The sequence below is a fragment of the Pongo pygmaeus genome, chromosome 12 (assembly GCF_028885625.2).
Source record: "Pongo pygmaeus isolate AG05252 chromosome 12, NHGRI_mPonPyg2-v2.0_pri, whole genome shotgun sequence".
Classification (NCBI taxonomy): Eukaryota; Metazoa; Chordata; class Mammalia; order Primates; family Hominidae; genus Pongo; species Pongo pygmaeus.
In genome coordinates, this window is record NC_072385.2 from 41380025 (window position 1) to 41452113 (window position 72089).

Sequence of the window (72089 nt, forward strand, 5' to 3'; positions counted from 1 at the left end):
GAAGTATTCCATGTTCATGAATAGGAAGATCCAATATTGTTAGGATGTCAGTTATTCCCAACTTAATCTGTAGATCCAATGCAATCCTTATAAAAATCTCAGCAAGTTGTTTTGTGGATATTAACAAATTGATTCTAAAGTTTATATAAAGAGGCAAAAGACCGAGAATAGCCAACACGGTATTAAAAGGGAATGAAGTCAGAGTACTGACACCATCTGATTTCAAGACTTACTCACTTATAAGTGAGAACATAATGCTACAACAATCAGGACAATGTGGTATTAGCAGTAGATTAGATGAATAGGTCAATGGAATGGAATTGAAAGCCTAAAAATAGATGCCCACAGGTATAGTCAACTGATATTTGCAAAGGAGAAAAGAAAATTTAATACAGAAACAAATGATGCTGAAATGATTGGACATCTACATTTAAAAAAATCTAGTCAGGCGTGGTGGCTCATATCTATAATCCCAACATTTTGAGAGGCGGATGTGGGAGGATCATTTGAGCTCAGGAGGTCAAGACCAACCTGTGCAACATAGAGAGACCCCCTGCCTACAAAAAAATTTGAAAATTAGCTGGGTGTGGTGGCAAGTGCCTATAGTCTCAACTACTTGGGAAGCTGAGGTGGGAGGATGGCTCGAGCCTGGGAGGCCGACGCTGCAGTAAGCCATGATTGCATCACTGCGCTACAGCCTGGGTGGCAGAGCAAGACCCCATCTCAAAAAATAATAAAAATCTAGACATAGACCTTACACCTTTCACAAAAATTAACTCAAAATGTATCAATGACTTCAATGTAAAATGCAAAACGATAAAACTTTAAAAATATAACATAAAAGAAAATCTAGGTAATCATGGGTTTGGCTGACTTTTTAGGTATGAAACCAAAAGCAATATCCATAAAAGAAAAATCGATAGTTGGACTTTGTTAAAAATAACAATTGCTGTTCTGTGAAAGACACTACTAAGAGAATGAGAAGACAAGCCACAGGCTGAAAGAAAATATTTGCAAAGATATATCTGATAAAGGACTGTCATCCAAAATATACAAAGAACTCTTTTTTTCTATTTTTTTTTCTTTTTGCAACTTTTAGTTTTGATTCAGTGGATATTTGTGCAGGTTTGCTACCTAGTTATATTGTGTGATGCTGATGTTTGGTGTATGAATGATCCTGTCACTCAGGTGTCAAGCATAGTACCCAATAGTTAGTTTTTCAACCCTTGCCACCTCCCATCCCCCCCATTTACTAGTCCCCAGTGTCTATTGCCGTCTTTACGTCCATGAGTACCCAATGTTTAGCTCCCACTTACAAGTGAGAACATGTGGCAGTAGATTTTCTGTTCCTGGGTTTATTCACTTAGGATGATGGACTGCAGCTGCATCCATGCTGTTGCAGAGCATAGGATTTTGTTCCTTTTTATGGCTGCATAGTATTCAATGGTATATACGTACCATGTATTCTTCATCAAATCCACCATTGATGGGCACCTAAGTTGATTCTATGTCTTTGCTATTGTGAATAGTGCTGTGATGAACACGTGAGTGCACGTGTCTTTTTGGTAGAACAGTTTTTCTTTTGGATATATACCCAATAATGGGATTTCTGGGTTGAATGGTAGTTCTAAGTTCTTTGAGAAATCTCCAAACTGCTTTCCACAGTGGCTGAGCTAATTTACATTTCCAACAATAGTGTATAGGCATTCTCTTTTCTCCACAATCTTGCCAGCATCTGTTGTTTGACTTTGTAATAGCCCTTCTTACTAGCGTGAGATGTTTTTTCATTGTGATTTTGATTTGCATTTCTTCAATGAATTAGTGATGTTGAGCATCTTTTCATATATTTCTTAGGCACTTATATGGTTTTTTTTGAGAAATTTTTTTTTTGCTTGTTGATTGTTTACATTCCTTATAGATTCTAGATGGTAGACCTTTGTCAGACGTGTAGTTTGTGAATAGTTTCTCCCATTCTGTAGGCTATCCGTTTACTCCAAATTACAGAAAGAATTCTTAACAGCCAATAATAATAAAATAAATGATCTAATTAACAAGTAAGTAAGAGATCTGAATAGATATCTCACCAAAGAAGATGTACAAATGGCAAATAATTGTATGAAAAGATGCTCAACATCATATGTCACCAGGGAATTGGAAATTAAAACAACAATTACATATCACTAAACACCGACTAGAATGGCTAAAATCCAGAACACTGACAACATCGAATGCTGGTGAGAATGTGGAGCAACAGGAATTCTCACTCATTACTGGTGGAAAAGCAAAACGGCACCATTACTTTGGAAGAGTTTGGCTGTTTCTTACAAAACTAAAAATACTCTTACTATACCATCTAGTAATGAAGCTCCTTGATATTTATCCAAAGAAGTTGTAAATTTATGTCGCCACCAAAAATGCACATGAGTGCGTATAGCAGCTTTATTCACAATTGTCTCAAACTGGAAGCAATAGGTGAATGAATAAACAAACTGTGGTATATCTATATCACGGAACATTATTCAGCAATAAAAGGATGTGAACTATACATATTTTTTCTGTTTTGTTTGTTTTTGTTTTTTATTTTTATTTATTTTTTTTTTTGAGACAAGGTCTGGTTCTATTGCCCAGGCTGGAGTGTGGTGGTGTGATCTTGGCTCACTGCAATCTTTGCCTCCCAGGCTGAAGTCCTTCTCCCACCTCAGCCTCCCAAGTACCTGGGACTACAGGCATGCGCTATTATGCCCAGTTAATTTTTTAAAATATTTTGTAGAGATAGGATTTTGCCATGTTGCCCAGGCTGGTCTTAAACTTGGGAGCTCAAGTGATCTGCTCACCTCAGCCTCCCAAAGTGCTGAGGTTATAAGCTGAGCCAAATAAATCATTTTTCTTTATAAACTATCCAGTCTCAGGTATTCCTTTATGGCAACGCAGATGGGCTGAGACAGATGATATCCATTCTTAGTAACATAGCACAAATAACATATATATATGCCTTTCTTATTCTTGATTTCTTTATATATGAAACATGATTCATACAGCACCACGATCTTCCCAATATTACTGAACATTTATTAAGAAAATACTCATTATCTTATCAGCATATGAGGTAATAAAAAATACCAGCTTTAGTAGTTAAGTGAATCTAATAGGTACAAAAATGAATATTTTATTACACTGAGCAAGAGCCCCAAATTTAGAAAACAGACATTTATGACTATAAAATAATTATGACTAGACATAATCTAAATTCGTTTTGAGGTATAAAATTAGTTTTCCTTTCAAAATGATTCAAATCAACGACTCTAAAAAACGTTTAAATATGCCTGATGTTCAAGGACGACTTTGCCCTATAAGACCATTAATAGGCTTAACGCCTATAATCCCAGCACTTTTGGGGGCCGAGGTGGGCAGATCTCCTGAGGTCAGGAGTTCGAGCCTGGCCAGCCTGGTGAAATCCCATCTCTACTAAAAATATAAAATTAGCTGGGTGTGATGGTGGGTGCCTGTAATTCCAGTTACTCCGGAGGCTGAGGCAGGAGAACTGGGGAGGTGGAGGTTGCAGTGAGTCAAGATTGCGCCATTGCACTTGAGCCTGGGCAAAAAGAGCAAAACCCTGTCTCAAAAAAAAAAAAAAAAAAAAAAAAAATCATTAATAATACCTACACACTAAACTTTTGGTTCAGTTCGGTAGTAATTTGAATTTACTGTCTAAAGTAAACTAACTTTTGTTCCTGTCATTCTCAACCCAGTTGTTTAAGATCAAGGTTAGAGTGCCATGGTCTTGCATTTCCATCAAACTACTTCTTACAGGGTCCTAAATTTCCATTAAACTTAAGTTGAAGGAGATTGTCGGAAAAAAATGTTAGGCTAAAGGAATATTAAATTTTTTAACATTTATACCTTTTTTTTTTTTTTTTTTTTTTTTGAGATGGAGTCTCGCTCTGTCGCCAGGCTGGAGTGCAATGGCGTGATCCTGGCTCACTGCAACCTCCACCTCTCAGGTTCAAGCAATTCTCCTGCCTCAGCCTCCTGAGTAGCTGGGACTACAGGTGCACGCCATCACACCCAGCTAATTTTTCTATTTTTAATACAGACGGGGTTTCACCATGTTGGCCAGGTGATCTGCCCACCTCAGCCTCCCGAAGCGTTGAGATTACAGGCGTGAGCCACCGCACCTGGCCTAACATTTATACCTCTTTAAGAGGATCTGTCTCACAAATTCTTATCCTCTAAGTCTAAGCCAAATAAACAACACTAACCAATATACTTTCAATGGACTAATTACAAGTTACCTTTCCATGGAAAATAAAACATTTTGGTTTTTCATTTTCTAGGTGTAAAAATTGTTTAGCCCACATTACCTTTAAAAGAGTATTTATATTGTAACCCCCAGTACTATTGCATAACTCTTCAATTTTCTATACAACAGAGAATGAGACACAATTAGAATTCTATATTCCCCATTTAAAAAACTGGCTTAGGCCAGGCGCAGTGGCTCACGCCTGTAATCCCAGCAGTTTGGGAGGCCGAGGCGGGCGGATCACCTGAGGTCAGGAGTTCAAAACCAGCCTGGCCAACATGGCAAAACCCCATCTCTACGAAAAACACAAAAATTAGCTGGGCGTGGTGGCATATGCCTCTAATCCCAGCTACTCGGGAGACTGAGGCAGGAGAATCGCTTGAGCCCAGGAGACGGAGGTTGCAGTGAGCCAAGATTGTGCCACTGCATTCTGGCCTGGGTGACAGAGAGAGACTCCATCTCAATAAATAAATAAATAAATAAATAAATAAATAAAGACTAGTTTAAAATAAACATGTATAAAAAATGAATTTACCCTTAGTAATAGAGAGGAAACCATATACTGCCTGAAATATCCCTACAATGTAGCATTTGTGAAACCTTTAGCATTTTATTCATATGTCTATGAATTGCATTATGACTTCTCTTTATTACACAACTCAGATGATTTGTTCCAAAGAAGTATAGAAACCTAACTTTGTAATGAATACCCAGCTGAGTTTCTTTCAGTGGAGAGCAGAGAGAGGTATATTTGGTATGACCAGCGTTCAGAGCAACTGAATCGAACCTCCACGGTGGAAACCCTGATACTCTTGCTAGCTGATGTGTGCGGCTTCATCGGAGGATGAGTGTGTCTTTAGCGTCAGCTGAAACAGGGAAGATCGCTTTGTTAAAGTTATCACGTATTTGCGAGAAATACTTTCCAGTGATGGTAAAAGCCATGTGTATTGTCCTGAAAAGTCTCTAAGATGCTTTAATATAAGGTAATAAACCCATAGACAAATAGATGAGTAGAGGCATCCTTTAAGAACAGTTCTGAGGCGGGTGCAGTGGCTCACGCCTGTAATCCCAGCACTTTGGGAGGCTGAGGTGGGTGAATCACCTGAGGTCAGGAGTTTGAGACCAGTCTGGCCTTGTCAGACATGGCTAAACATAGCAAAACACTGTCTCTACTAAAAATACAAAAAATTAGTTGGGCGTGGTGGCAGGCACCTGTAATCCCAGCTACTTGAAAGGCTGAGGCAGGAGAATTGCTTGAAGCCACAAGGCAGAGGTCACAGTGAGCTGAGATCATGCCACTGCACTCCAGCCTGGGTGAGAGTGAGACTCCATCTAAAAAAAAAAGAAAACAAAAAACACTTCTAATAGGTGCAAGATTCGAAAGTTTGAGAAATAATTACAATTATTATTTCATATGATACAATTGTTTTTAAGAAATTTAGCCTAATGAATGTTAGGGTTGGATGGACCTTGACTTGATTTTTAACTACTGACAAGGTCACATAATGTGGTACGTTTTATGGACAATACATATGCTTTGTTGAATATATATTTCTTCCCTTAACAATAAAACCTGTTTCATAGCATGTCACACCATTTGTTAGCTTATCTCCAGAAAAAACTGTGATGTCATACAAGAGTCCCTTTAAAACCTGTTTGGATAATAATGAGTATTACAGTCATTCAAAACTTAATTAAAACGACAAACTCAAATATATGAAGAGATTTCTCAATGCCAGCTCACTTCTTTTCTGAACCTCTAAAGCATTTTATAGATTTGTTTATGAATTTTGAATTTTCAGTATGATAGATGTTTGAGTATGTTTAAATCATATATAGCCAGAAAAATACAATTCTCTAAAGTACATCACAGGCTGGTAGTGTTGAAGACGTGCTAAGTTAACATTGTGACAACATGAAAGGCTGCTGTGAACTGAATTCTGGTCATAGCACAAGAGTAGTGCATACAAGCACAACCATAGGAGATTGTGTGGGTAAAGGATACTTTTGCTGAGTTCATAGAAAATAGAGGAAACATCTAGGTGTTCTGGGTTATGCTAATAGTTGAAAACAGCAGCAGCGAGCTTTGTAACCCCCAAGCTTAACATATCTGGGCCTGAGATTCCTCACAACTGAATGAGGTTGAACTAAATGGTTGATTCTCACCTAGCTACACTGCCCTTCTCTCTTGTCCTCATGAGGCTATTGTAAAAATTTGATAAGATCAAGGACTTCACATGGTAGCTGGCATCTACTTAGTGCTGAACAGGTAAAAATAATCACTACTATAATAATAATAATAATAATAATAATTATTTTTTTCGAGTCAGAGTCTTGTTCTGTCACCCACGCTGGAGTGCACTGGCGTGATCTCGTCTCACTGCAACCTCTGCCTCCCAGATTCAAGTGATCTCCTACCTCAGCCTACTGAGTAGCTGGGATTACAGGCGTGCACCACTATGCCCTACTAATTTTGGTACTTTTAGTAGAGATGGGGTTTCACCATGTTAGCCAGGCTTCTCTCGAACTCCTGACCTCGTGATCTGCCCGCCTTGGCCTCCCAAAGTGCTGGGATTATAGGCGTGAGCCACTGCGCCCAGCCCCACTACTATAATTATTAACCCTATTTATAAAACCTAATTAATCTACCTTAGGTGTCAGTCAGGTCCCTACACTGGGATTGTTTAGGAACAGGCTGGATGATCCTTTGTTGACAAGGATTTAGTAACTGGTTAAAACTAGGACTAGGATCCAGGGAGCAGGGGAGAGGAGTCTAGATACCTCTGTTAGTTCTATTTATGTGAAACAAATTACCGGAAACCTCAAATTACCAATTGATTTGTGTTGAATGTTAGGAATGTCTCTCAGACTTCCTTCATTTCTGACCCATAGACTCTCTTCAAAAGGACTCTTCTAATTAGACAAAATCTACCTCTTGATTATATCACAGTCAGAATACTATAGACCTTAAATATATCTGCAACCACCCCCCATCCCTGCCACCTCCAGCATTGCCATGTAAGGTTATCTAATTAGGGAAATGAAATCCCAGTATATTCAGAAGTCCAGGCCCCCCGTAATGGGAGGAGATTGTACAGGAGTGGACTCCAGGGAACAGAATCTGGGGGCTGTCTTAGAATTGTGTCTACCAAAATAGCCTTTCAGTCCCCTTCCAACTTAGAAAGTTGGAGGTTCTAATTTACAAGGAGGAGCAGCTCAAGGTTTATCAGAAAGAACTGGGAGAGATGAGAGAGTGAAACAACAGGAATTGAGCTCCCGCTGTTCAGCAGAGAGAGTGCTCTGTATGCTTCAGCTGATCTGATTCTCACAAGAACTGGTAGCACCCTCATGAGGAGGCGTGAGCTTCCCAGGACAACACACCCACATCTTCATTGCATTTCCTCTCCTTTTTGGCTGTGATGCTCTCGATACTAAACTTCAGCGCCTCATTTGCCCCATCAGTGCCTTGCCTGTCCAACCCTCTTCCTTCTTTCTGCTCCTACTGCCCTTCATCCCCTGCCACCAGTCCATCCTTGCCCCAGTACGGCTGGGGACATTCACCCGCATACTGCATGCTCCTGTGGCGTCTCCTTCTGCCTGTTTCCTCCCTCCTAGCCTCCTCTCCCTGCCCTCTCCTGCTTGTTAAGGTGAGGAATAACCATGGCAGTGTAGGTGGGAAAGTATGAACAGGTTTGACATTTTAAAGGAGGAATTATATTAACATCAGACTTCATTCATAAATTATGCATTATTTATCCATGTTCATATAAATATTTGCCATGTGTATGAACACATAATACTAATATAATGGTTAAGATGCATAATTTTGTGTCCTATGTTTCTCAGTTCATTTTCAGTCATTTTCTGATGGATCCAAATTTCTACTAATAAAATTATGTTTAGAGCTGCATAAAAAGCTAGAAACTGACCAACATATGGTATTTTTCAGCAACTTTGGCTGCATGTGTATTGAAAAGTATTAATCTATTGAAAAGTATTTAATCTTTAACCTCATCACTTATTACTTGTCACAAAATTTTGCATTCAATAACCCAAATAATATCACAATCCTATTTTTATCTTACTTTTAAAAATTGAGACACATGGCAAAATTCTGAGTTCTTAAATGAATTGTGGGCTAAAGGGTTCTTTTTAGAAATTTTTTAATTTTATTTTTGTGGGTATGTAGTAGGTACATATTCATGGAGTATGTGAGATGTTTTGATTCAGGCATGCAGTGCATAATAATCACATCAGGGTAAATGGGGTATCCATCCCCTCAAGCATTTATACTTTCTTTGCATTACAAACAACCCAATTATACTTTTTTAGTTATTCTAAAATGTACAATACATCATTGTTGACTGTAGTCACTCTGTTGTACTATCAAATACTAGATATTATTCATTCTACCTAACTATATTTTTGTACCCATTAATCACCCCTATTTCCCCTCACCCTCCACTTCCCTTTCCAGCCTCTGGTCACCATCCTTCTGCTCTCTATCTCCATGAATTCAATTGTTTTGATTTTTAGCTCCCACAAATAAGTGAGAATATGGGAAATTTGTTTTTCTGTGCCTGGTTTATTTCACTTAACACTATGACCTCGAGTTCCATCCATGTTGTTGCAAATGACAGGATCCCATTCTTTTTTTACAGCTGAATAGTACTCCGTAGGGTATATGCACCACATTTTCTTGATGCATTTGTCTGTTGATGGACACTTGGGTTGCCTCCAAATATTGGCTATTGTGAATAGTGCTGCAGTAAACATGGGAGTGCAGATAGCCCTTTGATATACTGATTTTCTTTCTTTTAGGTATATACCTAGCAGTGGGGTTGCTGGATCATCTGGTAGTTCTATTTTCCATGTTTTGAGAAACCCTCCAAACTGTTTTCCATAGTGGTTGAACTAATTTACATTCCCACCAACAGTGGGATTTCTTTTCTCCCATTCGGTGGGTTGACTCTTTACTTTATTGATTGTTTCCTTTCCTGTGTAAGCTTTTTAACAAGTGACCCATTTGTCCATTTTTGCTTTGGTTGCCCATGCTTGTGGGGTATTACTCAAAAAATCTTAATCTAGGCCAATGACCTGGAGGGTTTCCCAGTATTTTCTTGGAGTAGTTTCATAGCTTGAGGACTTAGATGTAAGTCTTTAATCCATTTTGATTTGATTTTTGTATATGGCAAGAGACAGAGATCTTGTTTCATTCTTCTGCATTTGCATATCCAGTTTTCCCAGTATGATTTATCCTTTCCCCAATGTCTGTTCTTGGCACTTTGTTAAAATTGAGTTCACTGCAGATGTATGGATTTGTTTTAGGGTCCTCTGTTCTGTTCTATTGGTCTATGCGTCTGTTTTCCTGCCAGTACAATGCTGTTTTGATTACTATAGCTCTGTAGTATAATTTGAAGTCAGGTGATATGATTCTTCCAGTTTTGTTACTTTTGTTCAGGATAGATTTGGCTATTCTGGGTCTTCTGTGGTTCCATGTAAATTTTAGGATTTTTTTCTATGTCTGTGAATAATGTCTTTGGTATTTTGATAGGGATTGCATTGAACCTGTAGATTGCTTTGAGTAGTATGGACGTTTTAACAATATTGATTCTTCCAATCCATGAACATGGAATATCTTTCCATTTCTTTGTGTCCTCTTCAATTCTTTCATCAGTGTTTCACAGTTTTCATTGTAGAGATCATTCATTTCTTTGGTTAAGTTTATTTCTAGATATTTTATTTTATTTGTAGCTATTGTAGATGGGATTATTTCCTTGATTTCTTTTCCAGATTGTTTACTGTTGGCATATAGAAATGCTACTGATTTTTGTATGTTGATTTTGTATTCTGAAACTTTACTGAATTTATCAGTTCTAATAGTTTTTTGGTGGAGTCTTTAGGTTTTTCCAAATTTAAGATCATGTCATATATAAGAATAATTTGACTTTTTCCTTTCCAATTTGGATGCCCTTTATTTCTTTCTTTTGTGTGATTGCTCTAGCTAGGACTTCCTAAAGGGTTCTTGATAGAGTTTTTTCCTGGTTTGAGTTTTCTGATGAATTCCAGCAGATAGTTTTTCTACTTTGACTTTAGGATTAGTATTGCCCCGCTGTGAGAACTGTAATACTGACTGAGGAATGAGTGATCACTGGGCCCTGTCCCTCATTGGTTACACTGAAATTGTTCTGTACTATGCGAATCCTTGTGTGTCCTACAAGAGTTGCTCTGTGAGTAAAGGGTTTCTTATGTTTATTTCACTTCCTTCTCCAGTATACATTATCTGATGTTCCCCTATTCCATTTTAACCACACCAGGGGTATATGGAAATCCAATTCTGACACTAACTATCAAGAGTTAGCATCAGACTTCACATATTTAAAGGCTCATTCCCACAAAGCTGTTCTTAAGTTTTCAGATGCTAGGCACACCTTGAGGGGTCCCCAAGCCACTTGTACTTCTACACAACTGGCTATAAAATCAGAGGTTTTCATTTCCCCTCAGATTCAATAATTCACTGAAATAACTCACAGAGCTCAAGAGTAAGCAATAATTATGATTACAGGTTTATTAGAAAACATACAACTTGGTAACAACTAAATGAAGGGATGTATAGGACGAGGTCTAGAGGGAATGCAGAGCTGTGTGCCCTCTCCCCATGGAGTCACTGCTGGTCACCCTCCTGGTCAGCAAAGTGTTCACCAACCTAGAAGCTCCCCTGAGCCTCAGTGTCTAGAGAGCTTTCTGAGGTTTCATTATGTGGGCTTGGTTGATTAAATCATTGACCACATAATCAAACTCAATCTCCTGCTCCTCCCACCCCCAGGTTGGGCTGGGTCAAAGTATCAACCCTATAATTGCATAGTTGATCTTTCTGGTGACCCGTCCCCATCCTGAAGCTATCTAGGGGCTCACCACAGTCACCTCACTAGCATCTCTAAGACACTCCTATCACTCAGAAAATTCCAAGGGTTTTTGAAGCTCACCTGGATTTGGGCTCTGGAGAAATCCTTCCTTCCCTCCACAGAACTGCTCCTTGCTTCAACTGGGAAATCATGAATGATTTGCAGAGCTGATGATCTCTGGGCAAAGTTGCATGGATTTTGAATTCTGTGTGAGAACTGTGCGTGATCTTCAGATCTAAGGCAGGCTCCCAACAAGACAAGGCGAGCATGGAAGGACACCTGGGGAAGAGCACCTTGAACACCAAGGACATTGAGGACCCTTCCCTGGAGCAGGAAGGAAAATACCTGACACCAAGCCCCAGACAGTCTCAGAAGCAGTGAAGATTTAAATGTTTCCACAGTGGGTTGTGGAATTTATTCTCATAATTAATCCAATAAAATTAAGATCCATTGGAACAATCTAGGTTCTATCTGGAAAAGAAAAATACCTGTTATTTTTATTACTGTGGCCTCAAACCCTAGCTTAGTGCCTAAAACAGTATTGTCACTTAGTAAAAATTTAATCCATTTATTTATTAAAAAAATAGTCATTGAGTTCCCAGCACTGTTCTCAATGTTGGAGATGGAGTAGTAATAAAGACACAAAACTGTGGTCAGGAAGATGTGTTCTAGTGGTTGATAAACTAGATTTAAGTAAACAAACAATGTTCAGGCAGTTGTAAGTGCTGTGAAAGAAAATAGATGAGGAAAGAGACAAAGTGGCGTATGTGGAAGCTGCCTGGCCTGACGGGCTGAGCACCTGATGAAACCCTACCTCTATACCCAACCTTCAGCACCTGCTGTCACACATCCCTGTCACCTGTGGTCACCACACACCTAAGACCCCTGCAACCACTGACATTGGGAAATTGAGTGAGTCATTTCCCTAACACAGCATTGGATGGATGAGAAAAAGACAGCCCTTCACTTATGTTCCCTGAAAGGACATCCTCAATGGAGAATGAAAAAATTAATGTACATGTTGGGAAGGACATGATCTCATGATGAGTTCCTGACCTGCCATGAGCATTCCAGAGTTCTGGAGAAACAGAATTTGCATGAATACTTCCCGGACACAATTACTAACAGAAGATCCAGGCCGAGAGGAGAAATGTGCTCGTCTGCTGGCAAAGGGTAATCAACTCAGGAGAAAGAGCAAGTCCCCACGCACCCGTGGGTTCCTTGTCAGGAACTCGGCTGCCACCTGTCTTCCTCCACGTTCTCTTTCAGGATAGTCTGAAAACTAAGCAGACAAAGCTGAAGAAGGATAAAGAAACCATGAGGCCCCGCTCTTATTCACCCCGTCACGGACCTCCAAGCCTTCATCTGGGAGTGAGTGGCACCAGCTCCAACCCACATGCACCTGCAGGGTGATCTAAGGCAAAGAGGAGGAGCCCTTTTTTCCCAGGTCACAAGGAAGAAGGCTTTGGCTACAGCAGCTCATAAGGAACATATGAAAATCCTCATTTTATAGAAAAATAAGAGGATAATTATAGTGTTTTTTGCTTTGCTTAGACCTGGTATTCAGGGATATCATGTAATTCCCTCCCTGATGGCAACTCCTAGGAGGACCTGACTGATGTCACATGGTGATTCTTGTTTGCACAACCAAGAACAAAACTCTGTGACTTAATACTTCTTGGTTAGGTGCATTAGCATTCTTTCCCTAACACTCACCCAGCCCTGCAGAGCAACAACCTCCCTGCTGTGCCCTGCCCTCACCCTCCCTGTCCTGTCCCACCCTACCCCATCCTCCCCATCCTGCCCCGTCCCCCACCCCCAAGCTCCCCCCTGCCCCCACCCTCCAATGCACTTTCCCTCAATCATCTTGACTCCCCAGCATGTGGGTTCAGGCAGCACCAGAGCCTCAATCCCAGCTCCATGCCCCAGGGCCTGAATGTGCGGCCAAGCACATTTGGAATCTGTTTAACAGTGGACATAACAATTCAAAGCCTCATCCCCTGTTGGAGGGTTCAGTGGTTCACTATGCTAGTTTAGCAATAAACCCCTTTTACCAAAAAAAAGCGGGAGTGAGCCCTTTCTAATGCTACTGCTGTGTCTCACAGTCCCCCTATGGCAGTGGAGCTCATAGAATACAGAAGGAAGGAGCTTAGTTTTGGGAGACATTTGACTCCTTTGGAAATCTTAGTGAAATGGTAGCTGGAGTTCTGCCTTAGTAATTATCATTGGCAGGAACATCTCAGCATTTCATAATTTATGTTTTTGAAGCAGTTGCCAACAGTAGACTACTTTCCAGAACAACGTTAATAATTGGATGTATTGCATGGACAGATAGTGATAATGAGTCATGAACAGGGTGGGAAGACAACTCCTTGAGTGAAGTCCCCAAAAGAGAAAAAATCCCCATAGCATTAACTGAGACTCTGTGAATCAGTTACTTGAGATTGCTTATTTAATCCAGCTTGTTTAATCCTCTGGGTGAGGTGACTCACTTTTGGAGGCCAAGGGTAGATCATGAGGTCAGGAGTTTTAGACCAGCCTGGCCAACATTGTGAAACCCTGTCTCTACTAAAAATACAAAAACTAGCTGGGCGTGGTGGTGCATGCCTGTAATCCCAGCTACTGGGAAGACTGAGGCAGGAGGATGGCTTGAACCCAGGAGGCGGAGGTTGCAGTGAGCCGAAATCGTGCCACTGCACTCCAGCCTGGGTGACAGAGCAGGATTCCATTTCAAAAAAAAAAAAAAAAAATCCTCACAATAAGTGTGCTATTTGTGGATCAGCTGTCCATATAACAAGTGATGTGAAGTAAGTTCTAAAAGCTTTATGAATGTGACCAAGTCTCATGCTACAAAATGACAGAGCTAGAATTTAAACCAAGCTCTGCCTATCTCTATCTCAAATTTCCACATGTGTTTGTCTTGAGAGAGGTGGACACCAGAGTCAGGTTTTACTGGGATATGTCTCCTGTCTGACCAGCGAGGAGAGGCTTTTCCTTATTACAGAGCCTTGTCTTTTCAGTCTGTACACACAGTCACTACCCTACCCCAAGCCCAGGTTCTACTCTATGCTCCCATGTCTCCTTATTTTTACTCTAAACCAAAAAGTACCTGAGACAGATCTTCATTGATTAGAGGTTTATTTTGCCCAGGTTGAGAATGTACCCAGGAAAAAGAAATGCACATTATAATAGGATCTGTGACGTATGCTTTTTCCAAAGAGGGTTTTGGGAACTTCATTATTTAAAGGGAAAAGAGCAAGCAGGAGGGGAAGAAAAAAGAGGAGGGAGGGTAGGCAGCAAGGCAAGTGCTTTCATTCTTGTGGGGCTCTGATTAGCGCTCAATGAATCCACATTTCACATAACACAAGCATATGAAATTACAGCCATCTATTTGGGAACAAAAGGAAGGCAGTTTTTGCCTTACTCAGTCTCCCACGCTTAACTTTCCCTTTAGCATAGTGAGTTTGGGGTCCCAAGATTCTATTTTTCCTTCACATTACTCATCCTTACTCATTGCAACACATACGTACCAAAGACCAACAGTTCTCATGTCCATCTGACATTTTGCATCTATTGATCAAGAGTCCAATCCCAGATGATTCCAAATGTCACCTTTTCCCTGGCTGTATTTGCCCTAACAGATAGGTGCTACGTCAAAGCCACCCTTTGACTGACTACAATCACCAAGGATCTTCCTGTTCGTAAATCTTGGTAAGATCACAGTTATCGCCCTGTAATTAAATTCCATGGAATGTTTCTCAGCCTTTGGGTTGGAACTAAAGCAGAATTGGAACATAACCTCTTTTTGGGAACTTTATTTTTCCTAGTATGCTCTGACAGCTCCAATTTCTGTCTATTATCAAACTATTCTAGTCACTCTGGACATGTGGATAATTGGAATAGAAGAGAGAGACCAAAATTAGACCCATGTAAATGCAGTCAACTGATCTTTTTCACAGAGAAAACGGAGCCTTTTTAAATATAGTCTTCTTAACAAATAGTAAAGGAACAATTTGGTGACCATATGGGGAAAAACAAATATAGACATAAACTTTACAACATAAAAAAATTTACTAAGAATAGTGCATAGACTTAAATGTGAAATATAAAACTAAACTAAAAACTTTTAGAAGAAACCTTAGGAGAAAATCTGTGTGGTCTTGGGTTTTGCATGAGTGTTTATACACAACTCCAAAAGCATGATGCATAAAAGACAAAAATTGATAAAATGAACTTTTTTTTTTTTTTTTTTTTGAGGTGGAGTCTCGCTCTTGTCACCCAGGCAGAAGTGCAGTGGCTCGATCTTGGCTCACTGCAAACTCCACCTCCTGGTTCAAGCGATTCTCGTTACTCAGCCTCCCAAGTAGCTGAGATTACAGGTGCCCGCGACCACGTCTGGCTGATATTTGTATTTTCAGTAGAGACGGGGTTTCACCATGTTGGCCAGGCTGGTCTCGAGCTCCTTACCTCAGGTGATTCACCTGTCTCAGCCTCCCAAAGTGCTGGAATTACAGGCGTGAGTCACTACACCTGGCCGATAAAATGAACTTTATTAAAGTTAAAATTTTCAGAAGTGTGGAAGACCTTGTTAAGAGAATGAGAAGACAGGACACAGACTGGGAGAAAACCTTTGAAAAAGACATAGCTAAAAAGGGACTTGTATCTAAAATACTTTGTAAAAATTAACAACAGGAAAACAAACAACCCAATTAAAAACGGGTAAAGATCTAAACACCTCAACAAAGAAGATATACAGGTAAGCATAAGAAATAAACGGGAAACACACACAACATCATTTTTCATTAGGGGAAGGAAAATTAAAACAATATGAGATAGTCCTAAACACTGATTAGAAAGGCTAAAATCTTAAAAAAAAAAAAAAAGACAATACCAATAGTCATCAAAGATGTGGAAGAAAATAAACTCTCATTCATTGCTGGTGGGAATGCGTAGCGGTACAGACACTATGGAAGACATTCTGACAGTTTCCCCCCTAAAGCTAAATATAATCTCATTCTATGATCCAGCAAATCACACTCCTGCTTATTCAGCCAACTTTTAAAAAGCTTATGTGCACACAAAAAGTAGCACATAAATATGTACACCAGCTCTCTTCACAATGGTCAAAGACTGGAATAAATCAGGATGCGCTTCAATAGATGAATGGATAAGCAAACCAGGCTACATCCATGCAATGAAGCGATAGAAAAAAAAAAACAGTTATCAACCCATGCAAAGATATGGATGAACTCAACTCTATCTATATTGCTAAGTAAATGAGTCGGTCTGATGAGGCTATGTACTGTATGATCCCATTTACATGACGTTCTGGAAAAGGCAAAACTGCAGAGAGGGTAAACAGATCAGTGGTTGCCAGGGGTTTTGGGGGCAGGGAGCTTGAAGAGGAACATTCTTTATGATGCTTTAATGGTGGACACCTGCTATTATGCATTCATCAAAACCCATAGAAGGTTACAACCCAAAGAATATGTAGTAAGGTATGCAAATTAACATAAATCACTGAGGAGGTTAGAGGATGTCAGGATGGAATGCAGAATGTGACAAAGAACCTAACTGTGTCACAAATGTATGAAACAAACGTACCGCCGATGGTGGGGGAAAGGTGTTGACCAAAGTGACTTTGGAAATGACAGAGATCCAGAAAGCTAAAGGCAAAGGAAACTGTCCATAAATGGTGCTGTCTCTTTTAGAAAGTTCCTTCCCACAAGGGTAACAGTTAACAGTTCTGAAGCCACTCTACCTCTAGTGCGGAATTGCACAATGAATTAAATACGTGGCAGATAGGCGTGAGCCTGGTTTCTCACTGCTGGAGTGAGAAGTCACAGATGAGAAGAGAAGCTAGAATGATCCATACGCTAATGGGTTAGAGCCGAAGACATCAGTGTGACTCATGCTTACCTTAATTTAGACACATGTTCCAGGAGTCTGTATCCACGTGAGAATATGCATGTTTCCTTGTACTGTGAGCAGACAGCACTGAGAAGCAAGGCTTCCCTTGTTAGGATAGCTATTATCAAAAGGACAGGAGATAACAATGGTTGGTCAGAATGTGGAGAAAAGTGAACCCTTGTACACCGCTCTTGGGAATGTAATGTTTCTCAAACAAGTAAAAATAGAACTACCGTATGATCCAGCAATCCCACTTCTCGGAAGATACCCAAAGGAAATGAAATCAGTATCGTGAAGGAATATCTGCACTCCATGTTTAGTGAAGCATTATTCACAAGAGCCAAGACATGGAAAGAACCAACTGTCTGTCAACAGGTGAGTGGATAAAGCAAATGTGAGGTATATATAGAATATAAGGCAGAATGTTATTCAGCATTAAAAAGCAGGAAATTTTGCCATTGGCAGCAACAACAAGGGTAAGCCTTGAGGACATTATACTAAGTGAAATAAGCCAGACATAGAAAGACAAATACTGTGTGATCTTGTATATATGTGGAATCTGAGAAAGTCAAACTCATAGAAGCAGACAGTAGATTGGTGGTTGCCAGGAGCTGGGGGTGTGGGAGGTAGGGAAATGGGGAGGTGCTGGCCGAAGAATACAAACTTCCAGTTATAAAACAAACAAGTTCTGGGGATCTAACGCACACATGGTGACTCTAGTTAATAATGCTGTGTCACAGCATTTTGGTAAGAGAATAGATAGTAAGTGTTCTAACCCCATGTGCACACATGATGCAGTGGATGTGATAATTAGCTTGATTGTGGCAATCATTTCACGATGTATATGTATATCAAATCATCACCTTGCACACCTTAAATATATACAATTTTCATTTCTCAATTATACCTCAATAAAGCTGGAATAAAAGTTTCTCCCGAGGACAGATCTTATTAAGAGGAGAATGCTCTGGCATATTTCAAAATGGTGCCTGTTCTCCTCCACCTGCCTGAAGCCCTCTGAGATTTTTCTCCAGGATTCACTGTGAAAATCTGGTGGAGCTCCAGGAGGTAAGGCTCACAAATGTGCCCCCATGACTGCCTTCCCCTGCAGCTATCAGACTCATCCTCACTGAGCCCAGCGTCACCAGCTTTGCAGGCTCCCCTCCTGCCTGGCACTCTGGTTCTGCTGCAGTAGTTGTGGTTCTTTTTTTTTTTTTTTTTTGAGATGGAGTCTTACTCTGTTGTCCAGGCTGGAGTTCAGTGGCGCAATCTCGGCTCACTACAACCTCCGCCTCCCGGGTTCAAGTGATTCTCCTGCCTCAGCCTCCTGAGTAGCTGGGATTACAGGCGCACACCACCACCCCCGGCTATTTTTTGTATTTTTAGTAGAGACGGGGTTTCACCATGTTGGTCAGGCTGGTCTTGAACTCCTGACCTTGTGATCTGCCCGCCTCAGCCTCCCAAAGTGCTGGGATTACAGGCGTGAGCCACTGAGCCCAGCCAGTTGTAGTTCTTTGTATTTGACTGTTGGTCTCTCCACCCTGAGGGGCTGAGGCTTGTCCTGTGACTTCACTTCTCTTACGGATCTAGGAAGAATTCCAGAAGTAAGTTTTTAATACGATCTTCCAATAAAAGAAACCAGAGCTTCTTGGAGAAATTGATAATAATGGGACTGGGGCAGCAAAAATACAAGATTGGATAGTACTGAAATAAGGAAGTGCTCAAAAAACAAAACTAAACAAACCCCGCAAAAATCGAATGTTGTCAAACAAAAGAAGGAGCTTTTGGAAAGCCCTCCCAGTGGCCAAAGCACGAACAATTTGAGCATCAAAATAAATAATGTAGTATTAAATTATAATCGAAAGCTTAAAATAATTATCCAGGTGTCCATGATGGTATATATAAATGATTAAATGAATAAATGAGTGAATAGAAATCCCTTATGCAGAAGAACTAATGATTAATGCAGATAATCAGTCAACAAGGAGGCAGCACAAACTCCCCACTTCTTAAGTGAGGGCTTTGCATAGTGATTTCATTCCAAAGACCACATGCAGTATAGACAGGGGAAAAGTTACTTCCCAGTGAAGAAAGCTGATAAACATAACCTCAGCCAGGTGATCAGCATTAACGTGAACAGGGTCTTGGGAGTGTGTGCCCTTGCTGTGATGTAAGAAGAATGGCACTTTGGCCGGGAGTGGTGGCTCACACCTGTAATCCCAGTACTTTGGGAGGCTGAGGCGGGCGGATCACGAGGTCAAGAGATCGAGACCATTCTGGCCAACATGGTGAAACCCCATCTCTACTAAAAGTACAAAACTTAGCTGGGCATGGTGGCACTTCCCTGTAGTACCAGCTACTCGGGAGGCTGAAGCAGGAGAATTGCTTGAACCCGGGAGGCGGCGGTTGCAGTGAGCCAGGATCGTGCCACTGGCTCCAGCCTGGCGACAGAGCAAGACTCCATCTCAAAAAAAAAAAAAAAAAAAAAAAAAAGAAGAAGAAAAATGGCACTTTACCTCAGATCATCTTTCTCAGAACCAATAACCCCAATCTAACAATGAGAAAAACATCATTTAAACTGGAGGACATTCTACAATACACCTGACCAGCACTCCTCAGTATCTTCAAGGTTATCAAAAACAAAGAAAGTCTGACGAACTGCCCCAGCCAAGAGAAGCCAAAGGAGACATCACTGCTAAGTGGTATCCTTGATGGAACTCAAACAGACAAGGAAAATGTATCAGTCCATTCTCACACTGCTATAAAGAACTGCCCAAGACTTTATGAAGCAGAGAAGTTTAATTTATGAAGCAAAGAGCTTTAATTGACTCACAGTTCCCCATGGCTGGGGAGGCCTCAGGAAAGTTATAAGCATGGCAGAAGGCACTTTTTCACAGGACGGCAGGAGACAGAATGAGTGCCAGCAGGGGAAATGCCAGACACTTAGAAAATCATCAGATCTCCTGAGAACTCACTCACTATCAGGAGAACAGCATGGGGGAAACTGCCCCCATGATTAAATTACCTCCCACTCGGTCCCTCCCATGACACACGTGAGAATTACGGGGATTACAATTCAAATGAGATTTGGGTGGGGACACAGCCAAACTATATCAGGAAAACTAAGAAAATCTGAATAAAGTATGGACTTTAGTTTGTAGTAATAACTTAATATTGGTTCATTCATTGTGATAACAGTATATACTGATGTAAGATGTTAGCAAGAGAGGAAACATATGGATGGGTCTGGACAACATGAAAAATCTTTGTGCTATCTTCCCAAATTTTATGTAAATCTGAAACTATTCAAAAATAAAAATTTAGTAATAATAATATAACACATAATAAATAATTATATGTATTATAAAAATATGTTAAAGTGACATTTGGAATTATATGTTAGTCTGTATCATTTACTTTTCATTATAATAAATGTTATTATTTCAAAACATTATTATTTTTTCAAACACCTGTTTGTTTAATTAGTTGTACTATTAATCACAAGTAATTGACAGTGATAACTGGCTGTACTTTTTTTTTGAAACAGGGTTTCCCTCTGTTGCCCAGACTGGAGTGCATTGGCACCATCATAGCTCACTGCAGCCTGAAACTACTGGGCTCAAGCGATCCTCCCACCTTCACCTCAGGAGTGTACCACCATGTCTGGCTGTTTTTAATTTTTATTATTTACTTATTTTTTTTGAGACAGGGTCTCACTCTGTTGCCCAGCTGGAGTACAGTGGTGTGGTCACAGCCTCAGCCTCCCACCTCAGCCTCCCAAGTAACTGGGACTACAGGTGTGTGCCACCACATCTGGTGAATTTTTAAATTTCTTGTAGAGACAGGGTCTCACTGTGTTGTTCAGGCTGCTCTTGAACTTCTGGGTTCAAGCCAGTCCTCCCACCTTGGCCTCCTGAAGTGCTGGGATTATAGCCGTGAGCCACTGCACCTGGTCCCTATGGTTTTTTACTAGGAGCATTAAAAACATTTATTATAATGAAAAGTAAATGATACAGGCTAACATATAATTCCAAATGTCACCTTAACATATTTTTATAATACATATAATTATTTATTATATGTTATATTATTACTTTTTGTTTTTGTGTTGCTATGTCCTGAGCTCATTCTCTCTCTCTCTCTTTTTTTTTTTTTTTTTTGAGACAAGGTCTCATTCTGTCACCTAGGCTGGAGTGCAGTGGTGTGATCATAGCTCACTGTAGCCTTGACCTCCCGGGCTCAAGCGATCCTCTCCCTCAGTCTCTAGAGTAGCTAGGACTATAGGTGTGCACCATCACGCCAGGCTAATTTTAAAATTAATTTTTGTAGAGATGGGTCTCTGTACGTTGCCCAGGCTTGTCTTCAACTCCTGGGCTCACGTGAGCCTCCTGCCGTGGCCTCCCAAAGTGCTGGGATTACAGGCATGAGCCACTATGCCTGGCCAAGGGTTCACTCTGTAAAAAGCTGATTACCTTTCACCAGGGTAAGATGCAGACTTTAAAGAATCTATTTCAATTCATGGTCAACATTTTCAAAAGAGTAGCTTTATAAAATGATGCTCCAATGGTGAGTTCTTTCCTTGTGAGTGGCTCTCTTATTCCAAAGAAACTTCTCTTAGTTGTGTTTCATGAGCATCTTTTAGCAGTGATACAAATACTCGCCACTGGAAAAACAATATTCAAGGACTGGAAGAATGTTAACAGAATTTATGATGATGATTTGATGTTTCATTGTGATGTTTTCTAAAACAGAAGTGTTTATATATTTTTTTAGAAGTGTTTAAAAGAATATTCAATCTCATAATTTTCTAGATGCTTTGCAGAAAGTGATAAAATCAGAGAAACAAAAATTATGGGATACCATATGAGTGATTTTAGGTGTTGTCACATTTCGTAAAAAAGAAAATTACCTCATAGAGCTATTATTGGAAGGAATTATTGGAAACCCAAACACTGGAATGTTTCCAATTTTAGCTGAACTTACAATTACGTTATGATGTCCATATAGCTAGTCATGTAGCTAATGATAAAAAGGGATCTGTGCCTTATTTGTATAATAAAGTTCAAAAGGAATTTTTGATGCTTCTAGGAAGTCACGTTAAACTTGAGGTATAATTGAGAACACCAGAAGTAAAATACTCTTCTGACCTTTCAATCTGCATAACAGAAGTAGCCAATCATGACCTAATGTATCATACCACAAACTGTGTTCTGACAAGATCGGGTGCGTTCAGGGTGGTATGGCCGTAGACATATCACAAACTATGTTCTATTAGCTATGCATACTTCATGAACTAATAAATATACCTTATCAGTTACTGGTATTGTACTGCATTGTAATTGCTACAGTACTGGTACCGTACCAGTAACTATATATATATGCACACATAATACGTTACTGGGTCATAAGAAATTGTCAAACATAGCAATTATGTCACTTGAAAACAAAATACTCTAAGAACTATATTTTAAGAATATAGTTTTGCTGATGGAAAAAAATAGAATAAAAAAGTAGATAAAATTAAGAATCCTGGGCTGGATGTCGTGGCTCACATCTGTTATCTCAGCACTTTTGAAGCCTGAGGCCAGTGGATTGCTTGAGTCCAGGAGCTGGAGACCAGCCTGGGTAACATAGTGAGACCCCTGACTCTAAAAATAATAATAATAATAAAGAATTCTGGAAAAAACTACAAATAGAGGATAAATCAAGTCTTTTAACAGAACAAACTGGAAACCTAGAGGAAATGGGTGATTTCATAGAAAAATGTAAATTGCTAAAATGGACCCTGAAATAAGGAAAACAAAAACTGCAATTTGCATAAAGAGCTGCCATATGACCCCACGACCATATGGGTTCACAGCTAAAGGTTAACTGACCTTCAGCTAATTCCGTATTGCAAATGGTCAAGACCTAGAAAAACAAACCAAAAAAATGAGATTCTCCTGAATTCATCTTGTATTTTAATATGAATACTTGATACAGATAACATTTCCTCTAATCCACGACTCCGATGACTAAAAACATGCATCACCTATGCACCCCTACAAATCTGCTGCCAATTAAACTGTGACTTTCTTAACAAAGGAACGATAAGTATTGTTGATGCATTTACTTCCATTATAGCCAGGAAAAGAAGACTGTAGTGAGATTTGATTTTGTTATAAATAATATATTTAAATGTAATGTAGTGGATTCCGCGCAGCTGTTTTCCGCCCGTGTGCAGGGCTTTGGCGCTGTGGGAAAACAGACCAACAAAACCTGGGCAACCGGGGCGCCCACCTCGCCGGCCCCAGCGTCTCAGCATCGGGGACTCTCCCAGAAACAAGCCAGAATCTGCAAATACACCGCGATAGGCGATGACCAGGAGCGGCAAAGCCTCGAGGAGGCGAAACTTCTAAAAAGGAAGTGTTTTAAAAATGTTCTCTGTCAAAGTAAAGAACCACGTGCGGAAATCCCAGAAAAGTGACCGCTTCCGTGCGCAGTTTTTAAGAGCGGTCGGAGGGCTGGGCGCAGTGGCTCCTGCCTGTAATCCCAGCACTTTGGGAGGCCCAGGCGGGCGGATCACTTGAGGTCAGGTTCGAGACCAGCCTGGCGAACATGGTTAAACTCCATCTCTACCAAAAAAATGCAAAAAAAAAAAAAAAAATTAGCCGGGCATGGTGGCGCGCGCCTGTAATCCCAACTACTCCGGAGGCTGAGGCACCAGAATCGCTTGAACTCGGGAGGCGGAGGTTGCAGTAAGCCGAGATCGCGCCACTGCACTCCAGCCGGGAAGACAGAGACTCCGTCTCAAAAAAAAAAAAAAAGAAAAGAAAAGGAACGGTCGGGAAAGCCGCGGCAAAGCTCCCTCCTCGGTCCGGGCCGCTCCCCTCCGCGTTCCGCACGACCGAACTCCTGAGAAGAGGGCTCGGTTCTCCCCGCGCACGCAGTGCCCCGGCTGCACACGGAGCACGCATGCACGGCGCGCGGGTGGAAAATAGCGGGATGGGGCGCTCCCTGCCGGTGGTCAGCACACAGTGCAGGACTACTTGAGCCCACTATTTTGGAGTGAGTTGCACGCATCGCTTCGCGGCTGCGCCAATGCATCACTGAAATTCAGTGTACAGATTATGCCACGCGGTAATTTTGGAAATTCAAACTAAAATGGAGCCGGCTATTCCGTATCTTGCTTGGAATGGATGGATATAAGGATCAAAGTAAAAGGGCAATAATGCAAGTTAACTGATTTCCTACATGTCAGTAAAGAACAATTGGAATTTGATTTGAAATAAAAGAAAAATAATTTACAATAGCACCCCCAAAATTGAGTCCTTGTATAAACCTAATAAAATATGTACAAATGTGCATTCAGAAAACTTTGAAACACAGTTGGAAAAAAATTAGACAAAAGCTAAATAAATAATTCCTCCAAACTTGATCTACAGACCCAGTGCAATTCCAATCAAAATCCCAGCAAAGACACCAATAAAATGTTTCTAAACCTAAAATCGACAATATAAGACTGAGGAGGAACAAAGTTGAAGAATTCACACATCCAGATTCCAAGACTTATAAATCTATGAAGAGAGTGTAACATTGGGGAAGAAATGGTCACACAGACAAATGGAACAATATAGAGAGCCCCTAAATAGACCAACATAAATATAGCCAACTGATTCTGTCAAAGAGCAAAGCTGCTCAGTGGAGAAAAGAGTCTTTTCCACAAATGGTGATGAAACAGCCAGATTACCTTGTGGGATAAAACGAATGTACAAACAAACTTTACAACGTACACAAAAATACATACAAAATTATTCATAGACTTAGAATTTAAAGTAGAAAACTGTAAAAATTCTAGGATAGAACATAGAAGAAAACCTACCTGACCTTGCATTTGGTGATGAGGTTTTATACACAACACCAAAAGCCAGTCCAGGAAAGGAAAACATGATAATGTATACCTTATTAAAACTGAAAATGTCTACTCCATAAAAGACCCTGTGGGCGGCAAGCCATCCAGGCGCCGAGGCAAGAGACCGAGGACACGAGCTGTTCCAGTATAATAAAATGTAAAACAAGAATAGTTATACCAGATATAGATCTTAGAGATATATGAATATCATTAATCATTAGTTTGTAGTGATTACTCTTCATCCCAATATTATAATAATCCTCGCTCTACAATCGTAACCTAGGAAAAACCAGGCCATACAGAGATAGGAGCTGAGGGGACATAGTAAGGTGTGACCAGAAGACAAGAGTGCGAGCCTTCTGTTATGCCCGGACAAGGTCAGCAGAAGGGCTCCTTGGTCTAGCGGTAACGCCAGTGTCTGGGAAGACACCCGTTGCCGAGCCGACGGTGGTCTAGCGGTAGTGAAAAGTGTCAAGGAACAACACCGCTACTTAGCAGAATGGGAAAGGGAGTCTCCCTTTCCCCGGGGGAGTTTAGAGAAGACTCTGCTCCTCCACCTCTTGTGGAGGGCCTGATATCAGTCAGGCTCGCCCACAGTTATCCGGAGGCCTAACCGTCTCCCTGTGATGCTGTGCTTCAGTGGTCGCGCTCCTAGTCCGCCTTCATGTTCCATCTTGTACACCTGGCTCTGCCTTCTAGGTAGCAGTAGTCAATTAGTGAAAGTACTAAAAGTCTCTGATATGCAAAAATAATGGCATAAGCTGTCTTTTTCTCTGTCTGCTCTCTCTCTCTGCCTCGGCTGCCAGGCAGGGAAGGGCCCCCTGTCCAGTGGACACGTGACCCACGTGACCTTACCTGTCATTGGAGATGACTCACTCTTTACCCTGCCCCTTTTGCTTTGTATCCAATAAATAACAGCACAGCCAGACATTCTGGGCCACTACCGGTCTCCGCGCATTGGTGGTAGTGGTCCCCCAGGCCCAGCTGTCTTTTCTTTTATCTCTTTGTCCTGTGTCTTTATTTCTACACTCTCTTGTCGCCGCACACAGGGAGAGACCCACCGACCCTGTGGGGCTGGTCCCTACAAGACCCCATTAGGAGAATGAAAAGGCAAGGCACAAACTGGGAGAAAATATTTGGAAAACATCTATCTAAAAAAGGACTATTATTCAAAGTATACCAAGAAAGTAAAACTCAACCAGAAGAAAACAAACAATCCAATAAAAATGGGTGATGATCTGAACAGACACCTCACCAAAGAATACATAAAGATGGCAAATAAGTATTACCAAAAGCAGCTCAATAGCATATGTCATCAGGGGATTGCAAGTTACAACAACAGTGAGGTAGCTGTGTGGCTGTGAGGGTGTTTCTGGAAGAGATGAGCACTGAATGGGTAGACCGAGGATCGCCATGCTCACCAGTATGGGTGAGTGACATCCGATCCACTGGGGGCCCAAATAGAACAATGCAGTCTCTCTCTTCTTGAGTTGCAACTTTCGTCTTCTGTCCTTCCTGGTTCTCAAGCCTTTGGACTCTGAGACTGCACCAGTGGCTCCCCACTTGACTATCAGGTCTTCAGGCTTGTGTGTTATACCTCTGGTGTTCCTGGTTCTCCAGCTTGCAGGCAGTAGACTGTGGGACTTCTTGGCCTCTATAATCATGGGAGTCAATTCCCATAATAAATCTCTCTCTCTCTTTTTTTTTTTTGAGACAGGGTCTGGCTGTTGCCCAGGCTGTTGTGCAGCAGCGCCATCTCGGCTCATTGTAACCTTGACTTCCTGGGCTTAAGCAATCTTCCCACCTCACCTCCCCGAGGAGCTAGGACCACAAGTGTGCACCACCATGCTGGCTAATTTTTTGTAGAGACGCTGTTTCACCATGTTGTCCAGGCTGGTCTCGAACTCCTGAGCGATCCACCCATCTCTGCCTCTCAAAGTGTTGGGATTACAGGCGTGGGCCACTGCACTGGGCACAAATATCTCTCTCTATATAGAGATATGTGTGTATATATATGTAAATATATGTATATAAATATAAAATTCCTATTGGTTCTCTTAGAACAACTCAAATATAAAAACAATGACAATAGCAATTGCTATGGAGGATTAGGAACAAGAGGAGCTTATCACTGTGGGTGAAAGGCATAATGGTACAGCCACTGGCAGTGCCAATGGTAGTTTTGTCTCAAAGCTAAACGTAGTCTCACCATATGGTCTAAGAAAGCAGCTGTGCTCCTGGGTCATCAACTGCTTTGAAAACTTATGTCCAAACAAAAAAACATGCAGTTATGTACAGCACCCTCTATTCAGATACTTTAAGTTTCCAGACACTTTAAATCAGGATGTCCTTCAATAGGTGAATAAAAAACAAGCTGAAGCACATTCACACAATGGAATACTACTCATCAATGAAAAGGAATGAGCTGTCAAGTCGCTGAAAGGCAGGAGTGAGACTTCAATGTATATGACCAAGTGAGAGTGGTGGAGAGAAGAGGCTGCACTATTCTATTTAGATGCCCTTCTGGAAAGGTGAAGGTAGAGACGCAAGGAGATCTGGGCTTGCTAGTGGTTTGTGAGGAGGCTGTTGAATAGGGGAATGGGGAATGGCAGGAGGTCCCTGGGGCCAGGGGGCCATGGGCTTCCTCTGGCTGTCAGCCATGGGGAGCATTTGCGGAGAAGCTTAGCTGGCTTACCAGCGTGAGCACGGCTACTTTTCCCTAGGAAGGGATCCCATCACACGTGGATCTCTTTGGGGGCATTCTTGGGAGGATATTTTACCCACACTTTGTGATTCCTTAGGACCACGTGGAGGCCCGTCCTTGGGCACAGGCCCAGCTCTTCATGTTAGCAAGGTGAAGATGCACAGATGGGAACAACTTCATTCTCTGGGGCTCAGTTTTTCCTCTGCAGTGAAATCAAGCTCCAGTATTTCATTCTCTGTTTTAAATTCAATTCTTCTTATCTTGTCCTGCCATTCAATGGGTCTTAAGAAATGTTTTCCAGAACCTCAAGGGGTGGATGGGACACTTTCTTTAGGGAAAGGTTTTGTCACGCACATGGCATGCTCCTTGGTCCCTGCAGAGGCTCAGGCCTCAGGGCAGCTGCTTCACTAGGCTTCAGGACCTCGCAGGTGTCCAGGGGGCCACAGGGGTCTGCATGTGAGGGCAGGGGCAGCAGGTGGGTGCATCACAATGGGGCATCGGTGACAGTGATGTCCTGCGGGTCCCCCACCTGCCACCTCCGTTCAGGGAGGTTTCCTTGGGCCCACCCCAGCCGGAGAGACCTTGCCCGAAGTCACCCTCTTCCATGCTGTATGCCCTGTAGCTGCAGTTTACTGGTGAGCTTGGTAGGGCACAGAGAGGATGGCACCACCAGCTGGAGGGGGACAGGCCCCAACTGCGAGCCCAGGATGCAGAGAGCGGCAGGGATCATGGGAGCCCCCCAACTCTGGTGTCCTGGCTCTTCCCGCACACGGTCTCCACATGATGCCCAGCAAGCCGGATCTCAATTTGTTCACCCATCCTTTATTTTCTGTATTTATGACTAATATTTCTCCAGTTTGTCTTTTGTCGGCCTTAGTGACAGTGAGTTTTCCTGTTGAGTTTCTATTCTATTGGATCTTTATTTTAGCAGTGGATAGGCAAATTTGGGGTGATGTTTATTAATGCAAAATGGAAGGTGATGATATGTCACACATATCCTTCTGCTTCCAGCAGCAGTTTCGCTGTGTGCTGCATCAAAACAAAAACAAAAACATCAAAAAGAAAACAACCAGTAAAGAGTGATGGGGAGGACACTTCCTGAAATAATCCCCTTTGATGCCCATTGCGGGTTAAGTCAGAGACGAACTGACTTAGGAAAGGAGCTGAGGAAGAAATCCAATAATTCAAGAAAGGAGGTGCTGGAACTCAGGCTGTATTTCCGCAGGTGCATGGAATCTTGCCTGTTTCACTCTGGTAAATTACTCATACTAGCTCCTACTACCATGAGGAAACACACTCTTCAGAAGTTGACAATTAGCAAATTAGAGAATTGCAAAGCCTGTTTTACCCTGAGAACCTGAACTCTTTCTTATTCCTGAAGGGCTTTCCATCAAGGAGTCTGTGTGGTGGACAAGAGACTGGATCAATTGAAAATAACAGAAATTATCACAGCGTTCTTCTAGCAACTGTCACTCACCATAACTATCCCACCCAAGGCTTAACCAGAACCCTCCCTTCCAAGAGCTGAAGTCACCCTGAGAGGGAATGAGCAGGATACCTGTCCACCCCCACAGGGGCCATCGGGTTGCCATGGAGCTGGGCTGAGTCTTGGTCCAACCTGTCCCTGGCCCTCATCTGGGGCCCTAATGTATGTCTTAAACGCTACCTCTCTCACCATCTAAATATGAAGAGGAAGAAAAGAGAAGCTGATTCCTGGGGCTAATGTATTTTAATGTGGAAGCCAAGTAAAGGCCTCAGAGTCTTGTCTTCTGTCTTTGCTATTTCACTCCAGTCTCAATCTCAAAAGCAATCCTGGTCTTAGGTCTTAGAATCACAGACTGCCAAATGACAGTGCCTGCCCTCAGTTCATTTTGCCGCACTTCTTACTTTGACGGTGCCATTTGTGGGATTCTTGTTTGCCCATCTTCCTTTTGTGCCGAGGAGGCAAGTGCATCCCTTGACCAGGCCACCACTGCAGGTGTGTGTGTCAGACTGAGGAACAGCAGGGAGAGGAGAACAGCATATGGTAGGCAGCCCAGGGGAAGCATGCTGGGCCCTTAACCCAGAAGGAGGGTCTCAGTGTGTCCAGTTGCTCGTTTCCTTGAAAGAAAACCCAGATGTCCTGTGAGGTGAACCTAGTGATAGTTTTCCCTTGTAGTTTTAAATGTGCTCATTCAAATTAGAATGCTTAGCCATCCATCCCATATTCTGGCATTTTTCCTTTAATCTATGTTTGCAGGCTTGTGAGTTGTGCTGTATAGTATGAAATGTGTTATTAGTGGATGCACCACTGTTGACCTCAGAGCATGTGACCAGACAGTGCAGGAGGAGATGTTGTCAAGTTACTTTGGATGGAAAATGTCCCTAGATGACCTTGTGGGCCAGATCCAAGGTGAAAGGTGGGGAGAGGGTACCAGAGCAGGGCGGAGGGGCTGGATGAGCCTGGGTGAGGAGGAAGGTGTGACTGAGGGAAGACAGCTCAGCCCCCCAGGGGAAACCTGAGTCCAGTGTTGGGGAATGTGCAGACACAATGGAGGGCAGGATGGCCCTGGCACCAGTGGTGCTGGGGACCGTAGAGGGCTGTGCTTTGTGAGAGGCAAACTCAGCTCCAAGGATGTGAGGATGGGAGCATGGAAGTGAAAAGGCTGAGAGACAGAGGGGAGCTGAGGCAGGCAGGGCAGAGGTGGGGGGCCCAGCAGGGCCTGGGGAAAGAAATAAAGGATGGGGCAGGGCACTTCCAGCAACTCAGTCACACTGAGGGGATGGTAGGGGCAGCAAGGGACTGGGTGGGGACAAAGTGACAAGACGGGGAGTAGGGATGTGGGCACTAGTTTGTGTGTTAATAGGTCAGCAAGTCTTTTAGAGTCCTGGGAGGTAAAATAAAAATTAAAACAACAAAAACAAGCTGGGCATGGCGGTACATGCCTGTAGTCTCAGCTACTAGGGAGGCTGAGGTGGGAGGATCACTTGAGCCCAGGAGGTTGTGTCTGCAGTGAGCTACAATCACCACTGCACTCCAGCGGTGACACAGCGAGAACCTGTCTCCAAACAAAACAAGCAAAACCAAAATGAAAACCACACAAATTTCATGTTTTTGTTTGGGATTATTGCCTGACTCTCATTCCACCTCTGAGAGATCCTCCTCCACTCCAGAGACACCAGCACAGCCAGGTGGTCATCGCACCTCTGAGAAACCCTCCTCCATTTCATAGACACCAGCACAGCCAGGTGGTTGTCCCACTTCTGAGAGACCCTCCTCCACTCCAGAGACACCAGCACAGTCAGGTGGTCATCCCACCTCTGAGAGACCCCTCCCTCAGCCAGGTGGTCATTCCTTCTCAGAATTTCAGCCCCACTTTCTATCTCTTCAATCATTTAGGTTCTGAGAACCCCAAACTCTTACCTTGGTTCCTCTAGCCTTGGGGTTGGCACAGTTCTAGATCTATGGCATCTTTTTGTCAAATTCCCTGTATTCAAGTCTCTTTTTTTCGTTTTTTGAGACAGAGTCTCGTTCTGTCGCTCAGGCTGGAGTACAGTGGCATGATCTCGGCTCTCTGCAACTTCCACCTCCTGGGTTCAAGTGATTATTGTGCCTCAGCCTCCCGAGTAGCTGGGATTACAGGTGCATACCACAACACCAGCTATGTTTTCATATTTTTAGTAGAGAGGAGGTTTCGCTCGGTTGGCCAGGCTGGTCTCGAACTCCTGGCCTCAAGTGATTCACCCGCCTTGGCCTCCCAAAGTGCTGGGATTACAGGCATGAGCCACTGCACCCAGCCAGATCTCTTTGTTATAGGAAGCTTGTGTACTTTCTGTTTTCCTGACAGATTAAAGACCAACACAACTGATGAGGGTAAGACAAATTTAGAAGCTCATCTTCTCCAGCATTGATGACGATGCGTCAACATACGGGCACTCATTCACTGTCGGGAGTATAAATTACTGCAGCCTTTGTAACAAAAATCCGGCAGTAACTCTTATTGTTCAAAATGCATAAGCAATTCGGCTGAGCAATTTTACTTCTACGTCCCTAAATTAGAGCCACATTCTCTAATGTGTCTAAAGGCACTCTTGCATATTTATTACTGCAATGTTTGGACTTAAATATCCACAACTGGATAACAGGATAATTAAACAGTTAATTATAGTATGGCTCATCCATCTGTTATACAAAATGAAATCAATCTCTGTGCACTGCGGTGGAAAGATTTTCTGAACATAGTTCAGATTTTTTTAAAAAGGCCAACTGTTGAATAATGCTTCTGGTATAACACCATGTATATGAAAACGTACGCAATACACCATAATATCTAACGCTTGTATATATCCAAGTAAATATTTTATTTTAATTTAGTTTTTCTATGATTTTTTTAACTTAATGGTAATTTCCTACCTATGAACCAAATAACATAATCACAATTTGAAATACTTAGATCTATGAAATATTCAATTATTGCAAGATAATTAAGATAATCTGAAATTATTGATTCAGCAAAATGTTTTTATTATATAGAATCTATTAATATCATTCTTAGCCTCAGTTTTTAAAAACTATACTTTTTATTACACTTTTTATATGATAAAATGAGATTTATTTTATAGTTCATCTCCCTCAGAACTTATCTAAAGGGATTCAGTTATTGAGTACAAAAATAATCATTACATGTACCTTTTGTGCTGTAAGAGATCCCACACAATATACCTTAGGGCAGGATGATAATAAGACTCCAGTGTTAGGAACTTTGACCGCATTATCCTAATAACTAGAGATATTAACTAGATCAATGTAATGGATTAAAAATTAAACAGGCTAAAGATATATTTGTATGAAATGACCACATCAGTCAAGCTATGTATATTTTGCATGTGATTAGCTGAATGATCCAATTCCATTAGACTACTGAAATAACCAGCTCATGCTTGAGATAGTAATATAGACAGAAACCAAAGCTACTTATTGTAGATAAAGAAACCTAAAATCTAATATCAAATATCTTTACCTCTCCACACCTATGTTATGTTTTAACGTTCTAATGACTCAACATTTTCTAAATAAATACATGCTTAGTTTTTGTTTTTGTTCTTATTTAAGTAACTCAAAATTCTTTTATGAGTTACTAGAAACTATTCAAACACTGCTTCTTAAAAGAGAAATCTTTATTTTTTTCTTCTGGGAAGTTTATACAAGTAAATATATTTACCTCTTGTGTAAATATTAAAACATTAAGAAGCTGGGTTCGGTGGCTCATGCCCGTAACCCCAGCACTTTGGGAGGCCGAGGCCGGTGGATCACCTGAGGTCAGGAGTTCCAGACCAGCCTGGCCAACATGGTGAAAACCCGTCTCTACTAAAAATACAAAAATTAGCTGGGCATTGTGGCACGCACCTGTAGTCCCAGCTACTAGGGAGGCTGAGGCATGAAAATCGCTTGAACCTGGAAGGCAGAGGTTGCAGTGAGCTGAGATTGCACCACTGCACTCCAGCCTGGTGACAGACCAGGACTCCGTCTCAAAACAAAAACAAAAACAAAAACAGTTAAGAAGTATTCTTTAACCATTTATGTTAAAACCTTAAAAAATCAAAAGCATCAGCTGAGTTTGGTGGCCCACTCCTCTAATCCTAGCACTTTGGGAGGCTGAAGGGGGTGGATCACTTGAGCCCAGGAATTCAAGACCAGCCTGGGTAACATGGTGAAATCTTATCTCTACAAAAAAATACAAAAATTAGCCAGGCATGGTGACACACACCTGTATTCTCAGCTTCTTGGGAGGCTGAGGTGGGAGGATCACTTGAGCCCGGGAGGTCAAGGTGCAGTGAGCCGTGATTGTGCCACTGCACTCCAGCCTGGGCATCAGGGTGAGACCCTGTCTAAAGAAAAAAAAAAATCAAAAGTACCCAAGTAATGAAGGCCAAGAATCCCAAGAAAAAGTGGTTCAAGGTAGAAAGCATGGTGAAAAATTAAAAAAAAAAAAACAGAAATTTAAAATGTGAAATATAAACACACCCTTAAAATTTATGATACAGAATTCTGCATTGAACCCCAGTTCTTTCAGGACATGTGATCTTAGATAATACACTCAAGCTGCTTAACACTGAATTTTCTTGAAGGTAGTGTTTGAGAGGTGTTTCCAGCTCTGCTGCAGGAAGCACATCCATGTGTGCTAATGCCCTTTGCATAGTGCCTGCCACACAGTAAGAACCAAAAACAGGCAGATCTTTGACTTGCAAAACTGTCAAAATGGGCATCCCCCAAAAGCAGAGCACTGGCAAATGTCTTCAATGACACAAAATTCTGGCACCAGGCACATTTCCTCCCTTCCTCCCTGCTCTTTTTTATGGATCCATTCTCTCCCACAGCACAGCGGTTTCCTTCCATTCCAATGTAGAAATGCCTTTCTAGTGGTGAGAAGGACATGAGTGATACACAGAAATTCCTTTCCAAGGCTGCTTGGCCAAGCTCTTTCTCTTCCTGCTTCTCTTTGGCCACCTCCTGTTGGGGTGAGTGACAGCAGAGAGGGTACCCTTAGCAAAGCCCAGCAAGGTTGCAGGGCTACAATGTCCAGCAGCCAAGAGCTGAGGTGCCTGCCCACATGCCCAGGCCCCGGCACCCCTGGCTGCAAGCCTCGTGCATCCTCCCAGGCTGACGTGGAAAGAAAAGATGGAGATCTGGGAACATTTTCACTTGGCAAAGGTAGATGAGCAAAGCCCACACAGTCATGCTGACAGTCCTGGTCTCCTGGCGCGTCCCCACCACCTCCCTGTGCAGAGCCAAGAGCTGTACTCCCTGCTGCCCCAGAGTGTGCCACGTGGTGTGATGGTTAATTTCAGTGTCAGCTTGACTGGGCTATGAGGTGCCCAGATAGCTGGTAATGCATGGTTTCTGAGTGTGCTTGTGAGTTGTTTCTGGAAGAGATTAGCATTTGAACCAGTGGACGGAGTAAGAAGATCTCTCTCACCAACGTGGGCAGGCCTCATCCCATCCACAAGGGCCACACAGAGCAAGGCAGCAGAAGAAGAGCAGACTCTCTCTTTCCTTGAGGACTGGAGTCTCCCTCCCCAGCCCATCCTCACCTTGTCCTCAGGCCTTTGGCCTCATGCTGAATGACATTGTCGGCTTCCCTGGGTCTCACACCTTCAGACTCAGCCTGAATTATGCCACCAGTGTTCCTGGGTCTCCGGCTTGCAGATGGCAGATTGTGAGACTTCTCAGCCTCCGTAATGGTGTTAGCCAGTTCCCATAATAAATCTCCTCTTATCTATATGTCTATATATATACTACTGGTTCTGTTTCTCTGGAGAACCTTGACACACACATATGGAGACAGGCGAGGGGAGCTGGTGGGAGCTGACACCCTCCCCAAGCTTGTGAACCAGGGAGCACTTCTCCCCTAGCCTATGTGAGGAAGGGCGTGGGGTCTTGGGCACAGGGAAACCTCAGCCTCACCAAGATATTCAGGGGCATGGATTTCTCCCCACCCTTCTGAACTCAGGGCTGCCCACCCCAAACCTTCAAGTTCCACTTTTGGGATATGTGAAGCCTCTTGTCTTTCACTCTCCCTGGATGCTGCGTGGGGAGATTCGGCCCCTAAGGCTCACAGCCTCCTCCAGTCCGCCTCCTGCCAAATGCATCTCCAGGCACTGAGGGAGGCCTGACAGGCCCAGGGCATGGGGCTTGTTCTTTTTTGAGCATTTTCACTTTTACAAGCCCTGGAACATTTGTTCATTGGGTTTTTGCTTTGTCTTTCTAATGACAGTCTATCAAAAATAACAATTTTTCAGCCGGGTGAGGTGGCTCACACCTGTAATCCCAGCACTTTGGGAGGCTAAGGCAGGTGGATCACCTGAGGTTAGGAGTTCGAGACCAGCCTGGTCAACATGGTGAAACCCCATCTCTACTAGAAATACAAAAATTTGCTGGGTGTGGTGGTGGGTGTCTGTAGTCCCAGCTACTCTGGAGGCTGAGGCAGGAGAATTGCTTGAGCCTGGGAGGTGGAGGTTGCCGTGAGCCGAGATCACACCATTGCATTCCAACCTACTGTTCCATTGCACTCTAGCCTAGGCAACAAGAGCAAAACTGCATCTCGAAATGAATGAATGAATGAATGAATGAATAAAAGGCTGGGCGTGGTGGCTTACACCTGTAATCCCAGCAATTTGGGAGGCCGAGGTGGGTGGATCACCTGAGGTCAGGAATAGACCAGCCTGGCCAACATGGTGAAACCTCGTCTCTGTTAAAAATACAAAAATCAGCTGGGTGTGATGGCGGGCACCTGTAATCCCAGCTACTCGGGAGGCTGAGGCAGGAGAATCAACTGAACTGGGGAGGTGGAGGTTGTGGTAAGCTGAGATCGCACCACTGCACTCCAGCCTGGGTGACAGAGTGAGACTCTGTCTCAATAAATAAATAAATAAATAAATAAATAAATAAATAAATAAAACAATTTTTAAAAGTGAGGTAACTTTACAAATGCAAGTGAGTGAAGCAGGACGATGGCAGGGCAGCAAGCCACTGTCATCCTCTCTCCCTGATCCTTTCCCCTCCTAGAGGCCACGGCCAGCTCTCAGTAAAAGCTACAGCTGACCCATTCCTTTCCCTAAGCCCACGCTCCTGGGACACCCCAGACCTTCCCCCATAGGGCACAGACAGATGATGCCCTCCCCTTTTGTAAGGAACAAATATATTTGGGAAGAATAAATGCCTTTGGTTGTGAGAATCAGAGGCCATCCTGTTTGGAGGATATGGTGTTGTAAGAACTAACTGATGTTCTGTATTTGTGGTAAGACCCTTCTGGCGACTGTGGAGGAGGACATGGGCCTCAGACACGGCTGAGGGGTGTCCAGGGCCGGCAGGGCCTGGAAGGTGCTGCCTTTCCTGGGAGGTAAGAGTGGGATTGCTTAAAACCATGGTGTGACCCGGCAATCTCACAGATCTCGAGGCATGTGATCCTGTCTCAGGCCCCTGTTTTCTACCTTTGGGCTCTACTTGTCCTCAGGTTCCTCCCAGGTGGGATTTCCTTCCATATATAAACCCCACCCGTGAGCCCAGGTGTCTCTGTTAGGACGCTGGTATGTTCCTCTGGTTTCATAGCTCTTTGCCCACAGCAGCTCCGATGTCAGGTGGCTTGGGCCCTGCACAGGTCGGTGGGAGGGTGCAGGCCCTGGGTGAGGAGATCAGGGACGTGATGGCTCACTGGACCTCAAAGGTGATGGGAAAGAGCAGGGTCTTCCCTGGCTCCCCACACAGCAGTATGTTGGCCTCCAGGGCTGTTCCATCACCCATGACAGCATGGACCGCGCTGTAGCCACTCTGGAAAGCGACCCTTGGAAGGGAGCTTGTGCAGGAGATAGGAGGACTGATGTGCACCCAGCAGTGTCATGGGGACAGGGCGCTGGCCAGCTGGGCGGGACTCACACTCCTGACACCCAGGTTCCAGGATGCTCCTTCACCCCCACCCCAGGGCAGATCCCTGCCCTAGATTTTCTCCCTCTCATGTCCAGCAAATGCTGTGCCAGAGCTCTGGAATTCCATGGGGCAAGGTAGGAAGAGGGAGAGCTGAAATGAGGAAGTCATCACCTTTTCCAAAGAGAAGGTAGGCCCAGTACCACCCAGGTGGCCCTTGGGCGAGCTCTCCAGGCTGGGGAACAGGAGTAGGGGCTATGTCAGGTGCAGACAGAAGCAGGGAATCTTCCAGGAGGCATTGTAGAATGTTCCATTGCAGCAGCTCATACCCTGTCAGGCTTAGACATTTAGACATTGAGACTTGGAGATTCCCTGCAATTCGTATTCAAGGTCAAAGGGCCAGTGACAGAAAGAGGAAGGCCCACTGTGTCATTCACAAAGTGCATCCAAACCCATTGTCCCAGGTGACCCTCACAATAACCCCATGAGATTTGCAGGCCAGGAGCCTCCTCAAAGGAGGAGTCAGGAATGTCGGGGTTTAACAACTCCTCCAAGTTAGGACCAGGAAATGCTGTCTCCAGCACCAACCTAGGTTCCCTATGCTTCCTCCCACACCACAGCTTATGGGCGACTGCCGCCTCATGGACAGAGCCCTTCCCTGTCCAGTTTCCACCAGGCTTCTTCCTCTGATCATCCCCTCCGACACTTTGTTTTCTGAGGCCAGTCACTCTGGGAACTGTTGTCCTTGGCAAGTGGGGACCTGGGACTTTGCAGAAAGCAGATGCTAAGGTCATACTTGGCTGGGACCAGCATTGGACAGCAAACCTCATCTTTTATTTTTAAATTTTATTTATTTACTTATTTGAGACACAGTCTCATTCTTATCCAAGCTGGGGTGCAGTAGTGTGATCACGGCTTGCTTCAACTTCCGCCTCCCCAGCTTAGGTGATCCTCCCTTCTCAGCCTCCCTAGTAGCTGGGTCTATAGGCTTGTACTGCCATGCCCAGCTAATTTTTGTATTTTTTGTAGAGACAGGGTTTGGCTATGTTGCCCAGGCTGGTCTCAAACTCCTGGGCTCAAAAGATCCTCCTGCCTCTGCCTCCCAAAGTGCTGGGATTATAGATGTGAGCCACTGCGCCTGGAGAAACCTCACCTTTTGAAACTCATCCTTGTTTGTCCTCCTGCCAGCACATTGGTGCTGCCTCCTAAGGAAGCAGTAAACATCCATTATCAACGAATATGCTGACCTTCTAGGGTGATTTAAGATTGGTGGTCTTTGATAGTGATAGTAAAGTGATTGAAATATTTATTCCATCCTCTACAAAACTCAAGTAAAAATAGTTTTCTGCATGTGGTCCTCAATATATTCAGTCCATGGGTTCAACCAATCGCTGGTGAAAAATACAAAAATAAAAATAAAAAAGCAATACAGCATAACAACTATTTACATAGCATTGATACTATATTAGGTGTTATAAGGAATCTAGAGATGATTGAAAGTACACAGGAGGATATGCTCAGGTCATATGCAAATAGTACACCATTTTCTATCAGAGACTTGATTGAGCCTCTGTGGATTTTGGTATCCTTGGGGATCTGGAATCAGTCCCCCATGGACCCCGAGGGCCGAGTGTGCGTCCATTCTGGGATTGATCAGTGTCTCCCCAGAGTCTCCGAGAGGCTCAGTCTTGCTCTCTCAGAGTGATTTTGTGATATTATAAGCATGTGACTGGTCTGTGTCCCCAGTCCCTGGCAGTAGAGTTCCTAAACCCTTGCAGTTTTCTGAGACCTGTAGGGGTGACAGGAGCTTCTTTTGTTCTGAGGTGACTTTTGGTAGGCTCCTAGGAAGCTTCACGGTGGCCCTAGTCAGAAAGACCACTCACATGATGAGAGGGTTGAAACAGTCTGTCCCACCTCTGCACCCCCAGGGAGAGAAGAGGGCTGGAGATTGAGTGAGTCACCAGTGGCCAGTGATTTAATAAATCATGCCACATGATGGAACCCCCATAAAGCCCCCAGGCAATTGGGTTCTGAGAGCTCCCAGGTTGGTGACCACAGGGAGGTGCTGGGAGGGTGTTGTGCCCAGAGGGTATAGGAGCTCTGTGCACCCCCTGCCACGGTGCCCTGTGCATCTCTTCCTTTTGGCTGTTCTGGAGTAGTGTCCCTTATAATAACCAGTGATAGGAAGCTGAGTGCTTTCCTGAGTTCTGTGCGTCATTCCAGCTAATCATGGAGCCTGGGGATAGGGTTATGCAAACCCTCCATTGATAGCTGGCCGGTCAGAAGTATGAGAGGCCTGGGGCTTGTAACTGGTGTCTGAAGTGAGGGCAGCCTTATGGAGCTGAGCCCTTAACCTGTGGGGTCTGCACTAACTCTGTTTAGTAAGTGTTAGAATTGAGTTGTGCATAAAAGCAGTTCGGACTAGGCTGGCCCTAGAGGAGATGACAGGCCTGGTGCAGATTCACCTGGGAAGGGAAGGCAGCTGATGAACAGGGGCTGCGGGATACTCTCCTGGGCTGCCTGGAGCCAGTCTATGGCCCCAAAAGCATAGTGTGTAGGGTTTTAGACTGGAATCCAGGAGAGACTGGAGAGAAGCCCCAGTCTGGCCTCCACCTCCTGCCCCGCCCAACCAGTTCCTCTAGACTGATGTTCTCCTCTCTCCTATGACTTTCTACCCTAGGGGGGGTCTCTGTGAGCCACTAATTGATTTAGAAAAGAGAAAAGAAAGCAAATGAAACCAAGAGTCAGAGTCTTTTAGTGGGCTGGGCTTAGGGTTCCTTTATCAGATGGATGTCTCTGTCTTTCTTGCATATTGGTGACTTTGGATGCACTGAATGCAGCTGCATTACAGGAAAAACATGTCCACCTCACACAAATAATGGAAGAGGGTTCCAAAGCCCCAGGCTCACCAAATGCAGGAGAAGCCACCCTCTTGTCATCTAAAGTGTGCTGCTGCCTCAGCAACGGGCCCAGAGAGCACTCAAAACGAGTGTTGAGTTCCAGGCCCGCATAGCAGTGCTGGGGGAGGAAGCTGCTCTGGGTCCATCGGGGCAGACCCACTCCTCCTAGCACCTAGATCCCTCCGTCTGGTCTGGGACTACCTGTTTTTCATCAAACTTACTTTACTGCAAGTTTCTTTCTTTTTTTTTTTTTTTGAGACGGACTCACTCTGTCGCCCAGGCTAGAGTGCAATGGCGCGATCTTGGCTCACTGCAAGCTCTGCCTCCCAGGTTCACGCCATTCTCCTGCCTCCGCCTCCCAAGTAGCTGGGACCACAGGGGCCTGCCACCACGCCTGGCTAATTTTTTTGTATTTTTAGTAGAGACGGGGTACTGCAAGTTTCTTTACTCCACCTACAACCCAGACATTGGCAGAGTTCCCCTCCCATCCTTAGAGATAGAGGGTAAAACCACATGTTTGGAGGTTTAAAGATTTCCCAGAAGTCTTTTTCTAATTTTCTGGTATTAAATTGAAAAGAAAATAGAATGCACAGATGAAACATACAAGGTGATGAATTTTCACAAAGTCAATGTGCTGTGCAAGCAGGACTCAGGTCAGAAAACAGATTTATCCCAAATTTATCTGATAAGAGGACCCCAAATGTTCCTCAGGCATGCTGACTGCTCAGCCTCCTACTCCGTGACATCTCCATATGTGCAACACCACCTCCCCACAGCTCCTGTGGAAGGCCTGGATTGCTGCCATGTGACCTTGGAAATGTCATTTCTCCTTCTGGCCATGCTGGGTTGAAGTTAAATGATTTCATATATTGTCTTCCTCCGTTAATCCTTCCAGTGGCTTCTCTTTATATCCACATTAAAACCCAAGTACCTTTCTTGCCTATGTAGTAGGCAGCCTCACTAATGGCTCCCCGTGATCCACACCCCTGGGATAAACATCCTTGTGCAACGCCCTCCCTTTGAGTGTGGACTAGACCCTATTCTAATCACAGAATATGGCAAAAGTGATGGGATATCTCCTCCAAGCTTTAGTTGTTAGTAACCATGGCTGACATTTTCTCAGATCTTCTCAGCTCTCTCTTTCCCCCTCTCTCCCTCCTCTCTTTCTCCTTTCCTCTCTCTGAGCCCTGGCTCTGGGGAGCAGCTGCTCTGTTGGGAGCTGCCCTGAGGGGAGGCTCCTGTGGCTTAGGACCCAGAGAGGACAACAGAGGGGAACTTGGCCCTTCAGTCCACGTGGAATCCTTCCAATAGCCCCATGAATAAGCTTGAAAGTGGATCCCGCCCCAGTTGAGTCTCAGAGGAGACCTCAGCCCAGCCCCCTGAAAGACCTGTTGAGCTGGGCTGGGCTCAACAGCATCCTGTTGAGCACCCTGTTGAGCTGTGGTAGAAGCACCCTGTTGAGCTGGGCTGGGCCTGGGTCTGTGGAAACAGAGATAGTGAGTGCCCATTGTTATGGGCAGCTACGGTTGGGGCAGTGTTTCCACACAGCAGTGGGGCCCTCATACAGTGGACCTGGCCCAAGATCTGCTCCACCCTTCCCTCCCTCCCCTGCTCTCCCCCCAGCTCCCTCCAGCCATGCTGTCCCCCTTTCTAAGCTCCTCTCTGGACAAACTCGTGCCTGCCCTAGAGCCCCTGCACAGTTCCACCTCCCCACACGGTGCTGGAAATGCCTGCAGGGCCGGCTCCCCCTTGTCATTCTGCTCATGGCATGAATGTCACCTCAGGGAGGCCTTTTCAGATCCCCCCACCATGAAGTGGCCCCCAGCCTCCCCTGCAGCAGTTGCTTTACTTCGACACAGCACTTGCTCCTTTCCCCACTTATATGTTTTGTGGCTTGGTCCCTCTCCCCCTCCGGATGGTGCACTCCTGGAGGGCAGGGACCATACCATGTCTGTCTTTTTCACTGCAGCACCCAAGCTTAACTCAGGCCCTGGAACAAGGTATGTGCTCTGGTCATCATGACTGAATGAGTAAATGAGAGGATCTGGAGCCCCTCACTCCCACATCCTACCACGGACCAGCTCGGACTGTGGAGATGGATGCTGACAATAGGAGATGCAGGTCAGGTTGGAGGCAGGGGAATGGCCTGAATGACCCCTGGCTCTTCCCTGGCTCAGGCGCTCCGGCAGAACACAGTGGGCACATGTCTCCCCCTGGTGGCCAGAGCTAGCACTGCATCCAAATAAGGAAAACCACAACACAGAACTTGCAAGGCAAATCCACGCTCCCACATCCCAGGGGGCAAAAATCCAAGAGGATTGAGAGAAATATCAGAAACCCCTCTTACCCCTACTGCCAGCACTGGCCTGGGGTCCAGACACTTCCAAGGCCTCCTCACCACATCCAGGCAGGTGGCCCCGGCTCCACTTCCACAGTAGGAGGACCTGAGGCTCCCACACGGGGGTCTTTGCCCTTGTCCAGGGATGCGTTGTCCATGCTCTGCCGCTCCAAGTCTCAGTGCATCAACCGCCCTGCCTCTCTCTGCTCAGAAGGAAATCCAGGGGTAGAAAGCATTTTCTAAGAACCTTGGAGCACAGTGGGTCACCTATGGAGAGCTGGGGCAACGGAGGCTTTCTGAGCCTGTGGGACTCTTGGGCTGACCCATGCCAAGCACCTCAGTATGTAGGGAAGGAAACTGAGGTCTTCTTTCCTGTAGCCCCTTCAGTCTAGGGGGCTCATCCTGGTTGAAGGTGCGCAGAGCAGTGGACACAGGACCCCAGGCCCTGCTTTCCCCTGACTGCCGTGGAGGTGGCACCAGACCAGGCTGACCCAGGGGACCTTAGGGATCCCCCAGCCTGGCCTCTTGGCATCTCTCCCTTTCCCATGCTATGGGCCCTGGTCATGGTGCTGGTGATTGGATGCTGCTGTCTGTAGCAGAGCTGCCTCAGCCTCTTTCTTCTTTCCCCTTGTTACCTCCCCAGGATCTGCTTCTCCTCCCATCCTACCCTTAGTCACCCCCTGTGACGTCAGCTTGTGTGTGCCTGTGGGTATGCACCTGTGGGGATGCTGAGAGGAAACAGCCTCTCCTGAGAAAAGTGAGTCAGGGTCTGCAGGATTTTAGGGGCTCCGATTCCCAAAGCAACCCCATGGGATATGGTTCAGCCCTGGCCTAGGAGACGGTAACTGGACTCTGCCCATGTCCTGTGTCCTGGGCCAGCCCCTCCTCTCTCTGGGCCTGGGTTTCCCAAGTGTCTAATGAGGGGTTGGACTGGAATTGCATATGGAAGCCTCAGTGTGGACCTGTCTGGCTCCCTCCATACCTGGTGGGTGAGTGGGATGTGCTCTGGGTTACCCTTGGGCCTCCTCATGAGTGGAAATGCGTGAACCTTGGAGGGGATGCCTGGGCCTCATGCCCATGGCCACACATGCACACAGGGTCTGCATGGGCCCCAGGCGGCAGGTGCACCAGAGCCACACTGCACAGCACATTGCATGGCACCAATGGTTCCTCCAGCGTGTGTCCCACGTGTCCCCTGGTTCCTGTCTCCTGCAAACAGGAAGTAAGCCAACCTTACTTAACCACATGGACTTGGGGGAAGGGAGTATTTCCCCAAGGGGAAACTGACCTATTAGAAGTGGCCATGGATGTGGGACTGGCGAGAGCCCCAGATCTTTACAATCATGCCGGTCGCCTACACCCCTGCCTCTTGCAGAAGCGTGTGTCCCAGGGAAGGGCAGGACTGGTCCCAGCTCACAGAGATTCAGGGAAAAGTGAGTGCCTCAGCTGGGGTTAGATTTGTCTACACACAGCAGAAAGTTCAGAACAGTTGTGGCATAGACAAGAGAGAGTGATTTCTTTCTCCTGTTAAAGAACTCTGGAGGTGGCTGTCCATGCTGACCCGGGCTGTCCCCATGGCCATCAGCCAGCACCTGTCCTGCTGTCCCAGAGTCTCAGTAGCTGACTTCTGTCCTCAATGCTGTCTCTGGACCCCAGAGGGCTATGCTTCAGAGATAGGAAGAGGAGAGAAGGAAGGACCAAGACCTGCTCAGCTGTGTGAGTTCCAGGCAGACAGCCTCTGTGAGCCCCTCACAGTGCCTCTGCTCATGCCCAGTTAGCTTGGACTTGTTCTAGTCACCTTAGCTACAAGGTAGGTTAGTTAGGAGCGGTAGCCTTTTTGCTTGGCAAATTGCTGCCCAGGATAAAACCGAGTCCCCTGTTCTTAAGAAACAGGGAAGTATGAAAATCCCGGGTGAAGACCGCATTGTCTCCCTACACTGAACTGCAAGATGAAGGGGAGGAATTGAGTTACTCTTAGATAAATTGGAAATTTATTTGTCTACAACAGACTGTTTTCTTGGTATGTATTCATTGAAGAGAGAAAAAGTCATGGCTCTCAGTTAGGATGTGTGAGTAGGAAGACTGCTTTCAGTGCCTAAGCAGGATGATAGGAAGTGATGTGTTGGCTTCCACCTGTCTGTAATTTGTGAGGAGCTCTGAGAAAATCCTCTTGTTTCATCAATGGGGCAAGGCCGGCACAGGGGTTTATGTAGACTTTTAGGCAAGCAGCATGTTCCTAAAAGCTAAGACTAATTTAAATCTCTAAACTAAAAAAGTAGAATGGTTTGACCCCACCATTTTGACTAGAAATATTTCAATTCTCATAGTGAAGATTAATAATACAAATAATCCACACAAAATGGATAATGGTTAAAACTATATGTGGTATAACTTATGATGACTAAAAATTGTCAGAAGAAAAATATTTTGGAAAATATTTTGTTGTGTTTAATTTGATCCTGAAAAGTTGACTTAAAGAAATACTGATCCCTAAAGAAAACTTATGATAGCAGAATCTGTAGTCAGTTAATTTTGATGTGGCCCAAAATAGAGTCATTTAAATACAAAATAAATAATCCTGATAAAATAGTTTTGGTGAATTAAAAATAAGAGTCAATGAGCTAGAGGCTGGGCATAGTGGCTCACATCTGTAATTCCAGCACTTTGGCAGGCTGAGGCAGGTGGATCACTTGAGGCCAGGAGTTCAAGACCCACCTGGCCAAACAAAAAGTAGCCATGCATGGGTGAGGCATGCCTGTAATACCAGCTACTCAGGAGGCTGAGGCAGGAGAACGGCTTGAACCCAGGAGGTGGAGGTTGCAGAGAGCCGAGATGATGCCACTGCACTCCAGCCTGGGTGACAGAGCAAGACTCTGTATTAAAAAAATAAAAAATAAAGTGGATGAGTTAGAACTGGGTTTCTATCCTTTATTTTTATAAAACGGATCAAGGTTTTAACATGTCTGAATAAAATTTGCCACGGGCAGCTGCCTAACCTTGACCTGCTCAATCTCTTCCAGACCTTCTGCCAGAAAGTGGGCCTGCTGTGCACGCTTCAGGATAAGCTGCAGCCCCAGGACTGGACGTTGTTGGACGAACCGCTGCAGGGCCTGCAGACACTGCTGCTCATGATTTTGCGGCAGGCCTCCCATGGCCTTTTCCTGCGCTACCATGTGGAGGCCATAACCCTGCGTCGCATCAGTAGCTTCCGCCAGTACAAGTATGACCTGGTGGCAGTGGGCAAGGCTTTGGAGGGCATGTTCTGCAAGCTCAACCACCTCCTGGAGCACCCGCACCAGCCGTTCTTCCTCTACCTGCTCCCAACCCTGTCCTGCTTCGTCTCCATCGGCCTCTACATGCCCGCCACCAGCTTCTTGCTCCTGGTCCTTGGTTTCAAGGCTCTGCAACTGTGGATGCAGCTGCATGAGGCTGGAGTGGCCTTGAGGAGTTCAGGGGGGCCCCTGGCCCTAGTGTCCCCCCTCCCCCAGCACAGGGTGGTAAGCACACAGGTCCCAGGCAGGGGCTGGATGGCTCTGAGGCTGGTAGCCCTGATCTACCTAGTACTGCAGCTGGGCTGCATCGCCCTCACCAACTTCTGACTGGACTTCCTGCTGGCCGCCACTATGGTGCTACCGCTGTGCTCGCCGAGCCTTTGGGCCCTGGACCCTCTATGTTGCCCTGCTGGTGTTGACAAGCCCGGCAGCCATGCTCCTTGGCAGCCCATTTCTGTGGTGGGAGCTGCAGGAGGCGCCACTGTCACTGGCCGAGGGCTGGCAGCTCTTCCTGGCAGCGCTGGCCCAGGGTGTGCTGGAGCACCACACCTAAGGCGCCCTGCTCTTCCCACTGCTGTCCCTGGGCCTCTACCCTTGCTGGCTGCTTTTCTGGAATGTGCTCTTCTGGAAGTGAGATCTGCCTGTCCAGCACACCAGGCTGGGACAGAGACTCCCCAAGGACCCCATTCTGCCTCCTTCTGGGGAAATAAACAAGTGCCTGTTTCAGCTGCTTAAAAAAAAAATTAAAAAAAAATGCCCTGGAAAATACTGTATTAGCAAAAAGATTTAAAGATTAGTATAATTCTGATTTAAATGTTTTATTTAGCACAGAATCAAACATTGCACAGTAACAAAGTTTTCTGAGACAAAATGGCTGGGTTTAAATGGGTTTAAATGTCTAGAAAAATACTTAGCTAACAGTGTGGTTAAATTTTTACTTATTTTATTTATTTTTGAGATGGAGTTTCACTCTTGTTGCCCAGGCTGGAGTGCAGTGGTGCGATCTCAGCTCACCACAACCTCCACCTCCAAGGTTCAAGTGATTTTCCTGTCTCAGCCTCCTGAGTAGCTGGGATTAGAGGCACTTGCCACCACGCCCAGCTAAGTTTTGTATTTTCAGTAGAGATGGGGTTTCGCCATGTTGACCAGGCTGGCCTCGAACTCCTGACCTCAGGTGATCCACCATTCTCAGCCTCCCGAAGTGCTGGAATTACAGGCGTGGGCCACTGCCCCTGGTCAAGTTTTTTTTCTTTTTTTCTTTGTTTTTTCTTTTGAGATGGTGTCTCGCTCTGTTGCCCAGGCTGGAGTGCAGTGGCACGATCGAGGCTCACTGCAACCTCCGCCTCCTGGGCTTAAGCAATTCTCCTGCCTCAGCCTCCTGAGTAGCTTGGATTACGGGCGCCCACCACCACACCTGGCTAATTTTTTGTATTTTTAGTACAGATGGGGTTTCACCATGTTGGCCAAGCTGGTCTTGAACTCCTGACCTCAAGTGATCTGCCTGCCTTGGCCTCTTAAATTGCTGTGATTACAGGCGTGAGCCACCGCACCCGGCCCCGGCCAAGTTTTTAAGCAGATACATTAGTTACATGTGCTGAAATATCAGATGACTCCCCCAGATTTCATTGACTTCACATTATATTTTGGGCCCACCAGAGGTTGCTGGCTGGGCGTTCAGGGTAGAGGCTGCTCCCCTCTGCGTGGCCATGCAGGAACCCAGAATCTTTCCATCAGGTGCCTCGGTCGTCTCTGGGACCTCCTCCCACCTGCATCTATCGGTAGAAGGGGAGAGTGTGAGAAAGGCATTGGAGGCTTTTGTGGGCCAGCTCTGGAAGTGGCTCACATTAGTCCATTGTCTCCCTTTGGCAAAAGCTGGTCATAGGACTACACCTAACACAAGGGGACTATGAACTACAGCTTTTATTTATTTATTTATTTGTTTGTTTGTTTAGGCCCCATGGGGGCTAACTACAGCTTCTATTTATTTACTTATTTATTTATTGTTTAGGCACCATGGCCTACACTCCTTTATTAGAGTGAGGGTCCCTAGGACCAGCCCCCATATATGATGGGTCCACTTGAGCCTCCTTAGGCGCCCCATGAGAGAGTGATGGCTTGGGTAGGGAGCCAGGAACCTTGCCCAGCCCGACACTGGAGCAGGAGAGCGGCTTCAGTCCCTACCCCAACCCCAGGAGAGGGCGGGGCGAGAACCGGAGTCAAATCTTGGGCCGGGTCCAAGGACCTGAGCGCCCGGTTTAGGCTGGAAATGGTCTAGTTCTCAGAGGTGGTCTGATCCCTAACCAGTCCCAGGCTCAGCCCCAGCCCAGCACCACCTGGAAGGTTCAAGTACATGGAGGAGAGGAGTAAGGCGGACTTGGGCGTATGGAGAAAGGGGTGAAGGGAGAAAGAGGACTTGCGCTCAGGAGGGAGCGTGGCCTACTGGCGGGAAAGCGGGCGTGGCCGCCTGTGCGGGAGGTTGCGGATCCACAGTGGGCGAGACCAGGCCTCAGCCCCACCTCAGGGCGCGGGCTGCGCGGCCAGGTGGTGCTCCAGCAGCGGCTGGTGAGAGAAGACCTTGCAGTAGACGGGGGAAGGGCGCGCGTTCGGGCCGGTGAGTGCGCATGTGCATATTGAGCGAACTCTTCTGCGTGAAGGGCTTGGCGTAGACTGCGCACTGGAAAGCGTGCACGCAGGTGTGCGTGACCATGTGCTTGAGCAGGCAGTCGCGCAGCGAGAAGGATCGCCATCACACGGCGCACTGCTGCGGCCTCTCCCCCGAGTGGATGAACATGTGCTTGGTGTAGTTTTTCCTTGAGCTGAACGTCTTGCGACAGTGGCCGCACTCATAGGCAAGTGGCTCGGCACCTGGAGTGCGAGCAGAGGTGCCTGAGGGGGCCGTGGTGGGAGCAGCAGAGGGAGCCGGGGCCTCCCACAGCTGAGTGCCGGGGGCTGCCTCGGGCTGGAGTGTGGGGTAGAAGGCCGGTGGGGGCGCAGGGGCTGGCCCGGATGGTGCTGAAGGGGGTGGTGCGGGTGGTTCGGGAGCACCCAAGTGAAAGGGGAAGAGTGCGACAGGCGGCCCTGGCGTCTTCACGCCAGGCGGGCGGGGTCCAGCCAGTATGCAGTTGGGCTGGACAGGGGTCTCGGTGGGACAGCCTTCGGGGACAGCGCCATCCTTGTCGTGCCAAGCGGTTACATAGCTGTCTGGAAATACGTCCTCAGCTGCCCAAGATCCCGGAAGAAAATCCTTCCCACACCACTGTAGTCAGAAAGGCCAGTGGGTGCAGGGAACTCCTCGCACGCGCTGTCAGCAGCAGCAGTGAGGAAGCCGGCAGCACAGTCTGGGAAGGAAGGAGGTGCTTGGCTCTCTCCCGGGCCGCCACCTTCGCCGTCCTCGCCATCGGTCTCATCGTCAGTTTCCTCGTCATCGTTGTTACCTCGGTCGTCAGGGGCCGCGGACAGTGAGGGGTAGGCATCAAGCCCCTCGGCTTTGGCAGGTGTCGGCGGCGCAGGCAGCTGCAAACGCGAGGGCTGGCGCTGCTTACCGCTGTGCGCGGCACCGGGGTGCCCCGGGGGTGCGCAGCCAGCAGGTGGCGCAGGCGGTGACGCAGCTGCTCAGGTGCGAGTGGCGGGAGCACAAGGGTGGGCAGGGGCGCGGGTGCAGAGGTGCTCGGGGCTCGAGCGCGTGCGATAATCTGCGTGCATTCATCGATAACTGTCTATGCGAAGCACCGACGCAGCCATGAGTACCTGCAGGGCTTCACTCTGTGCCACAACGAGCGAACCGCTGTACAGGAACTCGACTAGCTGTCGCACCGTCTGCACAGGCACCACCGAAGGCACACGGATCTCAGAGTGGCCGAGCAGCAGCTTGTCTTGGAAGGAGGGCGAGCCGATTGCCAGCACGCAGCGGTGCGCACGCAGCGAAGCTTCACGAATGCACACAGTCAGGTCGCAGAAGTGCCCACCCAGCTTCTGCCCATTGAGGGTCTCAAGCAGAGAGCGTGAGAAGTTCTGCAGATGTATGTGGCGCACAGCCTCTGCAGCCGCCGACTCCGACTTCTCTTCAGGCACCAGGCCCGGCCGTGGCCGCCTTCTCACCGACTCCAAGGCAGCACTTCCGGGCGCTTCTCTTTATTTTTATACAGTTTTATTGAGATATAATTTACATGCTCTCCAGCCCATCTATTTCAAGTGTACCATGCAAGGGGTTTGTGTATATTCACAGAGTTGTGTATCCATCACCATCGTTTTAGAACATTCATCAGTCCAGAAGAAACCACGTACCCATCAGCAGCCACTGCCCATTTCCCTGATCTGCCCCGCCCTAGGAAATCCGTAATCACTTTCAGTCTATGGATTTGCCTATTCTAGACAATTCATATAAATGAAGTCACACAACACTGGGTCTTATGTGACTGGCTTCTATCAAAGTTTGCAAGGTTCATTTAAGTTCATGGTATGTATCAGCTTGTTACTTTTTATGTTTGACTTCTATTCTGTTATCTACACCATATTTTATGTATCTCTTCTGCAGTTTATGGGATTTAGGTTGTTTCCACGTTTTGGCTGCTCTAAATAATGCTGCTCTGAGCATTCACATACAAGCTTTTCACATGATTTCATTTCTCCAGATCTAGGAGTGCAATTGCTATATTATATGGCAACTCCGTGTTTCACTTTTTGACAAAGTGCCAGACTGCTTTTCAAAGGACAGCATCATTTTATATTCCTGCCAGCAATGTCGAGGGGTCCAGTTTTCACACATTCTCACAAACACTTATTGTTATCTGTCTCTCTAGTTATTGCCTTCCTGATGGATGTGGAGTGCTTTCTCATTGGTTTTGATTTGCATTGTTTAAATGAATTATAAGATGGAGCATGTTTTCATGTTTATTGGCCGCTTGTATATCTTCTTTGGAGAAATGTCTATTCAGATTGTCTCCCCATTTTAAAATTGTGTTATTTTCTTTTTTACTATTGACTTGTGAATGTTCAAACATATATATATATATATATATATATATATATTTTTTTTTTTTTTTTGAGACGGAGTCTTGCGCTGTTGCCAGGCTGGAGTGCAGTGGCATGATCTTGGCTCACTGCAACCTCTGCGTCGTGGGTTCAAGTGATTCTCCTGCCTCAGCCTCCTGAGTAGCTGGGACTACAGGCGTGCACCACCACGCCTGGCTAATTTTTGTATTTTTAGTAGAGACAGGGTTTCACCATGTTGGCCAGGATGGTCTCAATCTCCTGACCTCGTAATCCACCCACCTTGTTCTCCCAAAGTGCTGGGATTACAGGCGTGAGCCACCGCGCCTGGCCCAAACATATCCTTATACAATTCTCTTCTTAGATATAGGGTTTGCAAACATTTTATCTCACATTGTAATTATTTTTTCATTTTCTTGAAAGTCTACTTTGATACACGAATGTTTGTGAATTTTATAAAGTACAGCTTATCTATATTTTCTATTATACTTGTGGTTTTGGTATGATATCTATAAAATCATTGCCTAACCCAAGGTCACAAAGCCTCAGTCCCGTATTTTCTCCTACGTGTACTAAACTTTTAGCTCTTATATTTAGGTCTTTGATCCATTTAGGGTTAACTTTTATAAATGGTGTAAGGGAGGGAACTAACTTCAGTCTGTACATGTGAACATCAATCTGTCCCAGTACATTTTTGAAAAGACTATTCACTCCCCATTGAATTGCCTTGTCTCCCTTGTCAAAGTCACAACAATTACTGTTCTCATTTTTGTATCTGGTCACATGTTCCTAGTTAGTAACTATAACTACCTTCTTCTACTACCCATTCTGTATTCCCTTAGCTTTCAGCAAGCAACCCAGTTGGTCTTGATTCTTTATACGGGGCAATGACCCAAACTTTCCTTCCTGAAGGAATTGGGCCATTGACGGCTGTGCCTGAATTGGGTTGTTGTAGTTTTCCATTAAATTAATCACAGGGCATGGTAGTAGGTAGCACTGAAGACATCCTAGGATATTCCATGTATTCCAGAAGTATTATTTCTTACTTCTGTGGAGTAGAAGCAATTAACCCTGGGTAGTCAGGATCAACCACCTCTGCCAGCACGGTAGCTCCCTTCTTTTCCTGTCTATTCAGAGGCATGAGGAGCTCAGAGTGGACAGGGACTATCTTAACTTCCAGTTCAGTAGAATCATTTCTTTGTATTGTGGGGGTTGCATTCCTCCTTTTGGGACCAAGACTTCTAGACCAGCAGAGCATAAGATTGAGGGACAGGAAATGAAAATTTTGCTGGTGTGTCACTAGGGGTAATGGTGATGATGAGAACCAATTGGTGTGGGAGACCATGAGGGTGGATAAGGCACTCGGTAAGTCTAGACAGTAGTGTGATTTTTATGAAGTACAATTTATCAGTGGTGACAGGAACATTGAGGGTAGGAGGGGAAATTCTCATACATAGTGTCTGTTTCAGTGAGAACAAGACACTGCCTCTTCTATGATGGAGGTGGTTCAGAGCCACAGCCAGGTTACCTTGGGAGTGGAAGTCCATGTTGCAGAGCCCAGGCATCACCACCCCTGCCACCATGGCCACTGTATTCCTGAGCCCATTGAGCAATGACAGGGGTGGCTGGGGAAAGAGGCTGAGTGGTGTCCACAGAACAGGTCATTCTATCTGCTTGATTATTGAAATCCTTCTCTACCAAGGCCACCCTTTGGAGAGCATTTACATAACACTCAATGCACTCTTGCTTTTGGTTTACTCTTTTACTAGGTGAAACCAGTCCTAGTGGCTCAAAGTTGGGTTTTCCTATCATACTTGTCCTCAGTCCGTAGGTGAAACAACAAATGTACGGATGCTGAAAGTTGCTGAGTATGTGTCTATTCCAACCACAGGGTGGGTTCAGGGACACATTGGATCCACTGTGATACAGACATGAGCTCACACTCCATCCACCAGCTAACCTCCATAAGTCCCTACTCTGGTGGACCACAGTGATGTTTTTGGTCTCTGGGAATTCTTGTCAAATCAGAGCCAGTGTCCAGTAATTCCCCAAATATCTGAGAATTTTCTTTTCTCTAAGTCACAGTCATTCTGGTAGAAGGCTGTAGGTCCCTTTGGGGAAGACTGAGAAAAAGATTAACAATGTAAATTTTTGGCAATGTAGCAGCGTACTTCCCCAAGATCACCCAGCCTCCCCTTCACTTAAGGGGTTGTAGGCCTGTGAACTGGCTCAAGTCTGGGAATTGATTGAGGGTTTCAGACCTGTGTTTCGTTAATTTGAGTTAGTCTTTTATTCAGTTGACCTAGAATTCTTCATTTTTTAAAGAACAACTAAGACTTTGGTACAGCCCATTAGCTCTCCCTGTGGATACCATGGACTACACAATACCGTGCGTTTCTGTGAGTCAAACCATTCTGACTGCTGCTTTGACACTGCTTTCCACTGTGGTGACCACACCCACCTCATCTTTGGTGATTAAGGACAGCCCATGTTCCCTGCCACCTCAGGATTCAATTATCCTCATTTTGTTTAAAGATCCCAGTCCAGTGGCTGCAGTTCCTGCTGTAACATTTTGCCTACTGAGAGCACAAGCTCAAAGCTCTTCCAGTATACTGGGCTCCTCTCACAATATTCTTTCTCATGATCATTGTGAGACGTATATTCTGTAGATCCTCCAGTGTGAGTGAGCAGGTCTGACATAATAAATCCAGTCTCCCCGAGTTTTTGCATACCTTCCTGTACACATAAACCAAGGAAGTTGTGGCATCTCAACTTTATGTACCTTAGGTAAACTCTGATTCTGTTTCAGCCAACCAACCAAGTAACCAAACAAATAAGCAAATAGCCAACCAATCAACCAACAAGCAGGCAAGCAACAAACCAACCAACCAACCAAGCAACCAACCAACCAAGTAACCGATCAAACCAACCCTTGGAGCCCTTTCTAAAGCTTTGACCTACAACCCTGAATCCAGAATCTCTGTTTAGAGGGCCAACATTAATAAATTTAGTCTAATCCAACTTTGTGTTACTTCCACCATGGTACCACACACTTAATATCCATTCCCACATATATTCTCCAGATTGCTTTCTGTATAAATTTGTGTGTGTGTGTGTGTGTGTGTGTGTGTGTGTGTGTGTAGAGAGCATCATCTGAAAAATCACACAATTTTATACATTTAGAAAAGAGAGCTTTATTTCTTATTTCCTATAAAGGTTTGCAGCCTGCAAGGTGGCCATTATGACAGGCTGGGAAGTGTGGCCTACAGCCAAGGCCAGAGGCAGGCACTTCCAGGGAGGGAAGGAGAGGACAGGAATTTGAGCCGAATGAGTTGGCTACATATACATACTCAATAGGATATCAGAGGAGCTATATCATTTTATGAGAATACTCATAAAAGAGGTCCTAACACATGCATATTCAATAAACATGCATGTTCATTCTGGGGTGGAGACTTGACATTTAAATGTATTATAATTAGGCTCTACACATCAAAAAGTGAAGCAGGGACATGACAGTACTCAGCCTCTGTAAAGGCACAGCCTCTAAAACTGGCCAGAACCAGTCCATGGAGGATGGTCTCTTATCAGGAGAAAGTTACTGAAATCAGTCCCTTGTCCAGTGAAAGCTGTCGTTAAGGTTGGTGGGGCAGGAGATCAGTTACTCAGCGTCTGTGAACTGGGTGAGTTGTAATTGTTTTAATCTTGCTTCTCTTATAGCCAGTGCTTGCTTGGCTGCTAGAGAAAAATAAAAACCATGTGGTAGTTAGAATCTAGTTTATTCTTTAAGAGTAAGGTACAAGACTTAACCCTTGCCTGGCATGGCCCTAGGTCCTGTTTATAATTTGGGGTTTTATTGCCACAAAGAGTCTGTTCTGTCAGTCTCATGATCTCTATTTTAACATTAATGCTGTTCAGTTGTTGGGTCTAAACCATAAGAGGGAGGGAGGTACAGGGAGGTATGTCTGACCTCCTGTCCTGTCATGGCCAAGAACTGAATTTTAAGATTTATTTGAGGTTCTGTTGGCCAACGGGGTCTGTTAAGTCGGGTGGGGGGCTTAGGATTTTATTTTTAGTTCTCAAGGGAGATAAAATAATTTAATCAATTGGCTCCTGTGACTGTTGGACTAACATGGCTATGATCTCTCAGACACACTTCAGGCTGGCACCCAGGCAAAATTCTATACTGTAGTAAATGCATCATGCACATTTGTAACAACATGTACATAACAATGTCACAAAATACTTTCACGGTGACACCTAGATTAGTGTTTTATTGAATAGTTGATGATATAAACTGGCTCATTTGATGCCAAGACTGACCATCACCACCATACCAAGATCATCACTGATCAGAGGCCTAACCCAAGGAAGGGGTCATGTGCAGACCAAGCGGTGGGGAGGAAAGATGCTACAGAGGAGACGGATGCCCACAGAGGCCCCTGAGCGGATACAGTGCTCACTAAGTGGTAAGTATAGACTTAACGTAGGCTGTAAGGTCTCCCCCTGTGCAAATGGGACCCCATCCACTTTAGAGTCAAGGGTCTGTTTGGGTGGCAGGGATAGCCACTTCTGAAGGTAGAAAGGAAAATAAGCCACCAAATTGGTATCTTTCTGTGAAATGGACATCGTGCTTAGAATCTCCATTTTCCCCACAACATGGAGTAATAAGTATTGTCATCTGCATTTTATAGCTGAGGAATCTGACTCAACAAAATTAAATTACTCGCCTAAGCAATTAGCAATTAGCAATTAACCAAGTCTTTCTGACTCAGAAACCCAGCTGTTGCCTGTTCATATCCAGCCCCCTGTATTGGGATCAAGATCTGCCCTATTCTCAATGCAGCAAGATCCAGGCAGATCACACTGGACTCCCAGCACTGAATCTGGCTCAAGGGGACATCAAATTTGACTGGGTCATGGGGCTCAAGAGCATCACTCTCAAAAATAGAAGTACAGGAAGAGGCGATGGCCCTAAACAGCATTTGCAGGCAGATCCCATGTTAATCGTAAGGGTCAGGACTCTCTCACTGTCTGTCTCTCTCTCCGTCTCTCCTCTAGGGCTGACCCCACATTGGACACCGCTGCATCCATGTCCATCACACAACACAGCTGCCTTTTCTTCTGCCTGCTTATGGGAAAGTCCCCTCTTCTCCGTTTTCTTCTCTTCCTGCCCTATCACACTGTGCACTTCTCCCTTTCCTTAAAGAACCACCATCAACTTTAGGAGGAGGGAAAGGGGTGGCTCTGGCAGGAAAAGCCAGAATCCCCTCTAGCCAGCAGAGAGAGAGGAATGGCTGCATGTTTTCTCCCCCAATCCAAGGCACTGGGTCTTGGCTGGGTTGCAGGTTCCAAGCTGCTCTCCTGCTGTGTCGGTGAGTTCTGGTCAACCTGCAACCTCCTGATGTGGCCATTGCAGTTCATCGAGTCTTCAGGGACTCCCCATGGCCTGGAGTACTTTGCCTTGCTTACACGGGAGAGGAGAATGGATTTATAGAGAACATCATCTAAATCCAACTTGACCATTGCGTGGCCACACTTGCTAGATTGCTGTAGTCTAAATCTAGCATTGTAGAAAGATGGGGGAGCTTGAAGCTGCACAAACCCAGGTCTGGAACTGGCTCCTTACCTTGGAAGGTGAATGATCCTGGCAGGACTCTTAGCCTCCCTGGGCCTCAGTTTCTTTATCTGTTTCATAGGAATGAGGATCTCTGCTGGGTGGTTGGGTGATGTGGGGGCTGTGTGAAAACAGCTTGTCAATACAAGCCAAAATAGAAATATTTCTCCACAGAGTATGAAGGTCAAATGAGAGAAGACATTTAAATTAAATGGAAAATTAAAATGGTAAAAAAAAGGCAAAGCTGTATTGAAAGTTCCGAGCTTCTCTATAAGGAGCTTTTTGACTATGTAAGAATCCTGTACTCGTTCTTCCTAAATATAAAAAAAAAAAGTTGAAGGAGGCAGAAGGGAGAGTGATGCACGATGGGCGAGGACTTCACCTGCTGTTGCTGGCTTTGAGGATGGAGGAAGGAGGCCACAAACCTAGAAACTGGAGCCCCTAGAAGCTAGAAAAGGCAGGGACCCGATTCTTCCCTTGAGCCTCCAGAAGGGACATAGCCCCGCCAGCACCTTGACTTTAGCCCAGTGAGATCCTCTTAGGACTTTTGGCAACCAGAACTATAAGACAGAAATGGAAGCTACTGAGTCTGTAGCTGTTTGTTGCAGCAGCAATAGAAAACTAATGCAGAGCCCAAGAAATCACTGGTGATGAGATTGGGAAAGTGGGCTCAGGAGGTCTGGATGTGTGATGAGATGGGGAAAGTGGGCTCAGGAGGTCTGGATCTGTGATGAGATGGGGAAAGTGGGCTCAGGAGGTCTGGATCTGTGATGAGATGGGGGAAGTGCGCTCAGGAGGTCTGGATCTGTGATGAGATGGGGAAAGTGGGCTCAGGAGGTCTGGATCTGTGATGAGATGGGGGAAGTGGGCTCAGGAGGTCTGGATCTGGGGTGGGGATCTGGAGTGGAAGGGGAATTCATTTGTTCATTGTCTATCCTTTTGCATTGATTGAATTTTTTTCTATATATATGTGAATTTTCACAATAAAATTTTTTTCCAAAATAAAAGAAACAAAAGGGGCTTTTTGCAACCCAATTCCTATCTATGTCTGAGTCCACTTGTACTGAATGAGTCTTTCTGCTAATGTCTTTATATTTGGGTGACAATCTGAATGTCAGTGACCAATCAGAGCAGAGGCAGACCTTGGAGTGGGCAGGGCATCCTGAGGGCCCTGATTCCTGCCATGAGGCATAACCCTTTAGGTGCCAGACCATGGGGAGGTCCAGGGGTTGCAGGGGAGGGCTGTGCATCTGCAATTGCTCTCAGGCAGCTTCCGGTGGTGGCAATTGGTGAATCTGCACAGTGGTGCTTCAATATTGTCACAACCCTGCTGTCTCTCATGCTCTCAAAAAGCATTTCTCTTACCTGTGACAGACCTCCTATACCTAACAGCTTGCAAAAATGTTCCAGGTTAATGAGAATAATCTCTCGGAGCCATACCTCCCTGCTTGGGGTCTCAGTTTCCCCATCTGTCTCCAGACAAGTTAGGCTAGAAGGCCCCTGAGCTTCAGTCCCTCTATCCCCCTCCTGTCACCCAGACCTGATCTGGGTCTTGCACCCTGGGTGCAGCATGACAGGGGTGGGCAGGGGCTGGCTCTGGGCCAGAGGACCCTTTCTGATGGACTTCGGCTGTTGACCTTCCAGGGGAGACTGATCAACCTCACAAGAGTCATAAGGTGAGTAGCGGTGGGCAGATCCATCCCCCTCATCTTAGATTTATGGGGATACAGAGAGAAAGAGGAGACACTCCAGGAAGACCTGCGGGTGGGAGTACCAGGTTGAAACCAAGGACACCTTCCTGGAGGAGCTGCTGTTTGAGCCAGCTCTGAGAACAGGTGGGGACAGGACTGGAGAGGAGGAGGGGGTCCCCTATGAGCAAAGACTGGCCACCACCCCATCTAACACCCCCACAGGGCCCCTGTGGCATCCCTGTCCAGTCCCTGTCACCACCCAGTTTTTTCCTCTGGACCCAGGAATTCAAAGTAAGCAAGGAGGTCCGCTGCTCCAGTTGGCTGCAAATAATTACAACCTTGAGCCCAAGCAGCACTTTGGGTCCTGGTTTGGGACCATGAAGCGGCTCGGTGAGACTGAGAGGTAAGGCCAGGGCAGGAATTGGGACAGTAGGATTGAACTCTTCCTGGGGGCCAGCCCCAGAAAGCCTGTGGCCATGGCCTCTTGGTCAACATCAGATCCTGTGGTCTGGCAATGCCTGGGGTACCCAGACCTCACTCTGGACAGGCCCCGGGAGGGGGCCCTGGTGAGATTCCCGGCAGCCTCACAGCCACTCTTCTGTCTGTAGCTACAACCTGTCATGCCAGCTGGAGGCTCCATCCCAGTTGGCTGGGAGCACAAAGGCCAGGAAGATAGACATCACCCACCACAGGGGCCAGTCGGGGCCTGAACCAGGGCGGGCAGAGGTTGGCTGTCTTGGGCTATGGGTGGGCTCAGGGAGTCAGAGAGCAAGGGACTAGCCTCCCATCCTACTGCTGACCAGCCCTGTGACTGGGGAGAGTCACCTTACTTCTCTGGGCCTCAGTTTCCCCCTCTGTGGAGTGACGCTAAATGATCTCTCTGGAGACTGGGATCAATGGGGCACTATTGATTGACCAGGCACTCAGCACATGCCTGGAGCACACACTGCAAGGCTGTGGTGGGGAGGTGGCCTGGGTCCCTGGGGAGGCACCCATGTGTGCCTGCCCTTCTGACCAGCCACCAGGCCCTCAGGGCAGAGCCCACTACCAGCAGCAGCTCATACCCCGAGACCAGCTCAGAGGCAGCCCCTACCTCAGCAGCAGGGACATCACAGACACTTTGAGCTGGTTCTAGGGCGGCTTCTCCAGCTCCCACGTGGAGAGGGGTCCCAGCTGAGTCCCACTCATGTGGAGTCTCATGCCCCTGAAAGTGCCATTCACCACTGGCCAGGCTCATGAGGCCACATGACGGGGGGGTCACTGGGGAGGAGATATGGGGGGAACAGAGGGGTGGTTGAACTTTTGTATAATAGGCAGTGCAAGTGTTTACCGTTTGGGAGGGGAAAGATTTGTTATTATTCAATGCTGCACTTGAATATTGTACTAAAATCCAGTTTCTCTATAACCTGGGAGTTGCTCTTTTGTTCTTTCTTTTCCTGTCTTAATTCAAATGAGATGCAGAATCTCACAGTCCACAGTCGATTAAGAAATCTTGCAGGGCCATCAGGTTATGTCTTAGAGAGCAGGGTTTCAGTACCATCAGCCTGGCAAGGAGCTGGGCCTGCCCCTCAGAGCTCCCAGGACTGCGAGATTTGGCACATTCACAGGGCACTGTCACAGCCTCTGAAACACGCTGTCTTTAAAGACATTTGCAGGCTGGACGCGGTGGCTCACTCCTGTAATCCCAGCACTTTGGGAGGCAGAAGCGGGTGGCTCACTTGAGGTCAGGAGTTCGAGACCAACATGGCCAACATGGCAAAACCCCATCTCTACTAAAAATACAAAAAATTAGCCAGGTGTGGTGGCAGGTGCCTGTAATTCCAGCTACTCAGAGGGCTGAGGTAGGAGAATTGCTTGAACCCGGGAGGCGGAGGTTGCAGTGAGCAGAGATCGCACTACTGCACTCCAGTCTGGGCAACAAGAGCAAAACTTCATCTCAAAAAAAAAAAATAAAATAAAATAAAAAAGACATTTGCAAGGACCATGTCCTCACCCAGAATGGTGCCTGCCTTTCTACAGTTTTTCAGGAAGAGGAAACATTTTCTGCTTCTCTCACTGAGGTTTTTTTTAACCACCCATTAGGAACCTATAGATTTCAGGATCAAACACTGGGAGTCCCTCAGCACTGAAGGAGGAAAATTGCAAACAGAGCTGAAAGTGCAATGTGGAAAGGTCAGGCTGAGGAAGGTTCTTAGCCAGTAAACCAAGGGCAGAAAGGACACTGCCTCCTCAATCTCCCACTAGGGAACCTGTGGTTCTTGTCCCCTGACCTCAGAATTCCTTGTCATGTTTGTTTTGTCTCCAAGGGAAGGGTTTGCATTACAGAATTTAAGGCTAGAGTGGGCCTTGTGCAGTTAACATTAACCCTCTCTCTCCTTCGCTGGCCGAGGTGAAGTCCGGGACCATGTAGTTCTGACGTCTACTCTCTCGGGGGATCACCAGTTCACCCACCTCACCCGGCAAGCTGGGCCCTAGTTTGGCAATAGGCATCTTCCACCCACCTGGGAGGCAGGGTTCAACACTCTGCCTCTGACCTTGTTTCCTTCCTCTGCCACCTGCTTAGGCAGCCAGAAGGGGTTGTCCAGCCAGCCTGGGCTTTGGCGCTCCTCAGGCAGGTGGAGGAAGTTTCAGGCACCTGGCTCCTCAGGTGTCTGCCAGGCCTGCCCAGCAGGGCTCTCTTGATCCAGCTAGAACTGGCCAGAACTGACTTACTCAGGAATGTATAGACTTTGGCATCAGGGGCTGCTTTAATTTGCACAATTTCCAAATACCTCTTTTTTCTTCTTTTTCTGATGAGTCATCTCCCTAGACTTGCATTTTAAAGAGATAGATAGTTATCAGGTTCCAGAGAAGACATGCTAGAACATTTATTTCTCAAAGGCACAGAGCTGAGACTTCAGGTTTAGATACTATCATTTGCCTAAACCAAAAAGGAGGGTGTAGGTAAAGTTCTAGTCAAGACAGGATGGCCAGGAAAAACACCTTAAACCAAGGGAAGGCTTGCTTTACTGATTTAAGCCAATAGCTTCTTTATCATAAGACTTCCCAGTAATTTAGTCCTTCCTCTTTCAGTGCACAGAGACATACCCCTCCTTACAAATAAAAATTTTCTTTTTTTAAAAATTTTTCTTTCAACAAGTTCTGAATGTTTTAATTTAAAATTAATAAATCACAATTCTGTATTACTTTTAAGATTGTTTAAAAATGACACATTTCAAAATTAACCAAAGTATATTTCTGTTACAGGTTAGTTTATCCATGTAACTTAAGAATAAACCACAGTGTAGCTCCCTTAACCAAAGAGCCAGGTTTTAATGACAAGTCGGTTGCCAGCAATGGACGTGCAGGTAACTATCGAAGAAGTCATAACTACAATTCCCAAACTGCTTCTATCAATGGAAAAGCCCTTTGTTGAGTCACAAGCCTGAAGTGAGGCCTTGGCACACAGTCAGTGAGGATGATCTTTGACTTAGGAGGGAAGTGCCTCTGAGCGCATGAGGATCACAGTCTTCTCATCTCGTTGGTTTTCTGTTTCATTGGTAGCATCTTCTTTATCATAATCCATCCAACTGTTTACAAAGAATGGTAAAATTTGGAACTCAGGTGGCACTGCAGCTTTCTGCCAGAAATAAACCAGTTTCTATAATTCAGTAATAGCTGTACAAGGCCAATATATTCCAGAGAAAAATGAAATCAAGAATTATATTGAAAACAGAGACCATTAAGTGCTCTAAATATGTTTCATTAATTATTTTACTCATTTTTCTGAAAACCTTGCCTTATCAATAAAAAACAGTGACTTCTCTCCTTATAATTGCATCTTATCATAGATATAGTGGAAATAAAATAATGGAAATAAAACCTGCTAGTTTCCCCAATGTATACTACAACAGCAAAATTATTTTCTATTCATGATTTATACTACTGCAGGATGGCAAGCAGTGGGGAAGTTAATGGGGGAAGGGGATGGTGGGAACAAAATGCCAGAACCAAACCACAGATACTTGAACAACACCTACTCCAAAAGCAAAACAATGAATAAAGGAGAAGGAGAGGAGAGGAAAAAAGAGAAAGGGAGGGGAGGGGATAAGGGAAGGCACTCAAATAATTAATGCTACAGGTCTCAGACCTTTTAGAATCTTTAAAAGAAACAAATTATTGCTATCAACACACATATCTCATTTTCCTTTCTCGTTTTTTACATTAATAGTCTCTACTTATTTGAAAAAAAAAAACAAAACTAAAGTAACTCAACATCTCAAATGATCTATAAATTCACCAAGATATACTCTGTCGCTCAAGTTCTCATAGATAATACCACACTGCTGACGACCTGGGGCAATGCCGCCGCCGCCAAGTCTCTACGGTTGATTTGCTATCAGCTGCTTCTCTGTAACACTAACATTTTCTTTCATGAGTATAATCTCTTCTCACTATATCAGAGCTCACCAAGGTTCATGTCTCTCACTCTGCCTCTGCTGCTAGTCCCAAATATTTTTCTCCTTTAAGTGGAAAAAAGCTAATTTTTAAATTCCTGAAAATTTACTGGTTATTATATTGTTTGCCATGGGAGGGGGTATCTGTGAGGTGAGGGAGGATTAATGAAAAACAAAAAGAACAAACCTAAACCTAAAAGTGCAACATATACAGAAATTTATTTCCAAATTGAAGGGGGAAAGGAGGGAAGAGGAAGGTAGTGGCACTAACCAAAGTCATAAAGCCCAGGTTGGAACAAGAACAAATCACTTTGGTTCCTAGAGCCAAACCTGAAGGGGAAACAGGCAGAAGGGAAGACAAAATGGAAAGAAGTCTACTGTCAATGGGAATCTTTTTCTATCTCAATGATTTAGTTATAAATAGAGATTATTAGTCCTCTCTCTATACATGTAACAAATGCCAAACTTACTACCACGAAATTTCTAAAACTGACTTTTTCACATTTGTTAAAAAAGGTAAAAATCACATACTTTTCTTCCCTTCCTTCAGGTCAAGTTCTGAACTAAAATATTACATGTAACAACAGCTGGTCCTAACTTTTATACAAAGTGAAACTATATAGAGCTCCTTTGCCAACATAAGGAGCTACATAATTTCTATTACACTTGCCTAGGCGTGAGAAACGCAAAAGCAACTCAAAAGGAGCAAGTCCAGGAAAAGGAAAGCTATGAAGGAGAGAAAGACTAGCAGATGAAACACATACTCTGAAAAACTCCAATCTGCCATTCAAGTATTGGAAATACCCCAAAGGGGACAATGAATGGGATCTATTACAACAAAGTCAGCAAAGTAAAATGCAAATCTCACACATGATAAATGGCCCTGATAGGCTGTTTGCTGAAAGACCTAAGGCTAGTGATTCAGTCCACAATTTCTTTTGGACCCTAAAGAAGGGGTTCATATAAAAGTCATACTTTTCTTTTTGCAATTTTCTCTTGGTTGTCTTCAGAGAATAGTCATTTGCTTCTTTCATTCAGGTTATGCAGACCATTTCTTTAAACCCCAAAAAGAGTAATAATTTTGATATACTAAAAGGCTTCTTGTAGAAAATGGAAAAAAGAGTATGAGGCCACAGCAGTGATGTTAACGGTTACTCTTCATTGCTTCTTTAGCTGCCATGATCAGTGGTGTCAAGCTAGATAACAGTTTGGCCAGTTTCAGGAAAGGATGCTGTAATAATTCTTTGGCTGAACCCCTTTTTTCCACATCCATTTCCAAACATCGATTTAAGAAATCCTGAAATATTGGGGAAAGTTTCTCTGGATTCTGAAGTTCTGGGGTTCCAATAGTTGCCTCAAGGGATTTTCATTGAGGTATGGAGGCTCTCCTTCTACCGTCTCAATAGCCATGATACCCAGAGACCATATGTCGACTTTAGGGCCAAAAGCTTTCCGTGTAACCACCTCTGGTGCCATCCAGTATGGCGTTCCGACCATGGTACTACGTTTGCTCTGCTCAGGGGTGATCTGGGCACAGAAACCAAAATCAGTGAGCTTAACCGATCCTCCCATTCCCAAAAGTACATTGTCATTTTGATGTCTCTGTGGATCACTTGATTAGCATGTAAAAACTCCAATGCCTGTAAACACTCTCTGCATACAGCGGCAATCTGTGCTTCATCCATGCAGGTTTCTGTTACCACATCAGTGAGTGACCCCCCAGCAAGGTATTCCATGACCACAAACAATTCATCTCCTACCAGGTAACTGTCCAAGAAGTTAACTATGTTGGGATTTTTTAATTCTTTCATCACCAGAATCTCATTAATGATCAATTCCTTCTTTGGCTGTTTCTGTAAATTAATTTGTTTGATAGCAACCTCCTGTCCCAATGCAAGGTCAGTAGCAGTGAAAACTGTACCAGAAGCCCCTTGTCCGATTTTTTTTCATATCTTGTATATTTTTTCTTAGGGTCACCCATGCTCACAATAGTTCTTAATTTCTCCATAATCTCTTCATCTGTCATCTTAGTCTTCTTTTTCTGTTTGAAAAATTTTCTTCATAGATGTAAATTTCTTTTACAAAAATGTTTCAAAATAACCAGATGAAAATCATCCTTATGCCAGAAAGACCTGTTTTTTTTTTTTCTCATTAATAGAAACGAAACAGTAAGTATTTGTTGTATTGACATACTTAGGCTCAGACCTATGTTTAACAAGAAAGCCTAATAATAGCACTGTGGTTAGACTCTAGCCTATTTTTCCAAACCATCATTTAATTATTTAGGAAATAAAGGATCAAATACCTTTCATTCATCTGATATGATCCTTTAAAACACATTCCACTAATAAGTCCAATTTGGAACAGCTGAAAATCTTTTAGTAAAAGCTTTTTAAAGATGAGCTCGTGGCTTAGTGTAAATTTCACAAGCTTAATTAGGTCAAATGGAAGAAACTCAGATGAGTAGTTGCCCAATCAGAGCCCATTATTTGTAAGTCATCAGCCCCCTTCATGACCTTAAAACTCTCCTCTGACCTAATTATTGCAAACCTATATACAACAAAGTGAAAGGATTAATTTTCATTCATCAACCTCTCAATCCTAGATTTTCAAAGAAAAAACCTATCTAAGGAATACTTAACAAAACCAGACAGGAAAATTAGAGCCTGCATACTTAAGAGTCAAATTTGTTCCACTACAGCCAGGTCACATACAATTACATCATTTGGTTCTTCATACACTCTAGAACTGACCAGGACAGAGTTTAGCATAGAAAAACTGTAAGAAATAGGTTCCTAAACATAGAAATTGCAAAGTTCAAAAGGGTATGAAGAAAACTAATATAAATGAGAGACTCCCCTCCCTCTGTTTTAAAGAAATACATGTTCTGTAAAAATATACGTAATTTTTACAAATACATTTATAAGTTGTTTTTATCTTAAAAACCTGGGGATATTTCATATTTATAACTAATTATTGAGCCTTAAGTTTTCTTGGCCATTTCTAGGCTAATAAACTAAGAATCATTTAAACTAAGCCAAAGTAGAATAGATATAAAAGTCCTGAACACTTCAACTTCCTATTCTTCAAGAAGTATACCTGGCAAAGCTCATTTGAGAGAGGAAATGCTCTCCTCCACCCTCTGTTTTACAGCGCTGAGGCTTCTTATCACAGTTCTATGACTTGTAGCTTAAATCCATGTTACATGGTCACTGACGTTGTTAGTGCTTCTCTTTTAACACTGTAGGAATTAATTCGGTGGCATATTTAATTAATTCCATCACTAGCCTGGCTACTGGCCACCCTTCTCAACAAGGAAATTAAGTCAGAAAGGCTTATTTTCACTAAGTAAGACTTTGGGAACATAGCAAAGTTCATGACAATAAGAAAGAAGTGGCAGCAAGGGCTTGAAAAGAGTGGTTTCAGTCAACTGAGAGGTTCCCATGGGAGAAGCAGGATCAAAGAGAGAGAGAGAAAAAACAGGGAGGGCTAATTAGATTAGTCGATAGTTGTCTCAAGAGTGATGCCTTTGGGGGCTTCCCTTAGTGGGGAAACAGTCCAGGCCAAAGGGATGACCCATGAGATGGCTGCTGTAAAAGTGGACAATTCTTTTTCCAGTGGCCTGCTATTTGCAAAAAAGGCAGACATCTTAGGGCACAGGGGTGTTTAGTTTGCATGCACAAGTACAAGTACTCTCAATCCCTGCAGTTGTTGTAACTGGGAAGACATGCACCTATTTACCTTTGTAAGGGTTTCCCCACTGTCACCACTGTAACTCTAAGTTATCGTGAGGGAGGCCAAACTTATCTATCTACTGAACCCAGTCCAGTTTCCAACTGATCATCAGACTGAGTGGCCTCTTACCTCGATCCAATACAGTTCACAATCAAATCCAATTTGACGCTGGACTCAGTCAAGTTTTTGCTAATGACTCATCAGCTACCTAAACCTCAAAAGGCCATATATCATCTCACAGCACAAACTGGCCATTGGCACCCACCCCAAGGTTATTTGCCCACTCACAGCACAAAACCCTGGATTCGAAACCCAAAAGGATCAAGGTTCAATGCAAAAAGAACAGAGTCTGGCCTAAGAGGAATGTACAGCCTCAGAAGGAGGGCAAAGGGGACAGCAGTGTCTTTCCTGCTTTCCTCAAGGGGTCTTGGGAGGTGGATCCCATTCAGCTTGCTAGAACTCTCAAAAGACAAAATTATAACATTTAGTTTAAAGATCTTACTTAGCTTTTATTTATTATTTCAGAATCAACTTCGAAACCCAGTCTGGATAAAAAAATTTGCTTAAACAAATGCATAGCTCAAAACACAAATTCTTGGAGCTTCAAAATTTGAGAGAGAACTTGCCCAGGACCCCTGCTGCTGTGAGAGATCTGTGTGCACAATGGGCCTGGTGGGTCGCTGTGCTTGAACACTCCATGCTTCTGGGGTTTGATGGAAGTTCTACTTCAGATTGCATTTCCTACACTAATCTGTTAAAAAAAAACCCTTTACATACATTAAATTTAGCAGAGTTTATTTGAGCAAAGAAACAATTTAGGAATCAGGCATCAGTTTGCACCAAAAATGGCTCAGAACACTCCATGCCACCATATGTGCAGGTTATATTTACAGCTAGAGAAAAAGAAGTGCACGGAAACAGCCTGATTGGCTGCTGTTGGCATTTACCTTATATAGTCATGTTTTGGCAGCTTTCAGCCTCTGATTGGCTGAAGGCTCAGCTGTTTTCATTGGCTGAGACATAGTTACATGTTATAAGACTATAGTCTTGGATTAAGTTACAGTTATTTTTACACATTAAGTTAGGTTACAACTAGCTATGTATACAGAACTCATTAGGCCAAACTTAAAATAAGTATGGAGGCAGCTTTAGGACAAAGATAATTCAATTTAACAATAGCCTTATGTATATATTTACTCTTTTTATGTATTTCTATATATATTAATAAATATAAGTAGTTGTATGTACATATATAAAAACGTACCTATGTGTGTGCATACACATGTATGTGAGTATATATGTTTGCTTCTACCCTGTGTGAGTGAAGTATGCCAGAGTGGCAGAGTGCTACATATATATGTGTAAATTTCTATATTAAATATATTTATGTGTGTTACCTATATATTTATATGCTCGTAAATATATATGTTTCCTTGAATAGTCACCTATGTTCTATATTTCTAAATTTATAAATATGCATATTTATGTGTGTGTGTATATGTATATATATGTATATTTCATTTTTATGTGTTGTTTCTGCCTTATTTGTAAGGTAGCCCAAAATGGCAGAGAGATTACATATGTATGCTATAAATGTTTATACTATATATAGTATGTTTATGTGTATATTTATATATGTTACATAGTTATTTTTTTCAAGAATTTGAAAAAGTTTCTAAATTGAGGAAAAATTTACGTAAGATTAAGCACTTTAAAGTGTATCATTCGGTGACATTTAGGACATTCCTAACACTCTAGTTCCAGAATTTTTTTCTTTTTTGAGAGGGGTCTCATTCTGTCCCTTATGCTGGAGTGTGGTGATGATATTTTGACTCACTGCAATCTCCACCTCCCAGGCTCAAACAATCTTCCCACCTCAGCCTTCTGAATAGCTGGGACCACAGGCATGTGTGCCACCATGCCCAGCTAATTCTTCATTTTTTTTTGGTAAACACGGGGTTTCACCATGTTGCCCAGGCTGGTCTTGAACTCCTTAGCTCAGGTGATCCACCTGCCGTGGCCTCCCAAAGTGCTGGGAGTTTTTATAGTTCGAGGTCTTACATTTAAGTCTTTAATCCCTCTTGAGTTAATTTTTGTTTATGGTGATAAGTAGGGGTCCAGTTTCATTCTGGCATCTAGATAGCCAGTTATCCTGGAATCATTTATTGAATAGGAAGTCCTTTTCCTATTGCTTATTTTTGTCACCTTTGCCAAAGATCAGTTAGTTGTAGATGTGTGGCTTTATTTCTGGGTTCTTTATCCTGTTCTAATGGTCTATGTGTCTGTTTTTGTACCAATACCATGCTGTTTTGGTTACTGTAGCCTTGTAGTATAGTTTGAAGTGAGGTAGTGTGATGCCTCCCACTTTGTTCTTTTTGCTTAGGATTGCTTTGGTGATTTGTGCTCTTTTTTAGTTCCTTATAAATTTTAGAATAGGTTTTTTTTTCTAATTCTGTGAAAAATGACATTGGTAGTTTGATAGGAATAACATTGAATCTGGAGATTGCTTTTGATAGTATATGGCAATTTTAACAATATTGATTCTTCCTATCCTTGAGCATGGAATGTTTTTCCATTTGTTTGGGTCAGCTCTGATTTCTTTCAGCAGTGCTTTGTAATTCTTGTTTTCTTGTTGTAGAGATCTTTCACCTCTGGGGTTCCCTTTATTCCTTGGTATTTGTGTGTGTGTGTGTGTCTATTGTGAATTAAATTGCATTCTTGATTTGGCACTCAGCTTGGATATTGTTGATGTATAGAAATACTGCTGATTTGTGTACCTTGATTTTGTATCCTGAAACTTTGCTGAAGTTGTTTATTAGATCTGGGAGCTTTTAGGCAGAGACTATGGGGTTTTCTAGGTATAAAATCATGTTATCTGCAAACAGAGATAGTTTGACTTCCTGTCTTCCTATTTGGATGCCTTTACTTCTTTCTCTTGCCTGATTGTCCTGGCTAGGATTTCTAGTACTGTGTTAAATAGGAGTGATGGCAGTGGGTATCCTTGTCTTGTTCCAGTTCTCAAGGGGAATGATCCCAGCTTCTGCCTGTTCAGTGTGATGTTGGCTGTGGGTTTGTCATACATGGCTCTTATTATTTTGAGGTATGTTCCTTCAATACCTAGTTTATTAAGGGTTTTTAACATAAACAGATGTTGAATTTTATCAAAAATCTTTTTTGCATCTATTGAGATGATCATGTGGTTTTTGTTTTTAGTTCTGTTTATGTGATAAGTCACATTTATTGATTTGCATATGTTGAACCAACCTTGCATCCCAGGGATAAACCCTGCTTGATTATGATGGATTAGCTTTTTGATGTGCTGGTAGATTCAGTTTGCTAGTATTTTGTTGAGGATTTTTGCATCTGTGTTCATCAAGGATATTGGCCTATGTGTCTCTGCCAGGCTTTGGTATCAGAATGATGCTTGCCTCATAGAATGAGTTAGTGAGGAGTCTCTGGTCCTCAATTGTTTGGAATAGTTTCAAGTAGGGATGGTAGCAGCTCTTCTTTATACGTCTGGTAGAATTTGGCTGTGAATTCATCTGATCCTGGGCTTTTTCTTGCTCAAAATCATAAAATTAGATGGAAATTATTTTATTACTGATTCAATTTCAGAAGTCATTATTAGTCTGTTCAGGGTTTCAGTTTCTTCCTGGTTCAATTTTGGGCAGTTGTGTTTTCAGGAATTTTTCCACATTTTGTAGGTTTTCTAGTTTGTGTGCCTAGAGGTGTTCATAATGGTCTCAGAGATTTTTGTATTTCTGTAGGGTCATTGATAATGTCTCCTTTGTCAATTTTGATTGTGTTTATTTGGATTTTCTCTCTTCTGCTGTTAGTCTAGTTAGTGTTCTATCTATCTTATCTAGTCTTTAAAAAAAACTTCTGGCTTTATTGATCTTTTGTATGTTTTTTCATGCATCATTTTATTTCAGTTCAGCTCTGATTTCAGTTATTTCTTGTCTTCTTCTAGTTTTAGGGTTGGTTTGATCTTGTTTTTCTAGTTCTTCTAGGTGTGATGCTATGTTGTTAATTGGAGATCTTTCTAACTTTTTGACGTGAGCATTTAATGCTATAAACTTTCCTCTTAACACTGCTTTAGCTGTGTCACAGAGATTCTGGTATGTCTTATCTTTTTTTTCTTTGGTTTTGAAGCTTTATTTCTGCCTTAATTTCATTATTTACCTAGCAGTCATTCAAGAGCAGGTTGTTCAATTTCCATGTAATTTTATGGTTTTGAGCAGTCTTCTTAGTATTCACTTCTATTTTTATTGTGCTGTGGTTTGAGAGTGTAATTGGTATGATTTCAATTTTTAAAAATTTGTTGAGAATTGTTTTTTGTCTGATTATGTGGTCGGTTTTAGAGTATGCACCATGTGGTGATGAGAAGAATATATATTCTGTTGTTTTGGGGTGGAGAATTCTGTAGATGTCTGTTAGTTCCATTTGGTCAAGTATTGAGTTCAGGTCCCACATATATTTTTTAGTTTTCTGCCTTGATGATCTGTCTAATACTGTCAGTGGAGTGTTGAAGTCTCCCACTATGATTGCGTGGAAATTTAAGTCTCCTCACAGGTCTCTAAGAACTTGTTTTTATGAATCTGGGTGCTCCCTGGGTGCACACATATTTCTTGTGTTGGATGCGTATATATTTAGAAGAGTTAAGTCTTCTTGTTGAATTGAACACTTTACCATTATGTAATGCCCTTCTTTGTATTTTTTGATTGTTGTTGACTTAAAGTCTGTTTTGTCTGAAATTAGAATAGCAGCCCCTGCTATTTTTTTGTTTGTTGGCTTTGTTTTTGTTTTCTGTTTACTTGGTAGATTTTCCTCCATCCCATTACTTTGAGCCTATCTGTGTCATTGCATGTGTGAGATGGGCCTCTTGAAGATGGCATACAGTTGGGTCTTGTTTGTTTGTTTGTTTCTTTTTTTTAATTTTTTGAGATTGATCTGTCTGTTTCACCCATGCTGGAATGCAGTGGCACAATTATGGCTTACTGCAGCCTCAATCTCCTGAGTTCAGGTGATGTTTACACTTCAACTTCTGGAGTAGCTGGGACTACAAGCGCATGCCACCGTGCCTCACTAATTTTATATTTTTTATAGAGACGAGGTTTTCCCATGTTGCCCAGGCTGGTCTCGAACACCTGGGCTCAAGCAATCTGCCCACCTTGGTCTCCCAAAGTGCTGGGATTACAGACATGAGCCACTGCATCCAAGTGGGTCTCGCTTCTTTATTCAACTTGCCACTCTGTGCGTTTCAATTGGGGCATTTAGCCCATTTACGTTCAAAGTTAATAATTCTATGTGTGGAATTGATCCTGTCCTTATATATATTTTTTAGCTGGTTATTATGCAGACTAGACTTGATTTTGTAGTTGCTTTATAGTGTTAATGGTCTATGTATTTAAGTGTGTTTTTGTGATGGCTGGTAATGGTCTTTTGTTTTCATATTTATTTTATTTTATTTTGAGACAGGATCTCACTCTGCTGCCCAGGCAGAGTGCAGTGGTATGATCTGGGCTCACTGCAACCTCTGCTTCCTGGGCTCAAGCCATCCTCCTGCTTTAGTCTCCTGAGTGGGTGGGACCACAGGTGCATACCACCATTCCTAGCTAATTTTTATATTTTTTGTAGAGACGGGGTTTCACCATGTTGCCCAGTCTGGTTTTGAACTCCTGGGCTCAAGTGATCTACCTGCCTCAGCCTCCCAAAGTGCTGGGATTACGGGCGTGAGCCACTGCGCCTGGCTTGTTTCTATATTTAACACTCCCTTAAAGACCTCTTTTAAGGCAGGTCTGGTGGTAATAAATTCCCTTAACATTTGCTTGTCTGAAAAGTATCTTCTCCTTTGCTTATGAAGTTTGTTTGACTGTATATGAAATTGTTGGCCTCCCCGGCATTGCGCCATCAAAGACAAAGTCGTCCTCCAACTTCTTGTCCTGCATCGCTGCCATCGCAGCTCTCAGCACTAAAAAGGCAGTTTCAGACTCCTCCAAAG

The 72089-nt window shown here is 44.2% G+C and overlaps 1 protein-coding gene and 3 pseudogenes across 1 annotated transcript; 2 read left to right on the forward strand and 2 right to left on the reverse strand.

Annotated features, from left to right (window-relative positions):
• The first annotated feature begins 17264 nt into the window (after positions 1–17264).
• Positions 17265–46356, forward strand: LOC129030377 (glycosylphosphatidylinositol anchor attachment 1 protein-like). The gene is made up of 2 exons (XM_054475644.1): positions 17265–17490; positions 45369–46356. The coding sequence occupies exons 1-2, from the start codon at positions 17428–17430 to the stop codon at positions 45945–45947; spliced, it is 642 nt and encodes a 213-aa protein (XP_054331619.1). The 5' UTR covers positions 17265–17427; the 3' UTR covers positions 45948–46356.
• Positions 46357–46426: 70 nt separating this feature from the next.
• LOC129029975 (zinc finger and BTB domain-containing protein 45-like) lies at positions 46427–50385 on the reverse strand (annotated as a pseudogene).
• A 10685-nt stretch (positions 50386–61070) lies between these two features.
• On the reverse strand, positions 61071–64396 carry LOC129030378 (serine/threonine-protein kinase PAK 2-like; annotated as a pseudogene).
• Positions 64397–69579: 5183 nt separating this feature from the next.
• Positions 69580–72089, forward strand: part of LOC129029976 (zinc finger protein 532-like) — a 5538-nt pseudogene continuing 3028 nt past the window's right edge.

Coding starts and splice junctions, on each gene's coding strand:
- LOC129030377 (XM_054475644.1), top strand. CDS start 17,428: ATGTTTAGTGAAGCATTATTCACAAGAGCCAAGACATGGAAAGAACCA. Junction 17,491..45,368: donor AACCAACTGTCTGTCAACAG/GTGAGTGGATAA, acceptor AATCTCTTCCAG/ACCTTCTGCCAGAAAGTGGG.